At 40.2% G+C, this 72,089-nt stretch overlaps 1 protein-coding gene across 2 annotated transcripts; it reads left to right on the top strand.

Moving 5' to 3' along the window:
• Positions 1 to 14,924: 14,924 nt before the first annotated feature.
• Positions 14,925 to 61,107, top strand: LOC307138739 (NACHT, LRR and PYD domains-containing protein 3). 2 transcript variants are annotated; one of them, XM_079837272.1, is made up of 15 exons: positions 14,925 to 15,159; positions 22,992 to 23,085; positions 23,994 to 24,104; positions 24,202 to 24,312; positions 24,411 to 24,521; positions 24,620 to 24,730; positions 36,679 to 36,847; positions 36,971 to 37,190; positions 37,271 to 39,029; positions 39,275 to 39,448; positions 55,843 to 56,016; positions 56,103 to 56,276; positions 58,680 to 58,853; positions 59,016 to 59,062; positions 59,868 to 61,107. In XM_079837272.1, exons 2-15 carry the CDS (start codon positions 23,009 to 23,011, stop codon positions 60,398 to 60,400), a joined length of 3,945 nt encoding a protein of 1,314 aa, XP_079693398.1. In that variant the 5' UTR covers positions 14,925 to 15,159; positions 22,992 to 23,008; the 3' UTR covers positions 60,401 to 61,107. The 2 variants fall into 2 exon arrangements, with proteins under 2 accessions (XP_079693398.1, XP_079693399.1); XM_079837273.1 differs by lacking the exon at positions 24,620 to 24,730 and having other exon boundaries at positions 15,020 to 15,159.
• The last annotated feature ends 10,982 nt before the right edge of the window (positions 61,108 to 72,089 follow it).

Below are 72,089 nucleotides of genomic sequence, written 5' to 3'. Positions count from 1 at the left end.
TCAGTGCTCATGCACGTGAGTGACAATCACGCAATGTGAATGATCAAAGACGCGATCAGGGAGAATCGCAGATGAGTCGCCGACGCCCGTGAGATATTTGGCATGCTAAATATCTGGACCTGTAGGCGATTCAATCTCCTGCTGTGTGAAATGTGTTCTCACTGAAAAATACATTGCGATGACCGACAGCCAATGAGAGAGCAAGATAAAGGACAGAGGGAGGCTCGGGGAGGTGTTATAGACCATAATATTAGTATTTTAATATATATATGTACAGTTATATCAAACAGAAACAAAGCACTTTCCTTGAACAGCCGCAACAGCAGCACATTGCAAAATTATTTATTTACCCAGAACACAATCTTTGCTCCCTGTGTCTCCCCAACCATTTCGTCCACCATAATCTTTTTTATTTTTCTCCCTTTTGCTGCAAATCAGCGCACAGACAATTTGGATCGCAAGTTTCTGCACTGCAGTCTATATTTTTAATAACACTTCCAGTCTTGCGCGAGAACTCCAGTCTGACGCACGTGTGATCTTGTGTTGTTTCCTTCTCACTTCTCGCGTGTCCTTTGTTGTAAAATGTAATTTGCGGATGGGACAGTCACAGAGCTTTCGGCGATTCTTCCTATTGTACAGTCATGCAGTGTGAAACCCCCTGTCTCCGATCCATCGTGCAGTGTGAACACAGCAGTGACTGAATGCTGGCCCAGATAGTCATGCAGTGTGAAAAGAGCAGTGATCCTACGAGTTTGAAAATCGTGCAGTCTGAACTAGGCATTACCCTGAGATGGGAAACTCTGAGTTTTGGGTTTCAGAACAGCTGAATTTAGTTGGTTCAATCAACTCTGTGTAGACTGAGTCTGAGTTAAGCACATGCACCCCAACCATGAAAAGCCACGATCAAGAAGCCCCGAAATAATGATTCACCATGGCAACAGCACCCAACAAAAAGACATTTGCATACTTCTGGGTCAATACACAAGTTTAATCCTTAATTAGTTTAATTAAGTTTAATTTTCATGGTATCCAAAAGGAAAAAAAAGATTGTGGCAGCAGCTAAAAATGAAAAATACAAACATAATTCAATCAGGTTAAGCTTTAAGCCATTTGACATATTAAATAAATATCATTGTGTCTAATGTGCAGCAGCTTTTCCCATATAGACCCTTTTCACAGACTTTGACTGTTTTAAGGGTCATCAATTGCGTAAATCCTGCAATGTTTTTTGCATTTTCATTTTTTTTTTTTTTAAATGTACACTGTAAAAAACACAACTTGAAAAAGTTGAAATGTCTGACTTTGTTGTGTTGGTTCAGCAAAGATTCACACGCTGTAAATTAACACAAATTGAAAAAAGTTGAAAAGACTGATTTTGTTTTGTTGCTTCAACAAAAATCCACACTGTAAAAATCTCGTACAACAAAAAAAATGTTAATCTTCCCCTAGCTTTTTCTTGTTGACTCAACTTTTGTAAATAACAGTTATATGAACTGAAAATAAGTTGTCTGTGTCACAAAATAATTTTTTAGTTGACTCAACTTGACATTATTTGTTTTCGGGAGAGATGCAACTATTCTGTAACAAATCTTTTGTAGTTGAGCCAATTCAACAATTTGTGTCTATTGGAAACAGAAGTTCTTTTTAAATTGGTACTAAGCTAGATATTTTAGCTAGATATGATTCTTGATGTCTGTGTGTGGCGAAATACCTCTTTGTTTTCGTTCCGTAATGCATTTTAAATTCAGAATGTCTGATCTGCTGCAACAAAGTTTTGCTGGTAAAATAATGTTGTAAAATATTGGTCAGAATTAAGATTATTGATTTATTAGAGTTTGTCTTTAAAAGAAAGACTCTGACTGGAACACTCCCAACATCCCTGACCAGCCAGGCAATGACATTGTGGTTCCAGTGTTCTTTGACGTCTAAACCCAATGTTTGTTTGACGTGTCAGAAAGACGTTGGACTCCAACTAATCCAACGTCAGTCAGACGTCATATTTTGGTTGTAAATGAAAATCGAGTTGAGGTCTAAACTCAACGTTTGTTTGACGTCAAACTCAAACGTCAGACAGACGTTGAATTTTGGTTGGAATAAGCACTGCACTGTAAAAAAAACAAACATTAAAAAGGTAAAATGTATGAGCAGGGGAGGATTAAACAACTCCACAAACAGCATTACCAGCTTTACACATTACTAACCAGACTGACTTTATTTCTGTCAGACGTCTACAGAAGCTCTTATTGAGAATTAACAGAGGTTTAGATGTTGATATTTTATTGAAAATAATAGTTTAGTTTAGATCACCGTTATGGTGATCAGTGTTTACTTTAGTTGGGCAGTTTGACTTGACATTTTTAACGTTTGTTTTTCTCTGGCTGCTGTAACTATGTTTGTTATGGCAAGAAACACAAGAGAAATTGTGATTCGATGACATTGACTCGATGATAAAGATATGATCATCTTATAGTGCTCTATTTCACTGATGTCATCTAGAATTTAATCTTTTGATGCATGATCATTTTCTTTTATTAGACTCACTCAGCATATGCAACGGTGGCGTGTTTAATGCCACAATGTATTCTGGAAGCCATAGACTAGTTTTGTATGAAGCACCCAGAATGCATTGCGGCAAGAAGCATGTCACCATTATTGAGATTCATACGCTGATTCTTTAATGTCCTAGTGCACAATCCCTTAGATTAGAACACTGCTGGACAATCACAGGTCTATTACAATTGATAATAATAAATTAATAACATGATATTTAACTAAATTAATCTTGCATTTTTTGCCATAACAGTCAGTTAAAGCAACCAGAGGAAATCTAATATTTAAAGGTCAAGAGTCAAACTACCCAACTAAAGCAAACACTTATCACCATAATGGTGACGTCAAACTAAACTATTAATTTCAATAAAACATCAACATCTAAACCTCTGTTAATTCTCAAGAAGAAGGTCTGTAGATGTCTGGACCTGTAGATGACAGAAATAAAGTCAATCTTGTTAGTAAAGGGGGGGAGGTTCCAACCAAAATTCAACGTCTGCCCAACGTTGTAGCTTGACAAACAAACGTTGGACTTAGATGTCAAACCAATTTTCATTTTCAACCAAAATCCGTCTGACTGACGTTGGATAAGTTGGAGTCGAACGTCTTCCTGACGTCACATTGACATACTGTGCCTGCTAGGATTCATTTTCCTACTTCCTCAGTTAATCGTTCCCTTTACTAGACAAAATTAAACATCTAGTGGAGCACCATATTGCATGAAGCAATTTGCAGCCATGGATCAGTCAAAGACTGAGCTTACATCCCCCTTGGAGGTGAGAAAATCTCAAGGCAGGAGAAACTGAATTTACAATTCACAAAGAAATGAAATTTGCCACCTTTGTCAATTATAGATAAACGTATTAACTAAAACATAGCTTTATATCTTGCAAATAATTTTAAATCTCTGAAGATCTCAGCAGAGGAGGATTAAACAGCTCCACAAGCAGCATTACCAGCTTCACGCATTACTAACCAGATACATTTTTGTTCATTTGATGGAGATCAGTGTTTTATTTAGTTGGGCTCTTGACTCTTTAACATTAGTTTTATATGGCTGCTTTAACTGTGTATTTATGAATCACATTTATTATGGCAAGAAAAGCCAAAAGAAAATGTGATCAGATGTTGTGATCATTGATGGTGTTATCATAGACATCTTATGGTGGCCTATGACACCGCTTTCATTCAAAGTCTAATGCTCTGGTTATAAAAGTTTAACATTATTAATTTTGTAGCAATTATACTGGAAGCCATGTGATCCTACAGCACGCACGCCTGCAGTTTTATAGCAATCAAAAAAGCTGCATTTCTAAAAATATTGTGCAAATAGTATTATGATGTAGGGCAGTAGCTAGACATGCACAGAAATCAAGAATCAGCATATGAATCTCAACAATGATGACAATAAAAAAAAACTAAATTCAGATAAACAGATCAACTCTGAACATAAAACAAGCTACTAAAAAATGTCACAAAAAAAAACAGCAAAAGTAAGAGCAAATAGTAAGAATCAAAGAAAATTTGATACAATTCACAAGCATAATTTATTCATGCTGCAATGCATGCTGGGACCCATGGGGGAGTTTTGATTGGTGGTACCCAGCATGCACTGCAGCATGAAGCTTTTCATTGATTGTCACCATTGTTGAGATTCATACACCGATTCTTGATGTCTGTGTGTATACAAATTAAACACTAAATAAAATTTGTGATTCAGCTGCTACATGATTATTTTGTCTTTAATACAAAGCTAACATCAACTGATCACAGTTTTTCTTGGCTTTACTTGCTATATCAAATTTGCTTCAAAAGCACAGTTAAACCAGCCAGAAAAAAAGCTAATGTTAAAGAATTGAGCCCAACTAAAGTAAACACTGATCGATTCAAAAGTGTTATTTTCTAAACATTTATTTTCAATAAAACAGAAATAACATCAGTCTGATTAGTAATGCGGGAAGCTGGTAGTACTGCTTGTGGAGTTGTTTAATCCTCCTCCTTCAGAGATGTCTTCTTTTATCTTAAGTTGATTTCATGTAATGCCAAGTTCAGACTGCATGATTTTCAAACTCGTCAGATCACTGTTCTTTTCACACTGCATGACTATCTGCACCAGCATTCAGTTACTGCAGTTGCTGCTGTTTTCAGAATCGAAACGTCACTACTGTCAATGGAGGCCTTTCTGAACCATCAGATTTCACAAAAATATCTTAATTTGTCTTCTGAAGATGAACAAAGGACTTACGGGTGTCGAACGACATGAGGGTAAGTAATTAATGACAATTTTTATTTATGTGTGAACTAACCCTTTAAGTGAAGAGTGACCATTAACTATGAACACCTGGGGCCTGTACCATGATGGTAGTTTAACAAACCCAGGGTTACAGGATTATTTTCGAGTTGACAAAACCAAACCAATCTATTCAGGCTTTGTTGGTCCCATGATGCTGATCATCAACTTTCTCTGTCAACTCAGGCTTTGATCCTGAGTTTAGGAATTTAGCTGTGACATCAGCAGTGAACAGCCAATCACACGCTGTGGATCAGTAAAACTGAGATTCACTTCTCGCGAGAGAAGCAGTGTGATTCACTTCACTCTTCTGCAGAAAATTACATGATTGAAAAATATTAAGAATTTAAACAAATTTCCACAGAAGAAAATAGCTGTCGAGGACAACTTTAAGAAAAATCTTATACGTCAATGCAAGTAAAAGTTATGAAGTTAGTTTAGTTGATATATAGAGAGAATTGAACATTTATGCTCACATGTAATTTTTTATAGATTTAGTTATTGAATTTAAAGCTTATTTGTATGACCTTTATATAGGCTATTTATTTTAATATTAACAAAATGCATATTAATGATTGATTTACTAAAATTATACATGTGTAATTGATTAAGGGTATAATAATTACATAAATTATTTTTAAATAATTCAAAATTATTATTATTATTATTATTATTATAAATAAGCATTGTTAAAGCTACACTATGTAACTTTTCCGTCCACTAGAGGTCGCCTGTTCAAAACAAAGGCGTAGTTTGATGACGCCACGTTTGAGCGCAGAATCTCGGGACATGTGGTCTTCACCTCACAGCCGGTGGGAAACAGTCAGGATAGGACTCGGGCAGAAATCATGTTCATGGATGCGATTATTAACATTACTGTAGTCTGAAGCAGAGCAGGACCGAGTGTTGTGGAGCTGAGCAAGGCCGCAGGAGTGATTGAAGAGCGGGACTGTTATTATGGCATAGTCGCTGTCGGGACTTTTATTATGACACGGTTGCCGGCGGCACTTCCTCTTCTCCAGTGCTGAGTGTGAGGTAACGCAACTCTGTTTATCGTATTAGATATATCTGAGTGTGTTGAAAAGGAAGTTATGACGTTCGCTCGGCGGCTGCTATGACACTTGTTCACAATGCAGTGAGAGTAAAGTGTTTCACTGAATAAAACCGGAAACCGAGGGTGACGCAGATATGACGCAATCGACAGGCGACTCCCTCACACGCATAGCTCACACGTCCCGGCTCCTTGGTTAAAATAGCAATTTTCTCACGATTTACAAATTGTTGAAAACATTTGGGATATTCTAAGTACTCAACTGAACAAAATATATAACACTGGCCTAGTGATTTCGGGATGTTTTACTGCAAAAATCCTACATAGTTCACCTTTAAAAGCCAGAGGCTTAACCCTCTATGGCATGACTTTTTATATTTTTTGGGAAAAAATTATTTCACTCCATTTTTTGGGAGCTTGGGGGTCCCTGATAATATATCCATCATAAAAACGTCGCCCCCCCCCCCCACCCCTGAACCAGATTTTGGTTTGTTGCCTCAGGGCAACACTGTGCCATAAGGGTACTAAAACTCCAAGGTTTTCTACATAGATTTTCAATAGGGAAAACAAGCAATATGTGCATTAGATAAAATTATATTTTGAAAAACATCAAACAATACAAAAACACTACTACTAATTACAACTAACACCTCATGTATTATATTCATACACCAATCAGGCATAACATTATGACCAGTTATGCATTATGACAGGTGAAGTGAATAACACTGATGATCTCTTCATCACGGCTCCTGTTAGTGGGTGGGATATATTGGGCAGCAAGTGAACATTTTGTCCTCAAAGTTGATGTGTTAGAAGCAGGAAAAATGGGCAAGCGTAAGGATTTGAGCGAGTTTGACAAGGGCCAAAATGTGATGGCTAGACGACTGGGTCAGAGCATCTCCAAAATTGCAGCTCTTGTGGGGTGTTCCCGGTCTGCAGTGGTCAGTCTCTATCTAAAGTGCTCAGAGGAAGGAACCGTGGTGAACCATCGACAGGGTCATGGGCGGCTAAGGCTAATTGAGACCCATCAGGGTGCCCATGCTGACCCCTGTCCACCGCCCAAAGGACCAACAGTGGCACTTGAGCATCAGAACTGGACCACTGAGCAATGGAAGAAGGTGGCCTGGTCTGATGAATCACATGTTCTTTTACATCACGTGGATGGCCGGGTGCATGTGTGTGGCTAACCTGGGGAACACATGGCACCAGGATGTACTGTGGGAAGAAGGTGTGGCGGCGGAGGCAGTGATGCTTTGGGCAATGTTTTGCTGGGAAACCTTGGGTCCTCCATCCATGTGGATGTAACTTTGATATGCACCACCTACCTAAGCACTGTTGCAGTACATGTGCACCCTTTCATGGAAACAGTGTTGCCTGGTGGCTGTGGCCTCTTTAACTCTTTCACACTTCCACAAAGCACAAATGCTTCAGGAATGGTTTGAGGAGCACGAGTTTGAAGTGTTGACTTGGCCTCCAAATTCCCCAGATCTCAATCCAATCGAGCATCTGTGGGATGAGCTGAACAAACAAGTCTAATCCATGGAGGCCCCACCTCACAACTTACAGGACTTAAAGGATCTGCTGCTAACATCTTGGTGCCAGATACCACAGCACACCTTCAGGGGTCTAGTGGAGTCCATGCCTCGACGGGTCAGGGCTGTTTTGGCAGCAAAAGGGGGACCAACACAATATTAGGGAGGTGGTCATAATGTTATGCCTGATCGGTGTTAATAATAATAATAAAAAACATAAATGATTCTCATAATGCACATTCTTTGAATTTTCTGAACGTGTAAAAACAAACTTCCCAGGAAGACTTGAATGCACCATATGGTACTAACACTATGATATTGCCTGAATAAAAGTGGTCTAACTGCACAGTGTTGCCCTGAGGCAACAAACAAAAAAACACAGTTTTAGTATATAAATAAAAAAACTAAATAAATATTTAAACAATCAAACATACTTTTTTACATGCTGATGCACATGCATGTATTTTTTTTAATAAATGTATTTCAATTTAAACATGTTAAAAAGTGATATTTATCCAACCAATTGATGGCACTGTGTCCCATGTGGCTTTGCTTCATGAAAGGACTGCTCCACCCCCAAACAAAAAGTCACACCCACTTCAGCCCATCATTTCATTGAACAGACATGTCAGGTGATATTATGTATTTAAAAAAAATATTTAAAAAAGTTAAAGGGGCGGTGTGAGGTCCAAAAAGGTGGTTTGTTGCCTGAGGGCAACACTATGCCATAGAGGGTTAAGTCTTTAATAGCCATTAGCTATGTAGTGACCTTTAATTTGGAGTAGAAAAAGGGGGAGTGACTTTATTGCATCAGATATGTGTCACTTTGCTCACAGCTGATTGGTCCAATTTCAGTTTGAGATCTCTTATCCAGAACATAACCTGCCCTGGAGCAGGTTAGCTGTGGAGCGTAAGTTACTATGGAGATGAACACTGCTAAAAGCTAAACCACTTTAATGGTACCTAAAACCCAGGATTAGCACAAATTAAGCTTAAACATATCTGGCTAGCCAGCTAAACCGGCTTCATGGTATAGGCCCCTGATGATAATGAGCAGAATCACTGAAAGAAAGAGAAACACAAAACTACAACTGACTGCTGTTTTCACACTGCACAATGGATCGGTGATAGGGGATTTCACACTGCATGACTGTACAAGAGGAAGAATTGCCGACAGCTCTGTCCCGTCCGCAAACTACGTTTCACAACAAAACATATGCAAAAAGTGAGAAGGAAACAACGCGAGAGTCAGACTGGAGTTCTGTTGTTATTAAAAATACAGACTGCAGTGCAGAAACTTGCGATCCAAATTGTATGTGCGCTGATTTGCAGCAAAAAGGAGAAAAAGAAAAAAGATTGGATTAGGAAATGGTTGGGGAGACACAGGGAGCAATGATTGTGTTCTGCAAAGATAGTTTGAGGTAAATAAATAATTTTACAATGTGCTACTGTTGCGGCTGGTCAAGCAAATGTGTGTGCTTTGTTTCTGTTTGATAGAATTGTAAATATATCTATTAAAATACTGATATTCTGGTCTATAACTCCTCCCCGAACCTCCTGCTGCCCTGATCTTTCTCTCTCATTGGCTGTAGGTAATGTAATGTAATTTTCAGTCAGAACACATTTCACACGGCAGGAGTTTGAATTGCAGACAGGTCCAGATATTTAGCATGCCAAATATCTTGCGGGCGTCAGCGACTCCTTAGTGATTTTCTCTGATCACGTCTTTGATCATTCACACTGCGTTATTGTCACTCACGTGCACGAGCACCGATTTGTCTATGATTTCAGGAATTTGTCTGCGATTTCGCAAAACCTGTCGGCAAGTCAAAATCGGGGCTAAAATCGGGCAGTCAGAACTTGGCATAAAGCTGTGGCTGAAGTCAGTTTTAGTTTTGTGTTTCTCTTTCCTTCAGTGATTCTGTTCATTATCATCAGGTGTTCATAGTTAATGGTAACTCGTCACTTAAAGGGTTAGTTCACCCATAAATAAAAATGCTGTCATTAATTACTTACCTTCATGTCGTTTCGACACCCGTAAGACCTTTGTTCATCTTCAGAAGACAAATTAAGATATTTTTGTGAAATTTGATGGTTCAGAAAGGCCTCTATTGACAGTAAAGCTTGGAACATACTCTGCAAGAACAAAGAAATTTGTTTGTTTTCTCGAGGTGGCAAGAACAAGAACAAAGTTCGTTCTGGCCAGGACATTCCATACTTCACAAGAAAAGCAGGTGCCGAACATCTCCGTTTCTCCGCATTAACCCCGCTCACTTTAAAATTCTGACCAATCACACAATAGTTCTCGGACACCCACAAGAAAAAAGTTCTGCTCAGACGATGTGTCGAGAACGAGCTGCAAGAACTCCCAAACCAGGGCTCCGAGAACAAAATGACGTTATTTTGTTCTCGCAGCCCTGGGAGCGAGAACTTTTTTCTCTGTTCTTGCGGAGTATGTCTCTTTACTCTTTACACATCTCTTTACTGTGGCATACACATAAAACACTTTTTCAATGAAATGATTGTTAGGCTGCATTAACTAGGTCAGCCGGAACCGGGAACACTTCCCATAACACCTGATGTACTCGTTACATCATCAGAAGAATGGCATCTACGCTAATGATAGTCTCTCTGTTTTATCCTGAGGTTTACTGCAGTCAGCCGGATCCGGGCCGTATCCAGTTCAGATGGTGGACCTGCTCCCAGAGAAGACCAACACAGGACCCCGAAGTGTCTGCAGAGACCGTGATTAGACTCCCCCTGCAACTGCCTCATCGACACGGCATCTCAATAAACCCGTCTCCAGCGTGTTGACTCAGATTGTTTGAATATTACAATTAAATAATACTTAAATCGATATGTCATCCTCAATAAACCCGTCTCCAGCGTGTTGCCTCCGATCATTCGAATATTGCACTTTAATAATTATTTAATCAACATCATCCTCAATAAACCCGTCTCCAGCATGTTGCCCCCGGTCCCTCGAATATTCTGATCTATTATGACCTCTGAGCTGTAAAGCTGCCAGAATAATAATAATAATACGCTGTTTTGGCCAGAGGAGAACTGGCACCCCGACTGAGCCTGGTTTCTCCCAAGGTTTATTTTTCTCCATTAGGTCACCTAATGGGGTTTTGGTTTCCTTGCCACTGTTGCCTCTGGCTTGGCGTGCTCAGTTGGGGACACTAAATTTTTCAACTAAACATCGAAATAAATCGAATTAATAAACTAAATTAACCATTTAAACTAAATTACTGATCGAATTATTGATCTAAAGCCCACACAGTCACTGTATGATAATTGAAATGAACTGATGACATCAGCGTTTTTTCCAGAATGGCTATACAGCTGAATAAAATTATGCTGCATTATTTTCCTGTTTAACACTGTAAAGCTGCTTTGAAACAATCTACATTGTTAAAAGCGTATATAAATAAAGTTGACTTGACTTGACTATGTAGCGGCCTTAATGATGTTTTGATTGTCAAGAAGAGTTCTTCTCACTACAGTGGTCCTACAATAATTTTATGATGCAACAAGAATAGTTTTTGTGCACTAAAAAAATTACAATAATGATTTAATTCAACAGTTCTTGTTTTCCGTCTGGGCCACTGACGTGAACTCATAAAGCACCACGACGAATGCTTGAGAATATGATGAATATATGTTTAATTTACATATGACTGGCATATATGAATCACATTAAGTTTATTAATTTGTTTAAGTCATACAGTACATAGATGTAACAGGTAAGATTTATGTAATTGTATTGATAAACTGAATGCGATTCATATATGTCAGATTTACGTAAATGAAACAGGTAAGATTTATGTAATAGTACAGTGGTTTTCAAACCTGTTCCGGAGGACCCCCAGCCCTGCACATTTTGTTTGTCTCCCATATTTGACACACCCACTTCAGGTCTTGCGGTCTCTTATAATGAGCTCATGAGTTAAATCAGGTGTGTTAGATGAGGGAGATACACAAAATGTGCAGTGTTGGGGGTCCTCCAGGACAGGTTTGAAAACCCCTGTAATAGTACACAGAAAAACGCCCATGTTAAATTAACACTGCCTAGTGTTCATGTGTGTGCTCACTACTGAGTTAAAATACCATTGAAGCAGTGTTGATGTTAATGAGATAATTAAGAGATGATTGAGCATTGATGATGAACACCCGATGATAATGAGCAGAATCACTGAAGGAAAGAGAAACAAAAGAACTACAGCTGACTTCAGCCACAGCCTTAGATAAAATCAACTGAAGATAAAAGAAGACATTAAATCTCTGAAGATCTCAGCAAAGCAGAATTAAACAACTACACAAACAGCATTACCAGCTTCACGCATTACTAACCAGACTGACTTTATTTCTGTTTTAATTAAAATATTAGTAAGCAGTGTTTGTATTAGTTGGCCTCTTGACCCTTTACTTTATAGCTTTATTTATACTTTGGCTGCTTAAACTGTGTGGTTATAAAACCCAGTTGATATAGTAAGAGAAGACAAGATACATTTTTTACAGGTGATGTTGGCTATTTATTTAATGATGATATCGTCATATAGCGGATGAATTACTGATCTCATGAAGTTATTGCAATGCTCTAATGCTCTAGTTATAGTGGTAATTTGTTACTAGTTTTGTTTTATTCATAAAAGTTGCCATGTGATTCGCTCTCGTGAGTTCCAGAACTGTTGAGATAATATTATATGCATGATTTAAATAGTGCACAAATGGTTTTATTCAACAGCATTACTTATACACACAGAGACATCAAGAATCAGTGTATGAATCTCAACAATGGTGACAATCGATGAAAAGCTTCATGCTGCAGTGCATGCATTGCGGCATGAATAAATTATACATCTGATTTGACATTTCTTTGATACTTACTAATTGCTTTTACGTTTGCTGTTTTTGTTGTGACATTTTAGTTGCTTGTTTTATGTTTAGAGTTGATCTGTTTATCTGAATATTTTTTTTTGATTGTCACCATTGTAGAGATTCATACGCTGATTATTGATGTCTGTGTGTGTGTCTAAGTATTGTTGTAGGTTAAAACCTTTTAATTTTTTTAAATTCTGCATAGTATTTGATTATTCCAACAGTCACGGATTGCATGTTGTAGAATCACTTGACTATAATTATGAAGACTACAAAACTAATAGCACATTATCTCTATAACCAAAGCATTTCACACAAATCTATTACTGTCATTAAAAAAGAAATTACAGAAAAAAAAGTCATGTAAGTAATGACGCTGGTGATGCTGTTTGTGGAGTTGTTTAATTTTCTTCTGCTGAGATCTTCAAAGATTTAATGTCATCTTTTATCTTCAGTTGATTTCATCTAAGGGTGTAGCGGAAGTCTGTTGTAGTTCTTGTGTTTCTCTTTCCTTCAATTATTCTGCTCATTATCATCCGGTGTTCATCATCAATGTTCAATAATCTCTTAATTATCTCATTAACATCAACACTGCTTCAATGGTTCTTTAACTCAGTAGTGGTCACACGCATGAAAACTAGGCAGTGTTAATTTAACTTAACTGTTTCATTTACGTAAATCTGACATATATGAATCACATTCAGTTTATCAATACAATTACATAAATCTTACCTGTTACATTTATGTATGGCTTACAAATATGAATCACATTAAGTTTTTTAAATTTAAAATTATGCAATCCAAATGCATGGAAAAATTATATGCAATTCAAATACATATATCTTATGTTTAGGCATGATTTTTCTTTTGAGTGTACCTGTTTCATTTATGTATGACTTAGAAATATGAATCACATTAAGTTTATTAATTTGTTTATGTTAAAACTATGTAATCCAAGTGCATGGAAAATGTATGCAATTCAAATACATAAATCTTATGTTTAGACATAAAACATTTTTTTTTAGTATTATTGGGCGATACGAGGGTCCGTGGCTCTACTACCATAGCTTGTTTGTAATCACGTGTTTCTGATGACGCGCAAATTTCAGATGGAAGGCAGGAAGTGAAAAACAGAATGGATGAGAAGTTCGTACTGTGCTGGTTTAGAAAGCTATCAACAGAAAATCACAACATATGATGGACGTGATCCTTATGTTATGAAGAAGGACAATTTTTCTACTAAATTGGAAGACTTGCTTGCTCTCTATACGGTTGATATAGAGAATGTGAAGCGGCCGTTACGCCGTGTTGATTTCTGGTCTGGTTTGTTTATATTGCGCTGCCTTTCTGCTAGTGAGATTAGGTTATTTTGATTTTCTGTTGACTCGTAGTTGTGAAAAATGTCACCCTTGTAGGTAATTCATGCTGCATTGAGAATTGCCATATGAACTCACACCATCATTCAGGTAGAAAACTGGACAATGTAATACACTTTTCAGCTTTTCTTTGTGTAAAAATCTATTTTTTACGGTCTATGGTAAAAACACAGGTTGAGGAGGTGACGGTAAGATGCTGGATAGCAAATCTAGTAATAATGTCACTGATTAAACCTACTGCTTATCACTCAATACAATAGTCACATTACTTTTGAAAGTTCTGTATTTTGTTTGGTTTAATAATTAACATTACATTTGCGAGTATGATTCTCTCTCGGCTAGTGAATTAACAAAACTTGCCCGCAGCCACTTCAAAACTATTCACAAGCTCCATTGATGATTTTGGTTTTAATTTGTTGCACAATTACCATCGCACACCTGTAGGTAATAGATAGGTGCATAGGACAAAGGATAACCAAATCCAAAAATCTCAACGAATAAAGGGAAATCCCGCACACTATCAGTCCTTGCAAAAAAATATGAAAACTTTTTATTACCAACGTTTCGGTCTACTGACCTTCATCAGGCATTCACGTTTTAATTTGTTGAAATAAATATTTAAAAAAGAATACAGTGTCGGTGTCTGTCCGCTGAATGTAACCCTCTCAGATTCTCCTGCGTGACCATGTGGGAAAGTGAAAGTAATAAAATACAATTATTAACTTTTTCAAATAAAATAATGGCCTTTTATTTATGATAATAAAAACAAAAATTTAGTTTGACAACAAACACACATCAAAAGATGAGTTAGTCTTTTTCAAATGGTTTCTCAATGGAATTCATAAAAGTATAGAATAGAATAGCCTATAGTTCTTATTAGAGCACATTGTAACGCAGTGTAACAACATGCCCCACATGCACAACTGGGATTTAAACCCGATTAGTGTCTTCTGCTGGTTAGAGCAGCATTAAAGAACTATCTCAACTGTTAAATAAGATTTAAGATATAAGATTCAAATAATCAGATTTGTCTAATTTTAAATAAACACAAAAAACAGAGATTAAAAATTAACTTAAGTAGGAAATGTACTTTTGCTATGGTTAGCTAAATAAATGTTCAGTGATATCTTCCAAATATTTTTTTTTAAATTTTGGTGCAGTTTTTTTTCTCTATAGGCCTATAGTGTTATGGCAACTAGGTTTCGTCATGCATGTGTGTTACAACTTACCCCCGAGTTAGGTTGTGCCTTGCTCACCCCTAGACAGCATCACAGCAGTGTAGATCTGTAGATAAAATCAGCTTGTAGCTACTGCGCCAGAGTGACGAATAAATGTTCAACTATAAAGGGCACTTTATTACAGCGTCTGTAAAACATGCGCTTGCTTCTCAGAAAAGAACTCCACCCAGTTTGAATTTAATGCTGCGCCACAGACTAAAGGGAAAGTAAAAGTGCCGCGAGCATACGGATCATGGTGAGTTTAAAGAACGCTGTTCATGTATTGAAATATTGGTTTAATCTATGATAGATTACTAAACTACTAACCCCGCTGATGTTTTTTATGCTAACCTGCACCACTTTGGAGCACAGTCCAGGAAAACGACATCCGAAATTACAGGCAGTAATGGGTTTTTAAATAGGCCTACATTGCAAAAGTGCGTTTTATCTTTCAAATAACGTGCATTTTTACCAATATTTAATAAGTAGGCAACACATTGGTTAACTTTATGCTGTAAGTGATACAGAAAGAGGTCACTGCTGCCCTCTTGCATAAAAAATGTTCAATAAATTACCCGAATAATTTAGATACAGTGACGGATTGTGTTGGTCTGGTGAAGACTGTAAACAGTATATTCTTTTAATTAAGTTGTAGCCCTATAAAAGGATTACAAAATGTAAAATAGATTTTTCTTCATGCATGTCGCATTGAGAAACCAGAAATGACTGCACAGTGTCAATTCTAATCGACAGTTTAACTTGGCTTACTTGGGTAAATTAGAAATAAGTTTTGATATTCGTTTTCCTCTCCTCTGTTCTAGAGAGCAGAAATGACAGTCTTTCAAATAAATACATAGGCATAGCCAGTTAGTTTAAATAATTTCCAACTCCTGTATGGGTTCAACAAATTCAGTGGTGGTAAGTAATGAAGTAAAAATACTTTGTTACTTTACTTATGTATTTTTTTTCGGGGATCTGTACTTTACTTGAGTATATTTTATTTGCATCTACTGTCACTATACTCCACTACAATATTAAAGACAAAGTTTACTTTTTACTCCAATACATTTCCCCATGCCCGCTCCAAGTATTTATTACACTTGCTTTCCAAACCAACAAAAAACGTGGGTGCAGGAGAGAATCAAGCTAGTAAGCTGGTTCTCCCCGCATGCTGTCAATCGGTCATGGATGATCCAGTCGGGGCTAGACTTGGAAAAGCTGACTAGGTTTGCCACACTAACGTTAGCTCAGTGTTTCCCAAACTTTTTTCTTTCGCGGCACACTATTTACTATGAAAACATCGGTAACACTTTACAATACGGGTGCAAAAATATGCATTAATTCATGCTTAACTAATGCACAGATAAACAGTTAATGTATGACTCATGAAGAACTAAATCATTTATTAATGATTACTGCATCAGCAACTAATGAACATTATATATGATTAATAGATTAAGTAATACATGAATTTATATTAATTAAATGTAACAATGTATTAATTCCCTAATAACATATTATATTAAAGGTAGGGTAGGGAGGATTTGGTTAAAAAATTTTTTTTTCCAAATTTGTTTAAACTTTCTTTATATATCAATACATAATTAAAATGTAAGTACTCAGAAAAAGAAAGTATAAAAATTGAGTGTCTGTAGACCTCTCACGACTGTTTTAAAGACAACTCATTATTTCCATTCACTCCACCTTCTCCCTTCTGGTCTCTTTCCAAAGCCACGCCCCCAAAACACATGAACGCGCTACGCCGACCATGATCAGCTGAAAGACGCATTATTTACCTGAGAGGAGCGGAGAAGAAGTGCATGTAGTGACATCATGTCAGAATCACATGTAATAAAAAATCTAACTTTATCATTATGAATATAAACAAATAAGATGTCTTTTAGTACTCACTATCAAGCTAGAATAACGATACTGGTAAAGTTTAAAATACACACACAACACAGTGTCCACGACACACACAGATACAAGATAAAAACATCAACATAAACATTGGTAGAGTATATAAAAACAAACCAAGGGCCGAAATAAACGTGCAGGTAAAGTTCCCGGTGAACATGGTAAAAGAGTTTAGACAGAGGGTAGTAGCTAAAGCCAACTTAGTTCTAAAAAAAGTTCCTTTTACACATGCATTTTGGTATCTAAAGTTACATTTTGCGAAATTCAACACGACAGCGATCAACTTGAGCTAAGCATATTGAGTATTTATCATCTCTACTAATGGTTCGCTAAGTGTATAACATTGTAACTTTATGCTAAGTAATGTTATGTTAGCTATATTAGGCAGCTACGTGTGCTATAGTGAGACATGCTTCATGAATACATAAACCAAAAAAATGTATAATCAAAATGAAAGATTACCTGTCCAGCAGAAATACAGCCTCTTGAACTCAAATCAAACGGGTGCGCCAGGGTTGCCAGGTTTTCACAACAAAATCCGCCCAATTGCTACTCAAAACTAGCCCAAAACAAGCCCAATCGTGTTTCTCCGGTAAAAACCGCGTTTGGGGGGTAAAATATCTTTTTGGTATAGGCTGCCTGCTAAAATTCGCAAATTCCGGGGCAAAATATCACATAATTGGGGTCGCTTCAACCCGCGGACATGAAAAACAGCCCGCGGCAACGGTGTTTGAAGTAGCCCGACTTGGCAACACTGCGGTGCGCGCATGTGGGCCGATCCTGGAGCAAAAGCGGCGGTAGCCATGGTAGCGAGAGAGAGTGACAGTCGCCCAAGCCAATCACTTGTTTCGGCCCGAACGAAAATAATGAGCGGTGTTTATTGCAGATTAAAAAGTCTAGAGTCACTCGATTTTTATACTCTCTTTTTCAGAGTACTTACATTTTAATTAAGTATTGACATATAAAGAAAGTTTAAACAAATTTGGACAAAAGTGTTTTAGATCATTCTTACCTACCCCACCTTTAACTAATAAATGTAAATTAATCTGTTAATTATCACAATGGGTCAAAGCCATGTATTTCAACTTCCAGTTGTCAGCTTTAATTAATCATTAGATAACGATTTGTAAAGGTTTCATTATGTCATGACTTTACTTGTTGAGGCACATGACTATTAACTAATTGTTAAGTAATATGTCATTGTGGTTAAGGCTTTTGAATTAATTTTAAATTAGTTAATAGTATCTTGCACATCTTCTGTTTGATGCAGCTAATGTTATGGAGCATGTCTATTTTAAGTTCAACCGCTATACTGTGTTAAGGTGCTTCATTGTCTCTTATGATTGCAAATCTAACAAATTCTTAATTGCAGTATCTAATCTTATCATTTGTTAAATTAAAGCATTGCATATCACTCCCAAAACAATTGATCTGCTTAAGTATTGATATTTACAGTTAATTTGAATATTTACTTTTTACTTTCGGTACTTGAGTACGTTTTAAATCGGATACTTTTGTACTTTTACTCAAGTGATGTTTGAATGGAGGACTTTCTACTTTTACTGGAGTCATTTTTTATTCAGGTATATATACTTTTACTCGAGTATAACTTTTGAGTACTTTTACCACCCCTAAACAAATTACTCAGAACCGCCAATGCTTTTTATAGCTAAATATAGCTTGTTCAGATGCACTAAAGATTAAAAAAAAATAAGACCGTCATGAGAAAATTCTAAACCAAAACCAATGGTACAGAGTTACCTATGGGAAGAATTAATTTCTACTTATTTCCTTGTCATTCAGAAAAAAAGACTACAATACATTGCACTGTGGGAATTAAAAGTGCAGGCCTTAAGGTAGCCAACACTGAAAAAACAGGAAAACACATGTTGTCCAATTTACTTAATCGTATTATTTGTGATCTACGTGTTTCTCTTCTAAACATGATTTCATTGCTTTCGATTAATGTAATTCTCTAAAATGTGCAATCTACTAAATTAAATTATTTGGGTTGAATGTGAACCAATTAAGTACTCAAAAATGATTTTTTCTGAAACGGTAGTTCCCAGCATGCTTTGCTTGGGACTTGACGACTAGAGTAAAATTGTTGAAATTAAGTGTTATTTTATGTGTTTTGGGGCAAAATTTGAAAAGGGGGAGACTTTATATTGTTTATTAGTGTTTAATGTTTAATTATGGTGGAATTATTAGAACCATTTAAATTACACTGGGTTACCATAGTAGAGAAGAGCGGAGCGATTGCTTAGTCTGTGGACTGACTCAGCACGTGTCAATGAAGAGCATTTCACACTTAACATGTATATGTGCTATTGCTGGGAAAAAATAATGAAAGCTAGTGAGTGCAGTGTTAAATATCAGTCAAGTGACAACAAAAAATACACAAATAAACCTTTGTGTTTTGATTAAAGAGGCAGGGTCTCGAGCCCGCCGTGTGCACCACTGTTGTTAGGGAGCCATATTAAAATCATTGTGAGACTACTTAATTCTATAGTTTTAACATATAGCAAAAACAGTATTATTGTGAAATAGCTTTACCATTTAATTTACAATTTAACTGTTTTCTATTTGATTATATATAAGAATGTAATTTATTTATGTGATGTAAATCTCATCATTACTCCAGTCTTCAGGGTCACATGATCCTTCAGACATCATTCTAATATGATGATTTGCTGCTAAACAAACAGAGTGTTGAAAACAGTTGTGTACAATTTTTTTCAAAACAACAGCATTTATCTGAAATAAAGTATTTGCAATATTAAATGTCTATACTGTCACTTGATCAATTTAATGCATCCTTGCTGAATAAATGTATTACTTTAAGTTCTTTCCCAAAATAAATAAATAAATAAATTATTACCAAACCAAAACTTTTGAACGGTAGTTCAATGTTGCAAAAGCTTTCTATTTCAGATAGATACTGTTCTTTTGAACTTTCTATTCATCAAAGAATCCTATTTTTTTTTTTTTTTTACAATATTACAGCTTTAGAAAAAAAAAAAGTATAACATACATGCAGCCTTGGTGAGAAGAGACTTCTTTAAAAACAAAAAAAAATAGTACCGTCCAAAAGCATATTAGGAATAAAATAAATAGGCGTACACAAAATATGTTTCAAGTAAATTAACACAAAATAGAAGAAAAGTAAAACAAGTGTAGGCTGCACAAGTTACATTAATTTAATTTTTATTGTGAGTGTATACAAATGAAAGTAAACCAGCAGTTTCTTGACTGATATTTACCTTAACCATAGAGCAAACGTTTTAAAGGTCCCATGGCATGAAATTTTCATTTTATGAGGTTTTTCAACATTAATATGAGTTCCCCTAGCCTGAATATTGTCCCCAAGTGGATAGAAATGTTGATCGGTGTAAACCCGAGTTCTGGCTGTCTCTCTCTGCCTTTGAGAAAATGACAGGCCAGACGAGCCAATCCTGAAGTCTCCTGGTTTGACGTCCAAGCAGGAACGGTTACCTCCCTTTCCTCCACCCAGAGAATCTAGCACGCCCATGCAAACGCTCGAGAGATCATTGCATCATTGCTTGTGAACGAGTGAACGCTGGCAGTTTCTCAGTGTTTGGATGTACAAATTAAAACAGAAGTCTTTTTTCAGTTCCTTCTGATCTGTGATCAGTGATTTCTTATGTGTAGCTAATTATTTATTATTCGTGCACACGCTGCAGCTTCTCTCTCTCCCGACAGAACGGTGTTTGCGTGTTTTCTATCTTGTGAGTCAGTGTTTTTGTACGTCCTCGTCGCGTCTATCGGTTCTACAATGTGCATACAGTCGTTACATCTTTAGAGATAAACCTTACACACGCCGAGGCTCGGGCTGCACTGACCAGTCGGGCTCCAACATCCCCGACCCCCAGTACTGCATCTGGCCCACAGCGGAGGCACCAAACGCGGCGCGAGATTAAGCAGAAGGGGGTAAGCATGAGGGTATCTGGGCTAGGCTAGCCAGCTTTCCCCACAATAAACTGGATTACATTCGATTACTGCTGTTGTGTCTTTGTTTGCGCTGTGTACTCAATGCCATTTTTTACCACTGACGCTTTCCATATGATAGGAACATCTAAAAATAATGGTATTATCAACACTTACTCATAACTCGTTCATCTCGACAGCTGTAATGGTACTTTGCATGTGTTACAAAGTTGGTAATAATGATGAAGACGGACTCGGTGTGACTGGGACTCGTGTTTATTCAGAACTCTCAAATACAAACACAATAAACTCGCGCTGACTGACAGCGCTCTCATAACTCAGTAGTTACTATAAATAACTTTGTTAGCAATCGCTGAGCTCAGTCTCTGGTACATTAGTGATGTCCGGTTCGCGAACGATCTTTCTTTTGAACCGGTTCTTTTTAGTGAACCGAATCAGTTCACCAAATCGGACTGAATCGTTCTAAACGGTTCGCGTCTCCAGTCAGCGCTGATCCATAATTTACTAAAGTTACTAACTTTCTGACATGAGTGACAGCCCCTCCGACTAGAAATAGACTAATAACCTGAAGTATATGCTGTAACTAAAACAGTTCACTGAACTGAGACTGACAGAACTGATGTGAAGTGAACTCCGGTCCATCCGTCTCTCTGGCAGCAGCTCGTGCCTCGTAGACCTCGTTAAACCACGCCCCCTCCGCTCGTATCAAATGCAAAGATGTCAGCCAATCACAACAGTGGGCGTTTTACTGAAGTCTCACAGCAGACACGCCTCTTGTAACAGGGCCTTCAGCCACAGGGCAAACAGCAGTATAGAAAAAATGCCTTTTATTTCTAAATTATGATATTTTATGATGTAAAAATCATACTAACAATATAAGTACACCTCAGGAAACATTAAAAAATAATAGAAAAATGCCATGCCATGGGACCTTTAAAAATAGCCTGAAAAAAATAACACAATTCAACAAATACCCTAGGTTACTATGTTCAAAATAAAACATATAGTCTGCATGTTTTTTCAAACCCCTGTTCATTACAAGGCATTAAAGTTAAATTATTTAGCATTAAATATAGATCTCAGTCACAGAATAGCGGAAAATGGCATTAAGTGCTTCAAACCAACCTTTATTGGACATTAATTACATTAAGAGTTCCTTAAAATGTCTACAAATACATTAAGCCTATAACCAAAGCTAAACATAACAACTTAAAAAATTAAATAACATAATGCTATCAATATGAAATACATACAAATACTCATAAGGTTCAGTTAGGATTAGGGGTAGGTTTTAGAATATGCAGTTAGTACAGTATTAAAAAAAAGTGTGTTTGTGTGTGTGTGTGTGTGTGTGTGTGTGTGTGTGTGTGTGTTTAATGTATTTGTAAATCTTTTAAGGAACTCTTAATACTAATGTAATTACTTTCCAATAAAGGCTGTATTAAAGCACGTAATGAGTGACATTATCCCATTTTCTGTGACCTAATCTAAAATGAGAACTATTTAGTTGTTAACAAAGCATTATCTAATTATTTACATATCAGCTAATTAAACAATAATAATTTGTTAATTACAGTAACAATGAATGAAGAACTCAGTTGTTGTATAGTCTATTAATGTATTAACAACAGTTTATAAACTAATAATTAGCTATAAACTAATAGTTTTAATAGTTAACTAATAATTAGCTATAAATAAGTGCTTTGTTACTGTATACTTATTATTATAAAGTGTTACCGTTAATGGTAAATTTAAAATTAATTTCATTTCATAGTCTTAACAATATCTTGTTCTTTTGTGTTCATCAGAAGAAAGCAATTCATACAGGTTTTGAACAACTTCAGGGTGAATAAATATTTGTTAACTACTGTATGCCTTTTAACCGTCTAGGTTGTCATTGGAGGCTGTGATGATTTATACAACTGACTTTTGATATTTAATTTGATTTAATGTCAGTTACTTTAATATTTCAGACTTTCAACTTTTATTTCCCCGGTCTTGCTGACATATGGGGAAGATATATGTACATAACCCTTTACAATGTCTGTGTATCAGTAACTATAAAGGTTCAAAGTCAAAAAGTTAAAGTTTTTGTCAGTGTTGTTTTTGTATGTTGGTTTCAAACAGGAGACTATCAAATTAAGAACTTATAGTTTTCTTATTATAATTTTTTTTTTTAAATAAGCATTTGTGTCTTGACAGGAATCCAATAATTAATCATGAGTGCTGGAAAAAATGATGATGGCTCTGTCACTTCTGAACTGAACAGTTCAGAAGAAGACCTTCACTCTGAACGGTGAGGAAAATGAGAAAGTCACATACATTTAAGATCAATTACGCTTTGTATTGATTTAAAGGCATTTATTTTAAAGATAGCACACATTCACTTTCCAGTTTCCCCACAATCCAAAGACATGCAGGAGAGATGAATTAGAGACACTAAGTTGTAGGTGTGAGTGTGAATGCGTGTATGTCTGTGTATTGGTCCAGTGATGGACTAGTCATTTATCCAGGGTGGATTGGCTCCAGCATACCAGAGGACAAGCAGTTTGGTGAATGGATGGATGGATGTACAACATTTTCAAGCAAAAAATCTGACTAAAAGTGGATGATGTTGCTAGTTAGATTTTTACATCTGTGGTTCCTCTGTTGAACACCTGTTTGATTTTGAGAACTGACTTCATACATACTCTAAAAATCATCAAATTGCAAGCCGACTGAAACACACTTAGACTTTAACAGTTATGAAGGTGAAGAGATAAGACCATACAGCATTTGAGACACACAGAGACACTTGCTTTGGCATTGTTTTTTTTTTTACAGTACAGCTACAAATACAGCACTACTGCATTTATATTACACTTACAGGCAGACAGACCAGTACATGTGACGTTTAGCATATACTGGGCAAATTATTTGTGCAACACTTTACTTAAAGCATTTATGTATATTGCATTATAAAGGTATTCATTATGTACCATATAATGCATTATATCTTTTAATAAATAATTGTAACTATTGTTAAAATGCATCTTAATATTTGCGTATTCCTTGTGAAATTGGTTGTTTGTCATGTTTAAATGCAACATACTTTCTAAAGGTGCAACAATGAAGTTATAATTGTGGTTAAAATAAGCATTACAAATAATTTTATAATGCATTATATATAAAGGCTTTAGGTAAAATGTTTTTTCCCCCACTTAGAACCAAACAGGAGAAATCAGACTCACCGACATCACATCTGTCTCTGGAGAGTGAGAGATCAATTCCTCTACCACTGAACTTCAGTGATGAAGCACAGAGAAATACAGAGAGGTTTGATCTAATGAAACATTTACATTAAACGTGAAAAAGAAAAAAATATAAACTGCATTTCATGTGTAAATATCAACATACTCTGTTTTGCTCATAGAACCAAACAGGAGAAATCAGACTCACCGACATCACATCTGTCTCTGAAGAGTGAGAGATCAATTCCTCTACCACTGAACTTCAGTGATGAAGCACAGAGAAATACAGAGAGGTTTTATCTAATGAAAAATTTACAGTAAACTTGAAAAAGAAAAAATATAGAAACTGCATTTCATGTGTAAATATCAACATACTCTGTTTTGCTCATAGAACCAAACGGAAGAAATCAGACTCACCGACATCTCATCTGTCTCTGAAGAGTGAGAGATCAATTCCTCTACCACTGAACTTCAGTGATGAAGCACAGAGAAATACAGAGAGGTTTTATCTAATGAAAAATTTACAGTAAACTTGAAAAAGAAAAAATATAGAAACTGCATTTCATGTGTAAATATCAACATACTCTGTTTTGCTCATAGAACCAAACGGAAGAAATCAGACTCACCGACATCTCATCTGTCTCTGAAGAGTGAGAGATCAATTATTCTACCACTGAACTTCAGTGATGAAGCACAGAGAAATACAAAGAGGTATTGTCTAATTAAACATTTACAAAATATTAGCATGAAAATGAGAAAACATGCTGAAATAGTTATATGACTACACTTTAAAATCAAATTAGTTAGACTTACTTAAAAGCATGCAAACCGATTGCCTTAAAAAAAAACAAGTAAAGTGAAATAGGAATAGTATATTGTGCTAACAAATGCTTAGTTAGTATAGTTCACTTACACAAGAGCTAAAAAACGAGAGTACTTGATAATTTACTTTAGATTTACACTTGACTTAGTATAGCTACCATTGTTGTGTTTTGCATGCTGAATGTTTAAAGCTACACTGTGATATTTTCCCCCATCTAGTGGTTAAAAGGTATATGACCGTCCAGAGAATTTTAGTTTCTGTTCCTCTCAATTCCAATTTCGTTTTAACTCCCACGGTGGCCGATTTAGTCCAAGATTAACATGGCTTCCAGTTTGACCTCGTCCACATTCGACACGGTGCCATTGAGTGTTAAAACGCAAAAGGCGAAGCTTGAATTTACGGGTATGTCTCTCTTTGGCTAATGTACTGTCAAGATGGAGGGGCAACATGGCGACCCGCATTCGTACCCCTTACCCGTATGTATTTTCAATGGCATATTATATACATTAATGAGCAGATATATTTTTGAAAGAACTAAGTGTTTTTAGCTAAGAATAAACTAGAAAAGTTACACAGTGTAGCTTTAAGTAGGGATGGAACGATTGCAGGTTTCACGATAAAATGTACTGACGATTAGTTATATAGTTTAAAATTTAATTATCATTAAAGCTACACTGTAACTTTTTTAGTTTATTCTTAGCTAAAAACACTTAGTTCTTTCAAAAATATATGTGCTCATTAATGTATATTTACTTCTTTCAAGTAATAAAGTATTCTCGTAAGTTTATAATATGCCATTTAAAATACATACGGGTAGGGGTTCGAATGCAGGTCGCCATGTTGCCCCTCCATCTTGAAAGTACATTAGCCAAAGAGGGACATACCCGTAAATTCAAGCTTCGCCTTTCGCGTTTTAACACTCGATGGCACTGTACAAAATTCCCTGCCTCGCGCATGTGCGCGTCAACTTGTTCAGACTTTGTCTGGTGTATGCGCAGAGAGTTTTCATCTCAGCAGCGTCCAGTAACAGAGTTATACGGAGTTTTCCTGGCTTGTTTATTCCTCAAAAGTCTGTTTTTCCTTGTGTGGTATTTCTGTGCGTTAATAACTCCGTAAGTAATAATAGTTATTGTCATTGTAGATGTGTTTCAGAGTGTGTCATCGCGTAATTCAGTTGATGTCACCTCAGAAGTATTTTTGTGTCAACATACAATAGCGTAATGCTCACCTATTTGAATAATCATTCTGTTATTTTGTTATCAACAATGTTTATTCGTTTATAGAAAATATTTGCTTGTAATGTATGTTGATGGAAATATGTATCAGGTCTGATGGGCATATTAACAATTGTTATACAGAGCGTACTGCAGTGCTAACCTCCTGGGACCCAAGAATAGACTTTTGTCCACTGTAGTGGACATTATATTTTAGTGAATTTCTCTGACATCATACATGTCACATGTCACAGTCTGGATGTCCAGTAAAGAGCACATTCGGGGCTTTGCAGGGATACCAAATGTTTGGAGGTTTCACCAGGACAACAACTTCTTCTTGGTCTTTAAAAATGGCTGACATTAATGTTGAGCACTCTTATGGAAATATGATCATATTTTTTAATTATAATTTAAATCTGATTAATTTTCAAATTGTTTGTTATAAATCAACATCTCAGGAAAATGTTATGGGGTTTCTAATCAAAATATGACTTTCTGTTACAGAACAGGGCATTGATTTCATAAATGACCACTATAGTGGACACCAGGATTTAAATCATGATTATCAGGCATTTTGGAGACATAACAAGTGAACAGGGAAAGAAATTACATATCAATATTCCTATGAAATATTAGATATTATTTTGAAAATGTTGCCAATTTTTCCTCCCATTATTACACTTCTTTTTTCATTACATGTTGCACCAAGAACACATTAATATGCAAATTAGATGCTGTGAATAGATACATTGTATTGAATGGGAAAATCCAAGTATTGTCATTTTACCCACATATTTCATAAAGTAAAATGGTATATGAATGCATCTCATTATATCTTTCATAACATAGTTCAGAATCATCTTTAAATAAAGTTTGATTTCATAAAGTAAAATGGTATATGAATGCATCTCATTATATCTTTCATAACATAGTTCAGAATCATCTTTAAATAAAGTTTGTTTAAAAAAAACCCTGAAACCTAAAAATTGATTGATGAGTTAAAAATAAATCCCATTGTTTTTGCCTATACATGCAATTTCATGTCATTTAATTTTTTTAACAACTCAGTCCTGGTGTCAACTACAGAGGACATATCATAACATATGAATAAAATATCATTTTTCAAAAATGCTTTTTTTTTCCATTTGTTTCTTATGCTCTAAACAATGTAATGACATAAAAAAAATAATAAATTCAAAAAACTTTTTTTTTCTGGGTCCCAGGAGGATTGTAGATGTGTTTCAGAGTGTGTCATCGCGTAATTCAGTTGGTCACCTCAGAAGTATTTTTGTGTCAACATACAATAGCGTAATGCTCACCTATTTGAATAATCATTCTGTTATTTTGTTATCAACAATGTTTATTGGTTTATAGAAAATATTTGCTTGTAATGTATGTTGATGGAAATATGTATCAGGTCTGATCGGCATATTAACAATTGTTATACAGAGCGTACTGCAGTGCTAAAGCTGCGCACACACTTTTGTAATCCGACACTGCTTGTTAGCAGCAGCAGCGGCAGCTCCGCTCCTTTTAATGCAGCTGCATTTTAGCGCCTATATATGGTACAATAAGCTCTGGTTTACGGTTACATTATACAAATGTAACTTGTAAGTATAGTTATACAGTTCTTAACTGTGTATCTTCTGTCATGTCATTATCATGTATATTTTCCATCCTTATTTGTTCTCTCACAGAAACCACATTTATGTACAAATCCATGCAAACCTGTTTATGCCTTGCAAATGGATGACTGAATAAACATTACTATCATCAAAGTTCACTCTGGATTAGCTGCAGTTCTTTCTAGCCAAATAATTAGGCCAGTTGAGTTCCAACCATCCCACTGCGCACATAATATCCCACAGGCACCGTGTCGAATGTGGACGAGGTCGAACTGGAAGCCATGTTAATCTTGGACTAAATTGGCCACCGTAGGAGTTAAAACGAAATCGGAATTGAGAGGAACAGAAACTAAAATTCACTGGATGGTCAAATACCTTTTCACCGCTAGATGGGGGAAAAAATCACACAGTGTAGCTTTAAAACCTTGTTTGATTAGCACGATTTCGAAAACTCGCATTAAATCCTGTTCAGCCAGCATCAGTCTGGCGCAGGCGCGGCGTGCAACGTTGTTTTTCGAATGAGAAGAAATGGTGGAAGCCAGTGACAGCGCCGGGAGATTTTCCAGCCTTCTAAAAGGACCAAATCAAAAGTGTGTTCATATTTTCGCTTTTACAAAAGTCCTGAAGGAAACTTAATCGAGTATGGTCACCCTGTCTGCAGAACATGCACAAATAAAGTCACTGCTATACACTGTAAAAAATTTCTAGTGACTGATCACATCTACATTTTTCAGTTGGCCAAATTGAATTTCTGTAAATTGATGCAATGTAATTTTGGCCAACTGAAAAAATTTGAAGTGATCAGTCACTAGAAAATTTTAAATTGGAGACCTGATTTTATTTTTTACAGTGTAGGGGGAAACACTTCAAATCTGCCAAGTGAATGAAACACGAGAGCATGTCCGTTGTGATATGTGGATGTGCGCTGTTATAATGTGTTGCTATTGACGACGGCCATTATAAGGAAGGAAATCCCACAGAATAGAATCTTACTTAAAAAAGCATAGAGCTGCTTGTTTTATTTGTTGTTAGTTGATTTTCAAATACAAAACTTTTGAAATGTTTGAAATCTGTTATTTTTGAACACTTTCATCTCATTTGAACAAAACCGTGATAATATTGATAATCGTGATAATTTGGGTCTCTATAATCGTGATATGAAATTTTTATACTGTTCCATCCCTAGACTGGGAATTCTGATGCATGTTCTACTGCAAGATATTGTTACAAATATGGAGGGATTATATCAACCCAATTAAAAGGTTCACAAGGTGTTTATGGTGTAAGTGTTAGCAATAAAATTGTAAACGATTATTATATGGCATGAAGGGAAGTATTATATAGGTTGCTTTTAAAAGGTGACCTAATTTCTGACTAAATCATTAACTATAGTTAATTATTCAGTCAGAACTTAGGTCAACATTTAAAAGCAACCTGTTTATTACTTATCTTCCTTTGAAACCAAAGAACGGTAACACTTTATTTTAAGGGTCCAGAATAATGCATTAGTTAAACTAGTAATTCTTGATTTACTTGTTCACAATTATGCATTAGTTAAGCATGGACACAACTTAACATTATAGTAAGGGCATATTAGCCATTATTTACAACTTAATAAGCCATATATTATTTTTGTGTAGTGATGTAATTATATTTTTGTGTATTTTATGTTAAGTTAACTGAACAATAAGCTAGTAATTACGTTACGAATGCTAAAATAGTGTAATAAAGACAATTTGACCCCCTATTCTAAAGTGACAGTTTTATCCTCAATTTTGTCAGTTATTTGTTATAAGTTAATAAGCAGCTTTTACAGACACAAAACATACTTTTTTGTATATTTGGATAAACGGTGAAAGGTAACGTTACATGAACATATTGGCAACATTTAAACAAACGTATTATGCTTTTACAGCAAAAACAACAACAACAAAAAACCGTTAAATATATTTTATATCATAAAAAAGATATACAATTTCCCTTTTACCATTTTACAGATAGATGTTATATCCCTAAACATAAACATTTTAAAGAGAATAAAAAAATGACGATGCAACTTAATGGGCAGACATGTTTGGGAAAAATAAATTTTAGTAACAATATAGCATTATATTTTGCTATATTTTGCTCATTATATCTCACTCAAACTTCTAAACCTACACATAATAATTTCTTAAAAGTATATAGGGTTAACTTATAAAGAAAAACATAACTAACAAAAGTGTAATCACAATAGTTCCCTTTCAAAAGCTGCACTCAATGCTGCATAAGCTTATGCAAATTGGAAATGTCTTTGACATAACCAGCTATGAAAATAGTGTAAAAACACGTCAATGAAATTGACCCGGAGGTATTTATAGCCTCGGCCGGTGACGTCATAGGCGCACCTGCTACACGAGGCTATTGAGAATGAGGAGATGTCGTCACGACACAGCGCCCCGCCCCCAAATATCACGGCATACTCCCCCTTCCGCCATTTTGGGGGTATGCCCGCCAGGTAATGGATTCGGACAGAAACTGGAGAAGAGATATTCTGATGATTATTATGTACATAGTTTTCCAAACTCAACTGAACATGAAGTATTAATCCATCCAAGCCAATCTGAGAAAGCAGCGGCTGGTAAACGTACGCCATTATTTCACCACAGGGTGTCAGTCATGGTCTAAACTAATGATCGCGATGCTGAAGTGTGAGACACTTGATGAATACGAACCTTTATTTATTTGTATTAAACATGTTGATCACTATTCTGTCATTTTTCATTGTCAGTCATTTTACTGTATGTTATAAACATGTTTACGCCCAAAACGCTTAATTAATATTCAAATTAGGCCTAGTTGACTGTCATTTTCCTCTACTGTGTGCATCACTGTTTAAGATTAATTCAATATTTAACATTGTTAACATTACATTCATTTAAGGCACATACCGAGCATTCATTCTACTTAAGAAGGCTGGAATAAAAGCACCAGCTCACACAAACGATCATTTTAATTATTAGTCAAATTCATTTAAAAATGTAAACTCAACAGGTATAAAATATGATCAGTAAGAGAAAAACACTGCTAATGAAGACGAGCTCTGGACTGCTGCAGGATAGTGGGGAGATATATTTATTTATTATTCAAAATGCACAGGAAATATATTTATAGAAACATTTCAGTGCAAGGTGGTAAAGAGTTCGGAGTTCTGCCGTGGCAGCTCGTAGGTCAACGTTTTTGATATCAGCCAGCTTTTCTAAATACCTCAGCTTGGCGCTAGTAGTAAGTTTCTCCCTGTAAGAGACCTCTTCTTCTCCATTTCTTCTAAGTTTTCTCGTAATTTATCCGCTTAAACGCCGCAATGATAATTCCTCGAGCCGTCTTTCCTGCTCTGATCTCTGTATCGCTCTTACAATGTTGCCCCTGGCAACCGATAGCGTGGGATCCCAAAAGGGTGGACGGGCTCAGACTCCGCCCAACTTGTCACGTGACAGCAAGCGACCATGACGTATCTCCTCATTCTCAATAAATAGATGAGCTTCAGCTGGAGCCAACAGGTCTTTTTGTTTTCAGACCAACTCTGTGTTATGGTGTGCTACAAAGACTCTGAAAAAAAGAAAAAAAAATCTCTTTCTCTTTCAAGACTCAACTCGAGATCTTTGTTAGGAGTTAGTTTTCAACATGGCAGTGTGCAGATTTCTCTCTCTCTTTATCATTTCTGTTACAAAGAAACATTAGTGGAAAGAGTTCTAGTTAAATCTAATCAGTTGGAAACGAGTCAGCAGAGTAAAACGCTGTATATCCATGTTCTTTTTCCGATAACAGAACTGGATGTGCACGTTCATTGCTGTGTGTGTTTGGGGAAGAGCATGCGGTCGCTGCATTGAGTCAGACGAGTGCGAGCCTTTACAGTTAGAATGCTTTATGCTCGTCTTGGCTACTTTCAGTCAGCACCCGTATTCGGAGCTCTCGAATGGGTTTGTTGACGAGCAAGAGACGGGTCCGTCCCTTTCGCTTACTCGCTCACCAAATACATGTTTCCCCGCGTGATCCCGAAGCTGGAATGAATCTCTCGGTCCGCGGACCTCAAGCAGCCGGCCTGCGATCGTTCCTCACATAATCGTGAATCCATACGAGGAATTTATCAAGGTCAGGCAGTCTGTCTGGTACCGTGAATGAGAGATCCCCGAACGCAGAGAGCTTGAGGTTTCTGGCTATAAAAAACCTTTACTTCACGTGTTTTTGTACCCTTGACGTCAACATTTTCGACTATCATGGGTGTGAAATTGCGTGGATATGTGAGAATACCCCAGGTGGGAGACGCTCACGAGCTATCTCTCGCCTGGGTCTGCATTTTCATTAAAGAGACATACCTCCCCACGAAGCCATGTAGAAAATAAATGTTGGCTGTCGTGGGCAAAGCTTATATATATATATATATATATATATATATATATATATATATATTGTATATTATTTTATATGGAATATATATATAATATATTGTATATGCTTTATATAGGAATAATACAAATAAGGGGACAGCTGCGCTGCACACTATGGCTGTCTTGCAGGCATATCAGGCTGACCTTCTGAAGGATTTGAGTGGTTAATTTGGTGACTCAGTTAACTCTGTATTAGACAGATTTAAAGGAGTGGAAGAAACACGAGGAAGTGTCCACTCAGTTTCTTCCTCAATGCACTCAAGGGGAGGGGTTGTCAGCCACACAACCTCTCTTCGGTCCTTCAAGATTTAGGGGGGTAATAAGCAGAGTGTGGTGAGTCGCGCTCTCCCTCGTAAAGACTGGAGACCGGCTTGTCATCCTCAACAACCTCCCAGGGCAGACCTCGGGACTATCATCAATATAAGAAGTCTTGTGGTGGTCTGGTGCCCAGTCTGCCCCCACGGGACAGGGCGTGTCAAACATTTCAACAGGCACCTGCCCCTCCACTCTCAGGGTTCATGTGGCCGCTCTTTCGGCTTGCCACGCCTTGGTGTATGGGGTGCCGCTCGGGAGACATCCTCTGCTCGCTCGCTTCATCCGTGGGGTTAGGCAGTTGTGGCCTCCAGTAAGAACTAAGATCCCTTCATGGGACTTAGTTTTAGCCCTCGAGGGTCAGGTTGAGACCCCCATTTGAACCTCTAGAATCAGCGTCTGACAAACTTTTGACTCTAAAGATGTTTTTTCTTATGGCTATAACTTTTCTGAAAAGAATTGGGGACATGCAGCCTGCCAATATCAATATCGCCATCCTGCTTAGACTTTGCCCCAGGTTTGGTGAAAGTGATTTTGCATCCCCACCCTGACTACCTGCCTAAGGTTCCTTTCTCGACTGTAGATCCTGTCACTCTTGAAACCTTCTCCCCTCTGCCGTTCACAATGCCGGATCAGGAGAAACTTCATAGACTGTGTCCAGTCCATGCTCTTCAGGCCTACATCCACCACACTAGCCAGTGGCGTAAGTCAGAGCAACTGTTTGTTTGCCATGGGGGCCGTAACAGAGGTTCTGCCGCCACCAAACAATGTCACATTGGGTCAGGGATGCTATTGCTCTTGCCTATGAGGCGCGCGGTCAAGCTTTGCCTATAGGATTAAGGGCTCTCTCCACCAGGGGAGTCGCCTCTTCTACTGCGTTAGCAAGGGGTGCTCCCTTACAAAGTGTTTGTGATGCGGCAGGTTGGTCCTCTCCGCACACATTCATAAGACTTTATAGCTTGGATGCTCATGCCACTCCGGGCTCTCATGTCCTTGAGTCAACATCACAGGCTAATGCCTGAGGCTTCTCGCGTTTTTGTGCACACCTACAAAACTGTAAGGGGTCCAGGCACCATCAAGAATGGCGGCGTGGGTATTCTCGTTCCCATTTGCATAAGCTTATGCAGCATTGAGTGTAGCTTTTGAAAGGGAACACTTGGGGTTACTTGAATGTAACCCTGTTCCCTGATAAAGCGGAACGAGATGCTGCATTGCTAGGCCGTGCTGATGATGCTTCAGGACGGGTCTTCAAACAAAGAGATCTGTTGGCTCCAGCTGAAGCTCATCTATTTATAGCCTCGTGTAGCAGGTATAAATACCTCCGGGTCAATTTCATTGATGTTTTTTCACACTATTTTCACAGATGGTTTTGTCAAAGACATTTACCATTTGCATAAGCTTATGCAGCATCTCGTTCCGCTTTATCAGGGAACAGGGTTACAGTCAAGTAACCCCAAGGGCCCTATCTTGCACCCAGCGCAATTGACTTGACCGACACATGTGTCATTCCTATTTTGCACCCGCGCAAAGCGCGCTTTTCCCTCCACAGAAGCACGTCGCTAAACTAGTGAATGAACTTGCGCTACCTGGGCGGTTCAGCGCAAAAAAGGAGGCGTGTTCCGGCGCAAACAATCCCTGGTGCTATTTTGCTGTTCCATTAAACAATTGCGCCACTGACCAGAAAAAACCTAGTCTAAAGTCAGTGGCGCGTTGCGCGTTGTTCATTATGCTATTTTAAGGGTGCATGCTTGACCATAATGTATAGCGTGCACAACGCGCATACACTTTGCTCATGTAATCTACACAGATGCAACAGTTATTTTTGCAAATCATAAATTGTTACACTAAAAAATAGGCATAAATCTAGCTTACAAATTATTCAGGCTAATTGTAGTCTAATAATTAAGGAGACCTGTTTGCCCAATAGTGGCAACTTCTGGCAAGACATATATGTATATAAGGACATCTAACAAATTGGTTTGTCCGTCAAGAACCAGGAAAAAAAATCGGTGAGGGTGGACGCAGCGATGTCCTCTGCTGGCGTCAGGTCCTGAGTAGAGGCAGATCCACCTCCCGTTACACGGCGTGCCCGATTGATGCTGGCAAGCTTGGACTTTCCCCGTCTTCTGATGTCATTGTAGCGCTTGCGGCACTGGTGCGACGTCCTGGGGATGCCAGCTGATGAAACAATTGTGGCTATTTCCTCCCACGCCTGTTTAACCGACGCTATTTTGGGTGGGTTTCTCCCATCCCCATACAACACAACTTCTCTGTCTTTCACTGCTCTTACAAGAACATCAGTCTCCTCGGCTGTGAACCGCTCCTGGCGTGCGCCTGGTAAATACGCCATAATAATAGCAATCCATAATGGAACTTGCGCACCTGCTTTTACAGGGAATGTTGGATGACGCTCTGATTGGTTTATTCACGTTACGCCCAAACCACACCTATGAATAATGAAGCTACTTCAGACCAACCCATTTTAGATTTGCGCCGGGCGCAAGAGCCATTTATCCCGCCGGGAAAATAGCAACAGCGCCGAGACCCGCCCACAAAGTTACTTGCGCTTCGCGCTTTGACACTTGCGTTTCAGATCGTTAAAATAGGGCCCCAAGTGTTTCTTTATTGTGAAAATGTCAAAAGCGGTACCAATAGTAGCCGAACGACGATGTGTTGCAGTCGCAGTCCTCTCTGGCGATATAGTTTTGTATGAGGTACAGAGCAGAATTTAAGTTATTTAATTTAAGCTTCACTCCACTATTTGAAGGCGCACACGTGTTTCTCATTCAAACACTAAAACACGGCATGTCGTAATCTGTGACGAAGAAGGCGAGAGCCAATGAGCATTTGATATCACTGCCGTAAAACGACATTTTTGAATTCATAACGAGCGCGGGATTTGTTTACGGTCGCTGTTGAATATAACGATGAAGATCGCTGGATAAAGAAGATCCTTGTATGGATTGTAAAGATGTGGATTACAGCAAACAAATTAAATTGGTGTATTTTGTGAACTTATGTTTCGTTTAGGTGTACTTTCTAGTCATTGTGTCCCACAGCAAACAAAATAAGTATTACATGATAAATAATGGTTAAATGATTACAGAAATGTTCTTCATTTTAGGGTTTTAAAGTGTAGTTTTGTTTAACGTAATCCTTTGAACCGAGTTTTCAGCAGAAGTCACAAACAGAGCGAAATGTTTAGTGATTTCAGTATTGTACGTGTTAGGTGAATGTAGAATCACACTTTAATGTTACATAAAAATACACATTTTCGTGAGATCACGTTGCAGAATAATTGCTAAACAAACCCAATAGTTTAAATAAGAAATTATCTTTAGAACAGGGGGTCAAATTCTCTTAATTAGTAATGTATTAATGGTAGTTAGGCTTAATTATTGGCTTATTCTGGTCAATAAACTTAAATATCACTCAATAAGTGCCATAATTAATGAGAATAAAACTTTCACTTCAGAATAGGGGGTAAAATTGTCTTTATTACACTTTTTAGCAATTTTTTACTGCAAAAATCAGCAGTAATTAAACATAGGTTACTAGCTTATTGTTCAGTTAACTTAACAGAATGGCACAGAAATATAATTGCATCGCTACACAAAAATAATATATGGCTTATTAAGTTGTAAATAATGGCTAATATGCCCTTACTATAATGTTCAGTTGTGTACATGCTTAACTAATGCATAATTGTGAACAAGTAACTCATTAATTACTAACTAATGCATAATTCCGGACCCTTAAAATGTAAAGTTAATCATTAATAACTAGTTTGTTCGTGCTTAACTAATGCTTAGTTGTGAACAAGTTCATCCTTAATTAATGCTTAACTTTTTGCATTATTCTGGACCCTTAAAATAAAGTGTTACCCAAATGGCTGTGATTTCGTGTTGAATCGCTCCATCAATAGGAAGAGAATTACAATAATATGAATGTTCTTGCCAAACCAAAGGGAACACTGATCACCTTAATGGTGTTTTTTCTTTCCTTTGTTTTTGGCTTGACAAAATGGCAATCAAACCAATCAATTAATCTTAACTTGGGTTTCTGGGTAAACAAAGCATAGTATGTGAATAATACAGATTACTACATTTTTACAATTAAGTTTCGACATTAAGTAAAGTTAAATAGTTAATAAGTGTTAAAATCACTGTTGGATTTTACTGTGTAGATAATCCAAAATAGACCAAATATTAATTTAAGTTAAAGTTGATTAACTGATTAATATTGAATATGCCTGCAGGAATTTGTCTCTGGAATTCACAGAAGAGCAGCTGGAGTACAGACCTGACAAAAAAAATTGTCAAAAGCATTACGGAGCTCCAGAGGTGTTCTGTAAGACAGATAACATGTACATCTGTAGCATCTGTGTCGGGCAAGAGCACCAAGGCCACAGTAAATTCTACATTGTGGTTAGTTTTCCATTGACACATCCTTTCAGTTATTTAGCAGACAATTTAATTTTAAAACAAAAATTTATATAATTCATGGTTGATAAACATTTTTGTATTGTATACTCTTTTATTTTACCACAGAAATCTAATGTGCCAGATAGTCAAACCTTACTTCTTTATAAAATGGGGAACATGGGGACAGATGTCTTCAAAACCTTCAAAAGAGAACTATCTGAGGATTACCCAGAATGCTTAGGGAATCAGCCAGAGGAGCTCAGTCTTTCTGATGCTGCTGAGAAAATAATGGAGAGCTTTGGAGGAGAGGCAGCACTGAGGATCACATTGCACTTCCTGTCAAATGGTATGACTATTATTAAATTGCAGTTTAAATTGTTGTTTTTTTTCTTCAATTGCATCTAAACATCTCTTACTTTCACCTAGTTAATCCACTTCAAAAAATCACAGACGCCAATAAAGCGAAGCTTAAGAACAAATGTCAGCATTTAAATGAAGGAAATTCACCTCAAGGTAAACAGAGTTTATTGAAGGATATCTACACAGATCTTTACATGACAGATGGTGGAAGTGGACAGATAAATAATGAACATGAGGTGTTGAGGATTGAGGTGATTTCACAAATCAAAGACGAAGCTCTGTACGCATGTAATGACATCTTTAAGACGCTGCCAGGACAAAGAAAACAAATCAAAACAGTTCTGACAATGGGCATAGTTGGCATTGGAAAGCATGTGTCAGTGCAGAAGTTCATTCTAGACTGGGCGGATGGAAAAACAAACCAAGATATCGAAGTCATCATCCATCTACCATTTCGTGACCTCAACCAGAAAAAGGAGGACTGCAGTCTTCTACAGCTGATTCAACAATATGCTCCTGAGGTGAAAGAAGAACATCTTTCAAAACTGAAAATACTTTTTATTTTAGATGGTTTAGAAGTCTGTCAGCATCCTCTTGATTTCCATAAGAATGACTACTGCTCCGATATAAATAAAAAAGTTCCTGTGGATGTGCTGCTTACAAACCTCATCAAGGGGAGTTTGCTTCCCTCTGCTCTACTCTGGATAACCACACAACCATCAACAGCCAATCGGATTCCTCCTGAGTGTGTCCACCGGGTCACAGAGATTCGTGGGTTCAATGACCATCAAAAAGAAGCATACTTCAGGAAGAAAATCAGTGATCAGAAGCTGGCAAGTGCAATCATCGCACACATAAAATCATGTCAGAGCCTCTACATCATGTGCCACATGCCCATCTTCTGCTGGATTTCTGCCACTGTGCTAGAAAATATGATGAGTGATGGAAACTCTGATGGAATACCCAAAACTCTGACTGAGATGTTCACTCACTTTCTGCTAATTCAGATCAGTCTCAAGCATAAGAAGTTCAATGGAACTGATGCAAATAACCCAAAGAAACTGTCTGAATTTGACAAAACATTGATTCTGAATCTGGGAAAACTGGCTTTCCAGCAAATGGAGAAGCACAATTTTATTTTCCAAGAAGAGGATCTGATAAATGGTGGCATTGATGTGAGTAAAGTCTCAGAGTACTCAGTGTGCACAGAGATTTTCAGAGAAGAGCTGGGATTGTACAGGGAGAAGGTCTACAGCTTTGTACACGTGAGCTACCAGGAGTATCTGGCAGCAATATATGCTCATTTCGCATATGTTAATGATGGGGAAAATGTTCTTGCAAAAGATGAATCCACAAATCTTTCTGCTATACATCGGAGTGCAGTGGACAAAGCTTTAAAGAGCGAAAAAGGACATCTTGACCTTTTCCTTCGCTTCCTTTTGGGCCTTTCTGTTGACCCTAACTGCACTCTCCTGCAAGACCTTCTCACCAAAGGCAGTTCATGTAAACCCTGTGTAGATAAAAACACTACAGTACATTACATCAAAGAGAAGATCAAACAAGAACAGTCACCAGAGAGAATCATCAATCTGTTCCACTGTTTAAATCAGCTGAATGACAACACTCTTGTTAAAGAAATTCAGACTGCCATGAAATCAGGAACACTCTCGGGTAGTGAGCTGGAGCCAGAACAATGGTCAGCATTGGCTTATGTCTTTCTAAATTCTGGGGAGGTAATAGATGAGTTTGACATGAAGAAGTTCAAAACATCAACAGAAAACCAGTTAAGACTGCTACCAGTGCTCAGAATCTGCAAAATGGCCAGGTCTGTTCTTATTTATTATGTATATTGTATACAAATTGTTTATAATATGTACACTGCTACACCTCCAGATATTAAAAGGTTTTTCAGCCAAGTGAACTGAGACTTTAATTACTTAAAACCTATTTTTGTTAGAATGGCTGTCACATTGAAATGCTTACAGTACCAATATGAAAAATGGTTTAACTGAACAACTTCAGTCACTGAGCAAATAAATAATAAAATGTAAAATGTACTCTTGTATACAGATTGGATTGTTGTAATCTCTCATTTGACTCATGTGAAAGAGTGGCCTCAGCTCTCCAGTCATTCAACTCACCTTTGAGAAAGCTGGATCTGAGCAACAATAAAATAGATAAGTCCGGAGTGACTCTCCTCTTTGATGGACTAACAAGTGCACATTGTCAATTACATACACTGGGGTAAGTATAAGTATTCAGTATGTATCTTTTACGTCTTAGTATCTTTTAGAAACCCTTTTCGGTAACTGCGTAACAACCTGTAATAAACCTTGCACATTATACTTCTTTATATATACATATTATATATTTTATGTTAACCACTTATTTTTAAGTCTACAGTTTATCTCACTTATCATATCCACATATTTTTTATATTTTTATTTTTATCTTATTTCCTATTTTTATCTTTTACTTGATTTATTTATAATTCTACTTATGTTAATACTTTTTATTCTAATTTTATTCTATTTCTATTTTAATTTCTTGTAACTGTTATTTGCACTGTCCATGGAGCGGACCTGTTTACATTTCACTGCCAGTTGTATATTGTGTATATAACTGTGTATGTGACAAATAAAACTCTTGAAACTTGAAACTAATGCTTTAGATTACAGCCCAGAAAGGGCTGCGTAAAGGGATTTTACAGCTTAACTTTCAGTAATTAAAAAACTATAAAGTACATATGTGTAGGTATAAGGGAACAATATGTAATAATTGGGGAATAAAGGGGTAACTATCAGGAAAATTAACTAATTATTTATACTGTAAGTATTTTTTAATTAGGGGTAATTATATGTGTAGTTACAGGGTAAATGGTGATTATTATTCCATGTAGTTACAGGGTAAGTGTGATATATGTTAACCTTTAAATTAAAGTGGTATTTGTTACCCTCTTATATCATGTAGTTACAGGGTAAGAACAATGAAAACACTCTGAAACATTTATTTAAAAAAACAACAACTTCAAAACAGATTGATTTCACTTATTCATTTTTTTAAATAAACTTATCATTTTAAATACTAACGTCTCTTGTAACGTTTTGTCCCTTTTTTGTTTCTTTTGCTTGGCTTCTCCTCCTCCCTCTTATTCTTTTTTCATTATTTCCACTGATGGATCTTAAAAAGGAATCCCACGTCTTTTGCTATTCTGTATTATTATTTATTAAAAGAAAAAATACACCTAGAAATGCTCTCATCATTTTTGTATCCGACCAACTGTTTCCAGTACGTGCATAAGTAAAGAAGCTTTAAGCTTTCATGATGTCACTCGCGCGAGAACTGGCGTCTCGGTCTTCCTGTCTTGTTTGTGAACCCAAATGAGATTTCATTAGCAGAGATTATTTATTTTTCTGTGTTCATCTGAAGAAAGAAAGTTGTATATATCTCAGATGGCATGAGGGTAAAAGATGAGGAAATGGTGAGCGCATTTCTGGGTGTACTGTATTTTCTTTTAATACATAATACAGAATAGCTAGAGACATGGGATTCCTTCTTAAGATTCATCTGTGGCAAGAATGAAAAAGAATAGGAACAAGAGGAGGAGAAAGCCAAGCAAGAGAAATAAGTGTTGTAAATCTGTTTTGAAAGTTGTTTTTCAAATAAACGTTTCCGGGTGATATCAGATTGTGTACGTGTTTTATTGTACTAACCCATAAATGTTTAATGGCCTCAGTGTTAGTGAGGACAACAGGGGGTGCTCACCCTGTGGTCTGTGTGGGTCCTAACGCCCCAGTATAGTGATGGGGACACTATACTGTAACAAGCACCGTCCTTCGAATAAGACGTTAAACCGAGGTCCTGACTCTCTGTGGTCATTAAAAATCCCAGGATGTTCTTCGATAAAGGGGTGTAGGGGTGTAACCCCGGCATCCTGGCCAAAAAAATGTGCCCATTGGCCCCTGTCCATCATGGCCTCCTAATCATCCCCATATATATATATACGATTGGTATCATCCCTCAGTCTCCTCTCCACCAATCAGCTGGTGTGTGGTGGGCGTACTGGCGCAATATGGCTGCCGTCGCATCATCCAGGTGGATGCTGCACATTGGTGGTGGTTGAGGAGATTCCCCCCTTCTATGTAAAAGCGCTTTGAGTAGTGCCTAGAAAAGCGCTATATAAATGTAATTAATTATTATTATTATTATTATTAAATAAGAGGGTAACAAACACCACTTTAATTTACAGCCCACAGATTCATACTTACCTTGTAACTGCATAGATAATTAACCGTTAATTAAAAAATACTTACAGTATAAATAATTTGTGAATTTTCCTGATTATATTTGTTTTATATTTGTTTATTTATATATTTGTTAATTTATATGGACCCCATTAGCTGAAAGTCTTTGCAATCAGCTAGTCTTCCTGGGGTCCATTCTAAAATGTTACATTACAACAACAACAACTTTACAATCATCACAGTAGATCAAATATACACAAATACACATTACATATATATACATATATACACATACACTCACACATACATACATAAAATCGAGACATCAATACAATATGATTTAAATTACATTAATCAACTCCTCTTAAATGACAGCTTATTACAAAGCTTAAGAACTTCCAGATGACACTAGCTCTATACAAGACAGTTCCCCTTCGAGGGAACTCGAACTGCGTCATCGTGATGACACTTCGGGGAACGCCCCTCGCGTAAAGCGTCTGAAGAAACCGTAGAATCAGCCCAATCCGATTGGTGTTGCGTGATGACGTCGTATGTGACGGCATACTCGGAAGATACAAAGAGACGTCTGAACGCAACAGAGATAGCTTTTTTGCTCTTCAGCGTGAGCGCTCTGTTTGTTCAGTCTGAAGGTGAAGTGTTCTTACAGTGTGAGAGAAGTGTGTAAATATGGCGAGCGAGCGATTCAGGCTGTGTGTGCACCCGTGTCCGCGCTACATTACAGGCACGGACACACATCAGCTTTGTGTGCAGTGTCTCGGCGTGCAGCACGCCCAGGCCGCTCTCGAGGGGGCGGCCTGCGGTGATTGTGTGAGGAGTCACCCCACCCCACTCCTTCGCCACCCCACACGCCCGCTATGGAGGAGCTTGTGGAGGTTTTAACCCACGCTGTGGCCAAGCTGAGTTTGGATTGGCCACAGGAAATAGTGGACATCCAGCCGCCATCTAAGCTGGATGAACGCTTTTTCAGGCGTCGGGTTCAGCCTCCACGGCGGGGCCTTCCTTTTTTCCCCGATCTGCATAACGAGTTGTGTAGATCGTGGGAAAAACCCTTCTCAGCCCGTTTATCAAATCCCCCAGTGCTCGATTTTTCTAATGTGCTGGGGATGGCTGAATTGGGGTATGCAGCGTTGCCTCAGGTTGAAGAGGCGCTTGCGGGCCACCTCTCGCCCGGGGCCGCTGCATCATTGAAGGCTCCGTCGCTGCCCACTAAACCTTGCCGCGATACGTCTAAGTTAGTCGGCAGGGCTTTTAGTGTGGCAGGTCGTGCTGCTGGTTGTCTGCACACCATGGCGGTCCTGCAGGCATACCAAGCCGACCTCCTCAAAGAGCTGGATGAGGGCGAGGGACCATCTCCGGATGACGTCACTGAACTCAGGAAGGCAACAGATTTGTCTCTCCGCATTACCAAGGAGACGGCCGCTCTATGGCTGGTATGGTGTTCGTTGAGAGGCATCTCTGGCTGACGCTGTCGGGAATCAAGGAGAGAGAGAAACACTTTCTCCTTGATGCCCCGATCTCGCCTTCTGGCCTCTTCGGCGGTGCAGTTGATACTGTCGTCGAGAGGTTTCAGGAGGCGAGGAAGCAGTCAGCCGCCTTCCAGAGGTTCATCCCTCGCTGCTCGGGCTCTGCAGTTAGAGCAGGCCCGGGTGGGCAGCCCGGACCTTCATCCAGCTCATCGCACTGCGATGTGCAAAGGCAGAGTGTCGCCTCCCGCGCCCCTCCTGAGGGAGCTTGGCAAAGGAGACGGCGCTCTCGCAGGAAGCCTTCTCAGCCTAAAGGCGACCTGAGGGACGTCATCCAGGCTAAGAAGGCTCCCAAGCAGTCCTAGCTTCGGCAGGGCCGCTGAGAGTCGTCCCCCACAGGGTGGAGCGATCGAGGTAGTTCCCACTCTGGGACTCTCGGGGAATCGATGCTGCGTTCCCGCCGTCCAAGACGCTTCGGGCCGCATCGATTCCCTGCGCGCGCGCACTGAACCTTCGACAGTTCAGCAGTTGTGTGCGCCCTCCGGACCTCTTCCCCGACTGCACCCTGTCGGTCAGCCGCTTCAGGGAGTTGGGGAAGAGGCTCGATTAACACCCGAGGCTGGCCTCGAGAGGCTAGTTCCCTTAGTAGATTATCTCGGCGCATGGTCATGCCTTCCGGGTAAATCTACGTGGGCCCTGCGTACTGTGGAACGGGGTTAGAGACTGCAGTTCGGTTTCCCTCCCCCGAAATTCAACGGGGTGGTCCGGACTGTGGTCGGTCCCGAGCAGGTGCGGGTAATGGAGCAGGAAGTACGCTCCCTGCTGGTCAAGGAGGCTATAGAACGTATTCCTTCCACAGACAGGGAGTCCGGGTTCTACAGCCGGTACTTCATAGTTCCCAAGAAGGATGGGGGGTTGCATCCAATATTCTCTGAGGAGATACAGGTTCAGGATGCTCACAATTCCAGCCATTGTGAGTCAGATCCAGTTCGAGGACTGGTTCGTCACGATAGATCTGAAGGACGCATACTTCCATATCTCCATCCTTCCAGCTCACAGGAGGTTCCTGTGGTTCGCTTTCGGGGGCGAAGCGTACCAGTATCGGGTTCTTCCATTCGGCCTAGCTCTCTCCCCTCGCACCTTCACGAAGTGTATAGATGCAGCACTGGCTCCGTTGAGACTCCAGGGCATCCGTATACTCAATTATATCGACGACTGGCTTATTTTGGCTCAGTCGCACGATATGGCGGTTCGACATCGAGATGTCGTTCTAGCCCACATAGGGTGCTTGGGTCTGAGACTCAACACGAAGAAGAGCGTGTTGACGCCCTCCCAGAGAACTACGTTCCTGGGGGTTGTATGGGATTCAACGCTGATGCGGGCACAGCTGTCCCCCCCACGCGTGGAGTCCATACTGGCGATGGTCTCGAGAGTGAAACTGGGCCGCAGCCTCACTGTGAAGCAGTTTCAGAGACTGCTGGGTCTCATGGGAGCAGCATCCAACGTGATTCCGTTTGGTCTGCTCTACATGAGACCCCTCCAGTGGTGGCTGAGAACCAAGGGGTTTTCCCCCAGGGGGAATCCTTTCCGTATGATCAGGGTAACGCGCAGATGCCTTCGTTCCCTCGTCATGTGGAAGAAACCTTGGTTCCTGTCCCAAGGGCCAGTGTTGGGAGCATCGTGTTGCCGGAAGTCCGTTTCAACAGACGCTTCCCTCACTGGTTGGGGCGCGGTCATGGAAGGCCGCTTTTCCAGGGGTCTGTGGGGGACCCGGCATTCTTCCTGGCATATCAATTGCCTGGAAATGCTGGCGGTCTACAAGGCTCTGAGGAGCTTTCTCCCGGACCTCCGCGGCCACCATGTCCTGATACGATCCGACAGCATGTCGGCAGTATCGTATCTGAACCACCAGGGGGGCCTGAGGTCGCGCCCTCTTTGCAGACTGGCGCATCAGGTCCTTCTGTGGTCTCAGGGGAAGTTATCATCCCTCAGGGCGATGTACATCCCCGGGGACCAAAATCAGGGAGCAGACATCCTGTCGAGGCAGGGGCTGAGGCCCGGGGAATGGCGACTCCACCCCGAGGTGGTGGAGGCTATGTGCGAGCGGTTGGGCCCGGTGGAAGTGGATCTATTTGCGTCTCAAGAGACGTCCCACTGCCCGCTGTGGTTCTCCCTCACTCATCTGGCCCCACTGGGGCTGGATGCCATGGCACAGACGGGGCCGCGGCTGCGTCTGTACGCTTTTCCCCCGATCGCTCTGCTCCCGGGAGTTCTGGAACGTGTCCGCCGGGAGGGCGTCAGCCTTCTCTTAGTAGCACCCCGGTGGCCCACTCGAGTATGGTTCTCCGACATCATCGACCTGCTGGACGGTCCCCCGTGGCAGAGGAGGGACCTGCTGTCTCAGGCCAGGGGTTCGATTTTCTACCCCCGGCCAGAGGTATGGGATCTCTGGGTCTGGCCCCTGAGGGGGCTCAGTTCCTAGGAGAGGGCCTGTCGGTGGGTGTTGTGGAGACCCTACTCAGTTCCAGAGCTCCATCCACCAGGAGGTTGTACAGCCTAAAGTGGAATGTATTTTCCACTTGGTGTAGAGAGCGGGAGGTAAACCCAGTTAACTGCCCGGTGGCTTCAGTGCTGGAGTTCCTTCAAGACCGCTTCTCCGCCGGTCTTTCCCCGTCCACACTTAAGGTGTATGTGGCTGCCATTAGGGCTTTCCACGCACCTTTAGGTGATGGGACACTGGGAAGGCACCATCTGGTTGTACGATTCCTCCGTGGTGCTCGGAGGATGAGGCCTGCAGCTCATTCCAGAGTCCCAACCTGGGACCTGGCAGTGGTGCTCGAGGGGTTGGCTGAGGCCCCCTTTGAGCCGCTGGAGTCGGCCGAGGCGAGAATACTGACCTTCAAGGTGGCTTTTCTCCTTGCCATCACTTCTCTGAGGAGAGTGGGGGACCTCCAGGCCTTGGCAATCACGCCGACCTGCCTGGAGTTTGCCCCTGGCATGGTAAAAGCCATCTTGCATCCCAGTCAGGGCTACGTGCCCAAGGAGCCATCCAACAGGGCACGGTCAGTGGTTCTCCAGGCATTCCATCCTCCACCTCATGTGATGGCGGAAGAGAGCCGACTTCACCTCCTCTGCCCCGTGCGGGCAGTGAGGATTTACTTGGAGAAGTCTGCTCAGTGGAGAAGGTCAGACCAGCTGTTGGTGTGTTTTGGTTCACCCAAGAAAGGGCTGCCTGCGTCAAAGGGCTGCCTGCGTGGGCCACCCCTCACACCTTCATTCGTTTTTACAGTCTGCATCTCCCTGAGACGCCTGGCGCGAGAGTGCTCGCCCCCTAGTTGTGCCGGTGGTCCAGCTCACACTGGGGTGGGTATGATTGGTGCGGGATAGTTGGTACTCGTTCCCTGAAGTGTCATCACGATGACGCAGTTCGAGTTCCCTCGAAGGGGAACGTCTCGGGTTATGACTATAACCCTTGTTCCCCGAGAAGGGAACGAGACACTGCGTCTCGTGTCCACCCAATCATCAGAGCGCTTGCTTCATCGCAAAGAACGCTATCTCTGTTGCGTTCAGACGTCTCTTTGTATCTTCCGGGTATGCCGTCACATACGACGTCATCACGCAACACCAATCGGATTGGGCTGATTCTACGGTTTCTTCAGACGCTTTACGCGAGGGGCGTTCCCCGAAGTGTCATCACGATGACGCAGTGTCTCGTTCCCTTCTCGGGGAACAAGGGTTATAGTCATAACCCGAGACGTTTTCTTCATAAAATTAGTTTTTGGATAGGGGGTCATTATATGACCATTGTTTGCCTTTCTGGTGTTATGATTGTGCACAGAGTTATAGTACACTATTTGATTAAACAAATCATGGTGCTTAAGGCGAGACACTACAGGTGAATAGGGATTTTATTTTAATTACAAGATATCACTGTGAAACTTCTCCAGTTTATTACTGGCATAAACATAAGAAAAAAATATATTACAAGTTTTGTGTAAATTAATGTTTTAATATGCAAATGAGGCCTTATATACTTAAATATACGCTCATTTGCATACTTTTCCAAAAACAAAATCTGGAAATTGGAAAGGACCATGTTTAAAATTCTTGGTTCTATTTGTTGACATGTTAGATGAGAGGGCTTTTACAGAGGGGATTCTGGATATCTTATTTTGTGCTTTAGTAAATTAGAGAATACTGACAATAGCCTTAAAAAATCAATTTTCGCCATGTTTTTTGGAGTTAAAGGACCTATAACTCAGGATTGGAATGATATATCAACAAATCCCTCTGTAAAAGCCTTCAGAATATAGTTCAGCATAAGACTGCTAAAGTTGGTGCTTGTAGGTGCTCTTGAAGTGGATATATCTGACTCTGAGTGTGAGAAAAAACTAATTCTGAGAAAACGGCCTTTAAAGTTTTATACTGTATAACTGCATACATTTCTATAAAACCCCCAACCTACAAACAAAATATATATTCAGTTAATTAATATCAGTAGTGTATAATATTTAAAACACGTGGAAATTGATAAATGAATAAATTATTAATAGCAATAGCTATTAGAGAACTACCTTAAGAGAACTACCTTAACAAACACCAGTCACAAAAACTGCAGACGAACTGTCCCTGTTTGTTGCATATGTCCATCTATAACTATTTGAATCTAATTCTGACGGGGTTTCGTCGTCTAATCTGTTGTTGTTTACTTTCTTTTTACTTGCTCTTGCTACTTGGTCTTTTCTGTGAGCGTTTATGAGCCGATTTCAGCGTTGTCTGCACTTTCTCTCAAGCAGAGAATACACAAGCAAGCGGCAGCGCGTGAGAAATTCACATCGACCAATCAGATGTGGTGTTCGGCTGCAAACTTTCGCGGTTGGTTAGTTCTACAAAGGAAATGTCCATATTTGGATTAGACAGTGCTGTGTGTGAGACTGCGAGCTTTATAATGAGACCAAGCATGACATGTTTCTGTGAATGGAGACGGCACGAGAGATCGCGCTAGAATAACTTTTGATGATTTCGGGTAGAAATCTAAAGGCGCACGGTGACAAAATATAATGAAATAACCAACTTAATGTGTAATGTTGACATTTTTTTTATTTTGACATGAAAGCTTACATGTTAAGGGAGCAAACTGGCCCAAAATCTCAAAATTGACCACTGCATGAAAAACGTCTCGGTTACGTATGGTAACCCTCGTTCCCTGAAGGAGGGAACGGAGACGTACGTCGGTAATAACCGACGAATTGGGATCACTTCAGAGAGCCCCTATCAGCTTCGAGAACTTAAGAACAGGCCAATGAACAATTGGCGTGCGAGATTTGCATCTCGCGCTCCGCCCCGCGCCGCGGGTATAAACAGGAAGCGAGAGCATCGCACTGACGTTTTTCACTGAGGAGCCTAACCAGAGACCGGCCAGGCAGTGATGGAAGGAACTGTGGCGACGGGACGTACGTCTCCGTTCCCTCCTTCAGGGAACGAGGGTTACCATACGTAACCGAGACGTTCCCTTTCAGTCGGTCACTACGACGTACGTCGGTAATAACCGACGAATTGGGATCCCTATGGAAAACGCCACAGTTACTACCACTTCCAGCACCCAGCGAGAGCCCCTCAGACCCCGTTCTGAAGCGGGCGGGAAGATTCACGCCAGAAGAGTCATACTGCTGTTCCGCAAGACCCATTCAGCAGACTTGATTGGATAACGCTGGGAAAGCGTGCCCGAAGGACGCTACGGGAGCCACATCATGCCCGGAGGGAGTTACCATGTGGAAAGAATACGTATGGGCTGGCCGTGGGCAGCACAACATACGGAAGTCCCAGGGGAGGCCCCGGCCTAATGCAGGCGGGGGACGACACCGTACTGAGACGGCAGAGAACTCTGCCAAGGGAAAGACACGAGCTCGCCGTAGGGAGCTGAACCGTGGAGATACACGTATGGGACCGCCGTAGGGGTCACGACATACGGAACCCAGCCTGACACAAGTTCCACCAATGCATACGAGTGCCAGACCTGGCGTCGGACGCTCCGCAACATCCGACTGCCGAGGGGTGCGGAGGACTCAACAGGGTTCGCCAAACCTGGGGAACTCGACTGGAGAAAATAAGCGCACGTATCCGTTCCGGGGGAAGGGAATGGCGCAGCAAGCCGACACTAGAACGGGCACTTCAGTGAAGCTGACTATGGGAAGCGAGCACACGAGAAGCCACCGGCTCTACACGCAGGCTATAAAACCTAGCGAACGTGTTAGGTGTCGCCCAGCCCGCAGCTCTACAAATGTCTGTCAGCGAGGCGCCACGAGCCAGCGCCCAGGAAGAGGCTACACCCCTGGTGGAGTGAGCTCTAACCCCGAGCGGGCAGGGCACGTCTTGGGATTCATACGCCAAGACGATGGCATCCACTATCCAGTGGGCCATCCTCTGCTTGGAGACAGCCTTTCCCTTCTGCTGTCCTCCATAACAGACGAAGAGCTGCTCTGAGGTCCTGAAGCTTTGCGTTCTGTCCACGTAAGTCCGGAGAGCACGGACGGGACAGAGCAAAGCTAGGGCTGGGTCTGCCTCCTCCGAAGGCAGCGCTTGCAGGCTCACCACTTGGTCCCGGAAGGGAGTAGTGGGAACCTTGGGCACATATCCAGGCCGGGGTCTCAGGGTTACCTGAGAATCACCCGGCCCGAATTCCAGGCACGATTCGTCGACCGAAAATGCCTGCAGGTCCCCTACCCTCTTAACTGAGGCCAATGCAATCAGGAGTACTGTCTTTAGAGACAAGATCTTAAGCTCTACTGACTGTAAAGGCTCGAAGGGCGCCCTCTGAAGTGCGGTCAGCACCAGAGTCAAGTCCCAAGAGGGTATAGAAGAAGGGCGAGGAGGATTTAGTCTCCTCGCTCCCCTTAGGAACCTGACGATCAGATCATGCTTGCCTAAGGACTCACCATTAACGAGGTCATGGCTTGCGGCGATGGCGGCAACATATACCTTGAGGGTGGAGGGAGACAGCCTTCTCTCCAACCCGTCTTGAAGAAAAGATAGCACAGATCCGATCGAACATTTCCGGGGGTCTTCTCGGCGAGAAGAGCACCAGTCGACGAACAGGTTCCACTTCAACGCATAAAGCCGTCTCGTAGAGGGGGCTCTGGCGGAAGCGATGGTGTCGACTACCGCTTGCGGTAGGTCACCTAGAACCTCCGCGTCCCGTCCAGGGACCAGACATGGAGTTTCCAGAGGTCTGGACGCGGGTGCCATAGGGTGCCCCGTCTCTGAGACAGAAGGTCCTGCCTCAGAGGAATGGGCCAAGGAGGTGCTGTCGCGAGGAGCACTAGTTCCGGGAACCACGTCCTGTTGGGCCAGTACGGAGCTACCAAGAGGAGTTGCTCCTCGTCCTCCCTGACCTTGCACAGTGTCTGTGCAAGAAGGCTCACTGGGGGAAACGCATATTTGCGCAGAGCCCGGGGCCAGCTGTGTGCCAGTGCATCCGTGCCGAGGGTCCCCTCGGACAGGGAATAGAACAACTGGCAGTGGGTCGTGTCGTGGGCGGCAAACAGATCGATCTGTGCGGCCCCAAAGCGACTCCAAATCAGCTGGACCGCCTGGGGGTGGAGTCGCCACTCTCCGGGAAGCACTGGCAACCGTGACAGCTCGTCGGCCGCACGGTTGAGCAGGCCCGGAATGTGGATAGCACGAAGGGACCTCAGATGCTTCTGACTCCACAGGAGGAGATGGCGGGCGAGTTGGGACAAACGGCGGGAGCGTAGACCACCTTGTTTGTTGATGTACGCAACGGCCGTCGTGCTGTCCGTCCGGACCAGAACGTGCTTGTCTTTGAGCGACCCTTTGAGGCGGCTGAGAGCAAGACGAACTGCCAGCAACTCTAGGCAATTGATATGCCATTGCAGTTGGGGCCCCGTCCACAGACCCGATACTGCAAGCCCGTTGTACGTGGCACCCCACCCCGTGGGTGAGGTATCCGTGGAGACAACATGATGCCTGGACACTTGTTCTAGAGGCACTCCTGCCCGTAGAAACGAAGGGTCCGACCACGGGGTGAGGGTTTGGCGGCATCTCGGCGTCACTTGGACACGGAGGGACCCGCTGTGCCACGCCCATCTCGGGACTCGGTCGTGTAGCCAGTGCTGAAGCGGTCTCATATGGAGCAGCCCTAGCGGCGTTACTGCGGCTGCTGCTGCCATATGCCCCAGGAGCCTCTGAAAATGTTTCAGTGGAACCGCTGTACTGCGTTTGAGCGTACTCAAGCAGCTCAGCACCGACTGGACGCGCTCCTCTGTGAGGCGCGCAATCATGGCGACCGAGTCGATCTCCATCCCGAGAAAAGAGATCCTCTGTACGGGACAGAGTTTGCTCTTCTCCCAGTTGACCCGAAGACCCAACTGGCTGAGGTGCCGGAGCACCATGTCCCTGTGTTCGCACAACTGCTCCCGCGACTGGGCAAGAATCAGCCAGTCGTCGAGATAGTTGAGGATGCGAACACCACGCTCTCTCATGGGAGCAATGGCCGCCTCCGCGACTTTCGTGAAGACACGGGGCGACAGGGACAACCCGAAGGGTAGGACTTTGTACTGGTATGCCCGTCCGTCGAAAGCAAAGCGTAGAAACGGTCTGTGTCGAGGGAGAATCGAGACATGAAAGTACGCGTCCTTCAGGTCGATCGCTGCAAACCAATCCTGGGGACGGATGCATCTGAAGATGCGTTTCTGGGTTAACATTCGGAACGGCATCCTGTGGAGGGAGCGGTTCAGGTAACGCAGGTCCAGGATCGGTCGTAACCCGCCACCTTTCTTGGGTACAATGAAGTACGGGCTGTAGAACCCGGACTTCATATCGGCTGGAGGGACCGGCTCTATCGCGTCCTTCGCCAATAGGACAGCGATCTCCGCCTGAAGCACGGGGGCGCCCTCCTTCGGTATAGAAGTGAAGTGGACACCCCTGAACTTCGGGGGACGCCGGGCGAACTGAATCGCATAGCCGAGTCTGATGGTGCGGATGATCCAGCGAGACGGGTCGGGGAGCGCTAGCCAGGCCCCCAGAGACCGAGCAAGCGGGACCATCGGCACCACGGACGTACCCGGAGCGGGGCAGCGCAGCGGAACGCAGGGGCCCCAGGACGACATGGGAGTGGTCCGTGCAGGGGTCTGGGTCTGACACACGACCTGCATCCGCTGAGGGGACGGGCGAGCGTGGGGAGGCACTTTGTGTGCGTCCGCACAACCGACGCCCCCTGTTGGCGAGGAGAGAGGTGTCTGAGGGGTACGAGGCATGGTAGCGTCGCATACCGTCAGACGCGCTCTCTTGGCACCCAGAGATGTTAGAAACTGCTCTTTTATTGAAAATTTGGGTGCCACTGGCACTGGGGCCAGTGGCGGAACAGAAAATAAAATGGGGTTCCCCCGGCCCTCCACCGGGGGAAGGAGTGGTGCTGCAGCCATCTCCCGAAGAGCAGTTTCCTCCATCTCTGGGCGGCCCGTCTCAGGGTCTCTTCCGACGGCGCTTGCCACCTGGCTTGGCAGCGGCCTGAGCGGGCTGGACGTTCTTCCCGCGACCGGCTCCACGCCCACGACCGGTGGAAGGCTGCTGCTGGGCTGGGGCGGGAGCGGGGGCGGCCGCAGGAGGACGTCCTCGGCGACGGGCAGGCGGAGGCGCTGCAGCCGGCGGCTGGGTGGAGGCAGCAGCGGGCCGCCGGTGCAGGATATGCTTGATGGCCTCCGTCTGCTTCTGGGCGGCCGAGAATTGCTGGGCGAAATTCTCGACCGCGTCGCCGAACAACCCGGCCGACGATATGGGGGAGTCCAGGAACCGGTTCTTGTCAGTCTCCCTCATGTCGGCCAGGTTGAGCCAGAGATGCCGTTCCTGGACCACTAAGGTGGACATCGCCTGACCCACGGAACGGGCGGTAACTTTCGTCGCCCGGAGGGCGAGGTCCGTCGCCGCCCGGAGCTCCCGGAGGAGCTCTGGGTCAGACCTACCCTCGTGCATGTCCATGAGTGCCTGGGCTTGGTGCACCTGAAGCAACGGCATGGCATGCAAGGCAGACGCGGCCTGTCCGCAGGACCTGTAGGCCTTCGCAGTTAGACTGGACGAAAACCTACAGGCTTTGGACGGGAGACGAGGATCACCACGCCACTCGGAGGCGGTCGCCGGACGCAGCTGCATCGCGACGGCGCGTTCGACTGGCGGGATCCTCTCGTAACCCTTGGCCTGTCCACCGTCAAGGGTAGTGAGGAGGGAGGAGCCTCCAGGTCTGTTTCTGGCACTGAAGGGTGTCGTCCACGACCTGGAAAGCTCCTCATGCACCTCCGGGAAGAATGGCACTGGGGCGGGACGCTGAGAACCAGCGCGACCCCCCCCCAGGAACCAATCATCCAACCTAGAAGGTTCGGGACGTGGTGGAGGGTTCCACACAAGCCCGACCTTTTCGGCGGCCCGGGAAAGCATAGCCGTCAACTCAGGGTCCGACTCAGCCGTTGCCACTCTCCCAGAGGGAGGCAGTACAGCTGAATCCTCATCCTCTGAGGACTGGAACTCCCCCTCCGATGCTGCGATTGACATCTGCTCGTCCGCGGGCGCTCCGAAAGAGATGACTGGGCGCCCGTGGGCGGGACCAGCGATCTCTTCCGGTGGCGCCACCGGCAGCGGTGCTTGAGAGGGTTCAGGGACCTGCGTAGCTTGGACACTAGGCGGGTTTGGCCTGAACGTAATCCTCAGATCACCCCGGCCATCCGTCGAAGTAGGTCTATCCTGGTTAGGGATAGCTCTAGATCGAGGTATGGGGAGGGGGACTCCGCCTTCCCGGAGGTAGGTGAGTCTCGACCTAAGCACCGCAATAGTCATGTTCCCGCAGTGAGAACACGAGCTATTCACAAACGCTGCCTCAGCGTGCTGTAAGCCCAGGCACGTGATGCAGTGAGTGTGGCCGTCAGCGGGCGAGAGGGAACGACCGCATCCAGAAACGCACGGGTGGAATGACATCTTGAAAAAGACGCAGTGTCACACCCGTGTTGCTCTTTTTGTGAGGAAATCGCTCTTTTAAGAGAGTGCTGAAGCACCCAGGGAAACCCCGGCAACACACAGGGGATAGTGCAGCCTGTGTTTGCACTCAAAAGGAACGCCCACCGATACCAACAAGCTGTCTTTGCTGTGATAACAGCAGTTGTTCCTCGCAGCTTTGAGTTCGCGGTCCCGCTGGAAAGCGCCGTCACACCAACACACACGATCCTCTTCTCTCTGTTCTGTCGTAATCTTCGCTGAATAGTCAGGAAGCAGTCTGTAAACTTCAAACGCCGGTTAGGCTCCGAAGTGAATGACGTCAGTGCGATGCTCTCGCTTCCTGTTTATACCCGCGGCGCGGGGCGGAGCGCGAGATGCAAATCTCGCACGCCAATTGTTCATTGGCCTGTTCTTAAGTTCTCGAAGCTGATAGGGGCTCTCTGAAGTGATCCCAATTCGTCGGTTATTACCGACGTACGTCGTAGTGACCGACTGAAAGGGAAACGATGTTTTCACCTGCCGTGTCTCGCCTTAAAGTAACTATTATTCTTTGGTTACCCTTTATTCCCCAAATATTACATATTGTTTCCTTATACCTACATGTACATACTTTATAGTTACACTATAATTACTGAAAGTTACACTGTAAATTTGTTTTACTTACCCAGTATTTTCCCGGCTGTAATCTAAAGCGTTACCCCCTTTTTCCTTGTAAAAATTGCAGCCTGGCGAGTAGTGTAACGATCAATTACTTAACTACAAAACAAGTTGATAGTTATTCTGTGCAAGACAGGCAAACACTGTTAATCACATCTCAGACACCAAATATACAGTACACATAAACAGTAACATAAATTAATAATTAGAAACATAGCCTGGATAAATTCATTGCATTAAATGCCTCTATGTTCATTGTGATTGTAAATCCCTTCAACATAAATCAAGGCATTCAAAGGCATATTTATCGCTTAGTTGCTCGATCCAGTGTTAGCATCACATACTGTATGTTTTTTACCTATTACTTGTCGTGCATTAATCAGTGGGCGGGGCAACAGTGGTAACGATGTTGAAGTAAGTGTTGATCTTCTTCCACAAAGGCTTTCTTTCACCTATCGATGATGTCATAATTAGGCACATTCCAAAACTATTCATTCTCTGGGCTTGGTTTCATTAAAAGCTGTTTTATGGACTAACTAGGAAGTTTTAAGTTCTGAAACTTACAGGATATTGTTATATAGTATGACCTCTTATATGTCAAAAGCCCAAGGAAAATTTGATTTCTAAATTCATGGCCCCTTTAATGACCACAGAGATTTAGGATGTCGGTTTAAAGTCTCATCCGAAGGACGGTGTGATAGAGATTTTGTCAGGTTTATGTTTATATTCATGGACTTTCAGTTTGTATCACCTCATTTTTTCTGTGTTCAGTTCCTGTTTCCTTTGTTCCCCATGTTCACGCTCATCATTTGTTGTTATGGTTACCAACCTTGTGTATTTAAGCCCTGAGTTTAGTTCTTTGCACTGTATTTTATTTGAGTTAAAGCCAAAGCAGTTACATTTTTGTATACCTGTGATTACTGTTCTTTGGGTTATCATCTTTGTTTTGCCTATTAATAATGTTGAAACTGCTGTTAAGATCTACCTCTCCTTGATCCTTCATCTTCATTTTCCTAGCCCAATGTCACTGAGTTATTTTGTTTTGCCTTACACTAGTATCAGAAAGATGACCTGTAATTGTAACATTTGAAAAACATCATAATTATTATTAGAAAAAATATTGAAAAAAAATATTACTCATAGTTTCAATGCAATTCTTTCACCAACTAGAATAGAGAGTGGAGACATGTGAGTAGATCGTTATTACTCATTAATTAGTTGTGGTGTCTACTCTTTTGTTTCTGTTTCTCAGGCTTTCTGGCTGTAATTTATCATCAGAATCCTGTAAAAATTTGGCCTCAGCTCTCGAATCAAAAAATTCATCCCTGACAGAACTGGATCTGAGCTACAATAAAATAAGTGAGGATGGAGTAGAAAAACTCTGCACTGGACTTATTAGTCAAAACTGTAAACTTCAGAAACTCAAGTAAGTATTGTCTTTTGTATTTGTTAGAGGGTTCCGATTTGTCATTGGCTAATTTGGTATGTGATGTAATGAACCTCTTTTTACAGGTTAAAGCGATGTGGTCTCTCAGAGGCAAGCTGTGGACATCTAGCATCAGTTCTGAAATTATCTTACTCACACCTGAAGGAGCTGGAGCTGAAAAGCAATGATCTGCAGGATTCAGGAGTAAAGAACATTTCATCAGGACTACAGAATCCACAGTGTAGATTAGAAAGACTGGGGTAAGTGTAACTATGATGACACAACATTTTGTGCCTCTCTCTGATGGTACCACGAGGTGTCACTCAATTACAGACTGCATGGGGGGATGTCGACTCATAAGAGAGAATGGAGGTAGGAGGCTGTGGAGTCCGGGGCTGTCCTGTAGGCAATCGCTAATTTCTTGAACTTGAAACGAGCAGCAAACAGTAGCCAGTGCAGAGAGATAAACAACGGTGTGGCTCTCTTGGGCTGTTGAAGGCCAGTCATGCTGCTGCATTTTGAATAATTTTTTAATTGCTTAATTGCATGTCCAGACAGAAAAACATTGCCTATAGTCCTAGCAATTGCAAGTGTCTGGATGAGAAGGTTGAAAGGACCATTTCCTGTGTATTCATGGAATAGCGTGTGTGTGTGTGTGTGTGTGTGTGTGTGTGTGTGTGTGTGTGTGTGTGTGTGTGTGTGTGTGTGTGTGTGTGTGTGTGTGTGTGTGTGTGTGTGTGTGTGTGTACATAGCATTAATGGGCTCGGATTGTTATATATAGGGGGGGTCCCCAAAGAAAAAGGTTGAGAACCACTGCCCTATACAACCCATAAAATATATATTTTTTTAATTAAAATTGTAACATTTATTTCAATATATCTTTGTAGGCAGTGTTTCAACAATGCAGCAATGTAGTTTTGCATCAGGAACCCTGAGTTTAAGTCCCGGCTTGGGGATAAACACATTGTAATTGATCCATGATCGGTACTGACCAGGTTCATGGGCATGCATGTGATTTGTGGATTAATTGAAAGTTTAAACACTGTAGAGGGAAAGTGGCAAAAGTTGTTACGTGCTGTTATCTGTGCGCACAACCGAAGCACACACACACAGAGAGAGAGAGGCGCGTTTCATATATTGCACAAACCCCAAATTAATTTCTCTTTCGGTTCTCCTTGCTTTTGAACGTCAAGTATTCTCATAAACACAGTTTTGTTATGTCTTAAAGGTGCCGTATGTATTTTTTTTGACTGTACTAAAGCATAAAAATATCATAAAATGTTTGCAGATATTTAGGAAGCTAAATAAGTTCACATGCTAAATTCACATATAGTACTTGTTTCTCTTGAAAACAATGCTACAGCCAGTTATTTTACTTTGAAATGTCGGTTTTTGTTTTGGTCTGTGTGATCCCGCCCACTGCCAATTTCCCAATAGTACGGTATTTCGACACTCTGGGTTGCCAATTGGCGGAAACACAGCATATTGCAGCCATAGAAGCTAGCAAACAAACTTGAGTTAGAGATCGCATGTTCAATCCAACCTAAAAAGCCTCAGCATCCATCTAAAAATCTCTATGAACGGGAAAATATTAAAAACACGGATTAATCAACTCATCAACAGTGTGTAAGTCTCATCACCTTCCACTTTCAATGGTGCTCGCTCCTGTTGTGTGTCCTCAATCTGGCAACCGGCAAGAGAGTCGAGTCTGAGGGGGAGGGGGTGGGGGAAACAACTCTCTCCAATATTTTACATTTGGACTACAGTACCTATGTCAACAGCTATTCAACAACTATTGTCAATATTACATACTGCACATTTAAGTAAATGTAAACAGCAGAGAAAGAACAGCCCTTTAAATACAAACCTGCTGCTGTCTACATCATTAAAGTTATTTTAATATGCTTATAATTAGTGTTTTCTTATTTAATTCTTTTTTTTTTTACTGACTGTTCACTTTTCTTTAATAATGTTTGAACTTTATTAGTTAGGCCAGCAGTTTTTGCTGTGGTTTAAGTAATATTTTTTTCTTGCTGATCCAAAAAATTTAAATTATTGACCGTAACTAAAAACCGACTTCAAAAACGTAATATGATTCGAACTGTGAGTTTTGTGATTTGTTGCTGTGTCCGCTAAGCATAACTTATATCTGTGAACAAATGATACATCTTGTTGATTAAAGGTATGCGGTTTCTAAACGGCCTGACTTACAATGAAACAGGCAGAGACGTAAACCACATAGACAAGTCCCATAGTCTTACATTGAAGGAGGTGGCCAAGCCATTTCTAGAGACCCGAACATAACTTTAAGTACATAAACTTGAATTAAGGGTATACTCTTTTCAAGTAAGACTGTAAACACAAAGAAATTACCCAGAACACCCTATCAACCATACTATATAGCAATCACCCAGAACACTCAAGAAACTATGCAGGAAGGGAATAAAACACACTGAAAACACCCTAGCGTTATGGCGGTGAACGGACAGCCAAATGCCACTCATCAAAGTATCTTCATGAAAATGTATAGAGCACTCTTTTTGCTCTTTTTTTTTTCTGCGACTGTTTGTGATCTCAAATTTCCTTGGTTAATTTAAGTATATTTTTATAATGTTTGAGTCAGTTGCTCTAGAAACACTATTCTTTGTAATATTACCTGCAGACTGTCGGGGTGTATGATCACAGAGGAGGGCTTCAGTTCACTGGCCTCAGCCCTTAACTCAAATGCTAGTCATCTGAGAGAACTGGATCTGAGCTACAACCACCCTGGGGAAATGGGGGTGAAACTGCTCTCTGCTAAAAAAGAGGATCCACACTGTAAACTGGAGAAACTAAAGTATGTGCTTATTTTGCTATTATTTGTTACATTACATGAAGGAATTTCTGCTCATTGCCTTCACAGATACGATTCTACAATACTAAAAGCCTTTGTTTTTCAAATGCTGCTCTTTGATCACTTGCTCATATTTTAAATATCAGTGTTTTTATATTCCCCCAGTGTTGATAAAGGAGGAGAGTGTCGAAATAAACCAGGTCTGAGAAAATGTAGGTATCTTATGCAAAAACACAAAATTGGGTAACACTTTATTTTGATGTTCCCCTTTAGACATTGTTGACTATGTTGCAACTACATGTCAACTAACTCTCATTAGAGTATTAATAAAATATTAGCAGACTGCCTAATATCTGCTAACAGTTTATTGTGATGGTCCCGTAACAGATATTCTACTGAATATAAGTCACTTTGCAAGTGCATGCCAACTTATTCTACTAACACTAACAGTCTACTAATGCACAACTAATATTCTAATGAAAGTTGATTAACATGTCTAAACAAAACTAAATATAGGTTGAAACAAGGTTGACAATGATTATTGACATCACAGTGTTTTGTGTATTGGCTGCCAAGAGCATAAAACAACAGAAAATCAAGATATACTTAGAAATCCGCCATTCAAACTAGAGATAAGGTTCAAAATAAAGAAATTTAAATGCCTTGTTTTGAAGTCGGCATGAAAAAAAAAAAAAATTCTCAATGCATGTTGTTAATGGTTTTATAGTGAAAGAATCATTTTGTAATTTATTGTTATAGACTTTACTCAAAATATGCTATATTTCTTGATATGACTCACTAATGTTAATGACATATGTAAGGCCACAATGCTAGAAGCGTTCAGATCTGCCTCCATTCTAGTAAACCACTGACTGGTCACTTTTCACAATGCAATAAACAAATGCTTAATAAAAATTAAAGTCCCAAACTATGTTTTTTTTTTTCTCATTTGATATGGTATTAAAGTTAGTCACTACTAGCCACTAACCAATGACAACAAATGCCCTGTTTTTGCAGATGCCTGTCAGCTCACAGTGGATCTAAACACAGTACATCCACGTCTGAAACTCTCCAAAGGAAACCAGAAAATATCAGAAACTACAGAGGAGCAAAAATATCCTGATCATCCAGAAAGATTCAAACTGTATCCCCAGGCCATGTGCACAGAGGCACTGACTGGTCGCTGTTACTTTGAGGTGGAGTGTGAGGGTGGAGTTGGTGTGGGTGTGGCCTATAAGACCTCAGATATAAATAAGACTATAATGGGAGTTAATAATACTTTCCCTACTCTCCTCTGTCAGGATGGCAAATCACAACTCTGGCAGAATAATGAGATTACTTGTAAATTCCCAGTGATTGCTCAGTCCAAAAGAGTTGGAGTTTATGTGGACTTAAAGTCTGACATGGAACATGGAAGTCTGTCATATTACAGTATTTGTAATGACACACTCAGTCACCTGCACACGTACCACACTCAATTCAAAAGCCCCTTATATACAGGGTTTATTCTTCTGCCTGACGCCTCAGTGACTCTGTGTAAGCTGACTTAGACCTTGAGAGTGAGCTGATATTTCAAAAGGAAGTTAGACGTTTTGTATAAAAAGTGTTTTATCAATTAAATCACAATAACTCAGAACACAATAGAAGTTAAATAATGAGCCACTCTGTCATGTCATGTGATTTCATTTAACCAAAAAACATGACTTAAGCCCTATTCGGACGGGATTAGTTTTACATGGGGAGGTGGGGGTGAAGTAATTATTACAAGAGGTTCTCTGTGATTTTAGTCCTGTCCGAATGTGCCATCTCGGTAATCATTACGGACAATGTCAGTAAAGATTACGGAGACTTTTACCTTCTGTAAAAAGGTCCGGAAAAATTACCTTGGGTAAAACTAATCCCGTTCGAATAGACCCGCTGTAAAAATGTACGGTAAAATTCCATCATTTCCTGTTTAAAAGTAGTTTTTGGCGCGTTTTGCAAGCATGGAAGCGCTTGAAGAAGCTCTCGGTTTCGTTGTAGGTGGTGGGACCAGGTCCCCTGCTGGCCGTTTTGATGCCCTAAGGGCGATCACTTTATGATGCCCGCGGTGGCGGCGTTCGCAAATATTGCAGAGCTGACCTACGGGAGGGTAGAGAGAGCATTTTCTTGTGGTGCTCCTTGGAGCACTTGGTGCCCTGCGCGTGATGCGCGTGGTGGTAGCGGTGGCACTGGGTGGGACAACTCTGTGGCAAACCTCCAGTATTTTCCACATACCATTTAAAGCAAAAAGAAGATCGAAAGCACTTATTAGATGCACAACACTTCTTTTAGCTCTAGGTAAGTGTCTATTACCAACACAATCCAAACAGAATCGTTAGACTGGACCTGACTGTTTATATATATATATATATATATATATATATATATATATATATATACACACACACACACACACACACACACACACACACACGTGTTTGCTCACGTGATAACAGGAAGCAACGTCATATGCACATGACGACAAGGAGGTTACGGTGGTGCGTAAAGCGAGTTACCCCTCCCACTTCTGATAGTTTTACTGAGATGTCTTATCCCGTGCGAATTGGCCATTCATATTACAGACGTCCTGAGGTAAAATTACTTTACCCCCACCTCCCCATGTAAAACTAATCCCGTCCGAACAGGGCTTTACTTATAGTTACTTGTAGTTGAAAAATGTAAAACTTAACCATTACGTAATGTGATATAAGGAGGATGACATTATTTCAACATTGGCTCACTGTGGCCCCGGTTTCACAGACAGGGCTTAGCCTAAAGCAGGATTAGGCCTTAGTTCAGTTAGGGCATTTAAGTAGCTTTTATAAATGTACCCTAGAAAAACACATTACTAGTGTGCATCTTGAGACAAAATAATGGCACTGACATATTTTAAGATATGTCGGTACAAGCAGGACCCAACATTGTTTCTTTAACGTTTTTTTTATATTTAAACTATTTTATATTTTTATGTTTCTTATAACTATTCTAATCATATCCTTACATGTTGTATAAAACTTTTCTTTAGATCTGCACTACGGATAACTCTTTATAATAACTGCACACAATGAATCATTAGTTAAGCATTAGTAAATAGTCAATTCATCATTTATCAAGCATTAATAGACATTAGAAAGCACTTTATAAATACAGCTGTAAATGTTTTGTTCTTGATTTATAAGCATATCTATGTGTTTTATAATTGTATTTTCATACTTTATTAATTATCAATTTATCATTTCTAAATGAAGTATTTCATTATTTACAAGGCAGTTGTCAGTGGTTCATAAGATCATTTAGAAAGTGTAAGTAAATGATTAATACATTATTTAAATGTACATTTATACATCTAATTATTTGGACATATAGTAATAGTTACTCAGTGTGTTAATACATGTTTTATTGACATTTATTCCTACAGTAATTCATGATTAATTCAGGTAGTTATAAAACATAGCCTGAGCTGTTTTCTGGGCCCTGAAGGTGTTTTACATGCCCTGACATTTGAGCTTATTTCTATTACTTGTATAATTTTCATGGCTAAAGTCTGAGTGCATTGTATTAAAGGTGAACTATGTAGGATTTTTGCAGTAAAATATGCAGAAACCACTAGGCCAGTGTTATATATTTTGTTCAGTTGAGTACTTAGAATATCCCAAATGTTTTCAACTATTTGTAAATCGTGAGAAAATTGCTATTTTAACCAAGGAACCGGGACGTGTGAGCTATGCGTGTGAGGGAGTCGCCTGTCGATTGCGTCATATCTGCGTCACCCTCGGTTTCCGGTTTTATTCAGTGAAACACTTTACTCTCACTGCAGAGTGAACAAGTGTCATAGCAGCCGCCGAGCGAACGTCATAACTTCCTTTTCAACACACTCAGATATATCTAATACGATAAACAGAGTTGCGTTACCTCACACTCAGCACTGGAGAAGAGGAAGTGCCGCCGGCAACCGTGTCATAATAAAAGTCCCGCCAGCGACTATGCCATAATAACAGTCCCGCTCTTCAATCACTCCTGCGGCCTTGCTCAGCTCCACAACACTCGCTCCTGCTCTGCTTCAGACTACAGTAATGTTAATAATCGCATCCATGAACATGATTTCTGCCCGAGTCCTATCCTGACTGTTTTCCACCGGCTGTGAGGTGAAGACCACATGTCCCAAGATTCTGCGCTCAAACGTGCCGTCATCAAACTACGCCTTTGTTTTGAACAGGCGACCTCTAGTGGACGGAAAAGTTACATAGTGTAGCTTTAAGCATAAATTCTGCTACAATAATATGTGAGCAGCATGTATGTAAAAGTTTGTAGTTTTGAGAAAATTACATTTGTGCAAAAAAAAAGCAAGTCACTGAAATAAAGCCATGAAACCCATACTGAATATTTGTTCACAAAACCTTTGATAACTGGATCACATAGGCTATAATCTTTGCTTCAAGACGATGTAAAAATCATTCTGGCCACACATTCACATAAAACAATATACAGATTTAAAATTTGTAAGACATGTTTTGTGTCAGGAAGGCTTATGCGATGAGGGCGTGAATCATCATGAATATTGATGTGTTTCACACCTGAGAAAGACAAAGACCCCTCCCCTAATCCTAATGGCCCTATATTAGCTGAATGACTGTGAGGGTATAGAACAAAGAATCTGAAGAGATTAAAAGAATGGCTTTTTGAATTGTTTGCATTTATTTACAACACAACATAACACAGGACAAAAAGTGGGACAAAAATAAGGGATAATCGGACACTCAACATTTTTGTACTGTAGCTTTTGTACTGAGGTCACTGTGTATGTCATTCCAGTGTCTCCAGTTAATTGTGTATAAAAGGCTCTCAGATATTAACACATTTGTTTTGCTCAATCTATTTAGCACAATTTAATCCTAAAAAGAATTTTAACATCATATAAATTAATGTCAATTGTTACACTCAAACCAACTAAAGCTTTTGTAACATTACACTACCGTTCAAAAGTTTATGGTCAGTAAGAATTGGTTTTAAATGAATAGTTTTATGAATAATTAATATTTTTTAAGGAATAGTTTTATTCAGCAAGAATGCATTACATGTTTTTTTTCAGATAATGCTGTTTTTTATTTTCTATTCATCAAAGAATCCTGAAGAAAAAATGTACATAACTGTTTTCAACATGGATTTCTCATTACAGTATCACCGTGAATATCATAATGATTTGTTTGCAATGTAATCTACAAATGCATACACAAACAGATGTTCCTGCCATTGCTAAGCTTTTTCATCTCGCTGTGCAAAGACGTGGCTGGCAAAAACAAGCATGCCGCACTGCATGAGCATGACGACGGCGTTGCTCTCTATTTGAGCGCGCTTGTCGCGCGTCTACATTTAAAATAACAAATTGGAGCACGCAAAAGATGCAACATATGTAAATGGCTTAGTCAGTGGTTACATCAGCGTAGCAGTCAATAAATGGGACAGTCATGAATGGGATATTTAGGCCCAATAAACGGGATGTCCCGGCTAATACGGGACAGTTGGCAACCCTACTTTTTATATCATGCTTTGTTTAATATTATAGAGCATAAAAATATCCCTATGTCGTACATGTATCTTTATTTAGCTTTGAAAGGTTGCCTACCTATTTCATATTACGTTGATTTCACACATTTTAGTCTGGCAATAGTTCAACTAGCCTACAATGTGAAGTTTATGCATCAATAACGCTAATATAAGTGCGAAGTAATGTTTACCTTAACCTCTTAATCTGCGCCCCTATTTTTGAGAATTTTCTGACAACGACATACCCAAATAAAAATGTCTGCAGCTCTTAAACCCAATGGTCTATATTCATAAATCTGGTCTTTTAAACTAGACACTTGAAATGTTGTTAGCCAAGAGTCATAATAACTCAAAGTAGTATAGGAACAGGGTAAAACAAGGTAAAATATACATGTAAGGGACTTTTTTAAATTTAAATTCAGACTTTAATGTTAAGAGCCTGAAAACAACCTAAATATAAAACTGAATGTCTGATCATGTTTTGAATCAAATTTGAGGATGATTCTCTCAAAAATCTTGCATCTGTAAGCTATTATGTCAAGAAAAGTCTAGGAGTCCTTTCAAAAAGGCCATTTATTTCAGAAAGCCTGTGATTGAAGGAGAGAGACCTGGGATGATTCATATTATGCAGAAGAGACTAAGCTTGCAAGGGATATTGCCAGAATACTGATTAGAATTGATATTTCATTGAAAATGGACATGATTAATTACTCTAACTCAAAACGCTGATGCAAACAAAGGAGGATGTTTTGTTTTTTCCCTATTTTTTTCGTTGTTTTGGATTAAAAAGTGGTATAAATTTTGAAGAGTGGACCCTTACACTAACATGTATGCTGCTGTTTTTTGGTTTCATCCGATCTGATCTGAATGACAGGAGATGAAAGATGAGTAATGCGTTTATTATGGTAATGTTTATATTGCCGGTCCTTTAGTATTTAATTAAACCCTTTCCTCTCTGGTGTATTTATTGCAAAAACAAGTTCAGAATATGAATTTTGAGTGATTAAGCTTTCAAATGATGCATAGTTTGTGATAGTTGATTAAATATTTTGTATAAAACAAAAGTAAATAAAAGTACAGACACACCCACTTCCATTAACACCCCCCCACCCCCCATTAACAGATAACATTTGTTTTTTTATATAAATGACTATCTGCATTAAATTAATGATATCTACTTCATTTTAAAGTAGACATTCCACGCTTTATAAAAATATATCTGTCTTGTTTGTGAGGCAAGTATTCTTTGAGTTCAGAGGTCATTTTCAGACGCATTTCAGAATGGACATCACAGGGAGACCGACGGGAGAACACGCATCCTGATTGTTTTCTTTATTTAGCAAAAAGCACAACATTTAGTTTTTATTTTGAGTGCACACAAATAAAAGTACACATTTTAAGTTTTGTAAAGACATATTGTTCATGTCTGTGAGTATTTTAAGTTGTTTTACACGGTCATGATGAAAAATCAAGCAAAACGCGCGGGCGCTTTTCTCAGGTCCAGAGGGTTAAAGGCTCATTTATCTTCTAAACAGAAAAAGGAAACAAACACAACACAGTGGAATAAAGCACATAGGAATGTTTATTTCAAGATGCAAGAAATGAAACTACAACTGTACACTAAAACTAAACCTCTGCAATATTATATTTAAAAAAGGACAAGCTACTAAATGAACAAAGAACAAAATAAGAAAACAAGTGAATATAAATAAAAATAAGCAAAAAAAAATGAAGGTAAAGAGGTTTATGTTTCATGTTAGTTTTTCAGTTATCCAGTTTCATTTTTGGCATCTCTGTGCATCACTCTGTGTTGTGTTTGTTTGCTTTTTCTGTTTAGAATAGAACTGAGCCTTTAATCTCCTTAATTTGTAAAAGTTTTACGAGGCGTAAATAGTCGTCACTTTAGATGAGCTCACAAAAATAGTTAACTGACAACTACTAAATGTTTTATAACTACTGAATTAATCATGGATTACAGTAGGAATACATGTTAATAAAGCATTTATTAACACTTAGTAGCTATTACTATATGTCTAAATAATAAGATGTATAAATATTAGGGGTGTAACGATTCGTTTTAACAACGATTCGATTCGTATCACGATTTGAGGTTGTCGATACGATTCAAGGACGATTTTGGTTCATTTAGAACGATACGATCCGAAACGATTCAGTGACTTGAAATCGATTCAGTAACTTTTTAGCCAAAAATTGTGCGACTGAAATAAATATCTGGATACTGGTCAGTGCAGGTGAAGTTTCCTAGATTCCTGTTGTTTCTTGTAAGGGAATCCGGTATATCAATTAATTATGGATATAAACAAACAAGTAAACAACAATTAATGGCAAATGCATTCAAATTTTATTTGAATAAAGTGCAACCAACAGTTTAGGTTGAATTAACAGGAAGTTAACCTTTTCTGCTCTCATTTTGAATATTCAATACATTTTCAATAAAAGCACAGTAAGTGCAACCAACATTTCAACAGTAGGTTAACCTGCTACTTCTGCTTTTGTTATCCAACATATTAATATTACAATATTAATATCAAAAATAAAGTGCAACTAACTTCTCTTCAGGTTGAATTAATAGTAGGTGTACCTGTTACTTTTGCTGTTGTTTTTCAAAATTAAAATAATACAAATACAATATTAATATCAAAAATAAAGTGCAACCAATATTTCTTCAGGTTGAATAAACTGGCTGAACCTGCTACTACTCTCAGTTTAATAAACAAACTATATTTAACAAAAGATAAAATGTAACCAACTACTCTTCAATGACTCTACAGATTTCTTTTTCAAAAATATCAACATGATCTGACCGCAGAACACTTCTCTCTGCGTTCACAATGTCGCCAGCAGTACTACAAACTCGCTCTGCAGGCACACTGGTGTCAGGAATTCACAGGTAACATTTAGCAAGGGTTGAAAGTACAGGTAGCTCTTTCTCCTGGTGGCTTGATAATTTCTCGCTCGTTGGCTTCTCCTCTGCCATCCGCCATGCTATGTTTTGTTTTCTTAGCGCTGCTGCTGGTGCGTGCGTGGCGATGATGTCACAGATAGGCAGACTGAATCGAGTAACGTTTAACGCCGTTATCATTAAAAGTGCTAAGAAAAAACATCCATTTAAAGTCTGTTGTGCTTAAATCCAATGCGTTATTTCCTATGATCGATACAATCGATTGATTACCTTTTAAAACGATGTTAGATCGATATATGTCGTCCGGAAGGCCAACTTGCCGAGCACAGATCGATGTAGTTAGATCGTAGGAAAATAAATCGATACATCGATGTAGTAGATGAATCGTTACACCCCTAATAAATATATATTTAAATAGTTTATTAATCATTTACTTACACTTTCTAAATCTAAACAATCTTATTAACCACTGACAACTCCTAAATAACTGGTTTGTAAATAATGAAATACTTAATTTATACATTATAAATTGTATAAAAATACAATTATTAAACACATATATATGCTTATAAATCCAGAACAAAGCATTTACAGCTGTATTTATAAACTGCTTATGTCTATTAATGCTTTATAAATGATGAATTGACTATTTATGAATGCTTAACTAATGATTCATAGCTTGCAGTTATTATAAAGTGTTACCAACTATTTTAATCATATCATTACATGTTGTATAAAACATATTATTTAGATCTGCACTATATAAGTGTTTTTTTGTGTGTTTTTTTTACTGAATTAAAACTCTGGCATTTGGCTGTATTAACCCAACTTGATTCAATATGGTAAGACTACAATATTGACTTTACGTCATGTCTGTGTAGACAGAAGGGGGTCTATATGCTATATGTGTTGCTAGATTCAATTATGTTGCATAAATCTTTATGTGGCATTCCCCAGTAGTGGGAAACTTGAAAAAGATCACAATTTAATTAATCCGACTACGCCACCCTGGTGGAGGACCAGGGAAATACTCCTAATAAGGACGCAGGTAAGTTTTATCACTGAAGGCAAAGAAATGTCTAGTGAGAAGTGAGTATAAATACAAAAAGATGACTTTATTTTAAAACTTTAAAATGTTCTGTCCGGGGATACTCATGATGGTTATGCAAACCCACCTCAACTTCACACCGTATTGGCACCACACGCTGCCATTGCTGCCATTGCACTGCACTTTACTTTCCTATTGTTACTGCGTAACAACCTGTATTAAACCTTGCACATTATACTTCTTTATATATACATATATATATATTTATGTTAACCACTTATTTCTAAGTCTACAGTTTATCTCACTTATCATATCCACTTATTTTTTTATATTTTCATATTTTAATTTTTATATTTTTATTTTTATCTTATTTCCTATTTTTATCTTTTACTTGATTTATTTATAATTATACTTATGTTAATACTTTTTATTCTAATTTTATTCTATTTCTATTTTAATTTCTTGTAACTGCTATTTGCACTGTCCATGGAGCGGACCTGTTTACATTTCACTGCCAGTTGTATATTGTGTATATAACTGTGTATGTGACAAATAAAACTCTTGAATGAACACGCACACACTAAAGCAGTTGTGTCAGTACACACACATCACACTGTGAAACACGCCACCAATTGGACGCAGCTAGCCTTCCCCGTTCCACACTGGCTCCTGGAGAAAGAGGAAACACATTAGCAAAGATTACAACAAAATTTACACAAATAACACTAAACAATAAGGGAAAACCAAAAAGATGAAGTTTACTGACACGGTGCACAGGCTCCCTACTGCGAAAGCGGGTGGGCAGAGCCTGAATGGCACCAGCAGGACAGGACAATAAATAAATTTAAAGAAAATTATACACTTTGATAACAAAACAGTATAATACACTGTAAAGATGATAAATAAATAATCTGAAACTGAAAATCAAAACTAAAATCAAAAAACAGAAAAAGACAAAAGAAATGTAAAAAAAAGAAATAAAAAGCACTTGTAAATCAACTCAAACTAAGAGTATTATAACTAAGAGCACGGCCCCACGAACGCAAGCTCGTACATGGACAGCCACGGCCAGCCTTAATCAGCAATGCTGTCCACAACAGCACTGATGCACGGGAACAGAGCATAAAGACAACTCCAAGCAAAACAGCAGCGGCAAGAAAGGGGAATTGAACGTCGATTTCTGATCCTCATTCTAAAACAAATCAGAATGTTAGACTAGATTCACCAAACCCCAAATGTTAGAAAGGGAGAGACATACTTACAATTAGGTTAGATAAACACCAAACGCAAGGTTGTATGGTTACTCATTACAGGCATAGTGCATCAGTCCATCGACCAGCATTTACACACCTGCCATTGTCGCTATACTGAGAGCAATACGCAATAAATACCACACAAGTGACCAGGAGATTTACGAGGAACAAAACGTATCTGAGCGAACACCGCCACAAACTCGCCACAGTGCAGCCATCAACACCGCTCTAAACTGTAAACAGTGCATATTAATCACGTAGCACAGCCTTAAGGAGTTCACATTACACCAGCCCAACATACCTGTATACAAATGGGGACAGAAAAGGAAATGCCAGGGGGAGAGGGAACCTAGAAGCAGCAGGACCGTACAAACCCGCCAAAATAAGGGTCCTTAAATATTAACTGCCACCTGCACCTCATTGGCTTATTATCCAGACCCAGGTAGGCCAATAAGATAAGGTCACTTATCCTGCCACATTTAACATGGGGAGTTCTAAATGCCAACCCTCACTGACCTCCGAGCAATACAAGTTGAAAGGGAAAACAACAGAGTCTGTGCCAAAGCAAGAAAAGATAAGAGTATTCCTCAAACCATCAGATTCAGCCATGCAGAAGTGAAGTGACGAAACACAACTGATAACAGCTACTTCACCAGTAACTTGCAATTTCATATTTCAAGCACTGATGGTAATAGAGAGGCCAAAGTTCTGCAGTGTAGTTTTAAATCTTTTATTTAATGTCAGTATATTGACATTAAATGTTTCTCAAACAAATGGGTTACCAGCCATATCAGTTGTGTGTCATCTGCATAATGACATACATTTCTCTAGGACATGTGGCAGTATCAGATATATTGGAAGTGAGAATAGGTTGGGGTGGGATGGCATATCCTTTTTCAAATGCAACCAAGTCACTTCAGGATGAAAACAGCAATTCACAATACCTAGCTGGATGCTTCCAGGAAGTCCGTACTACCTGATCTACTTATTTCTGAAACCCACCTCCCGCAAAATGATGGCCCGCAGCGAGCAATACCTGAAGCGAGACACAGCTAGAGCATGACACCTGCTGAGCTGCATAATGTGTAATCCATACAAATACATCATATAGAAATAACATCATATGGAGAAATAACCAGATTTCTCCAAATGAATGGCTTTTGCACCTCAAACAAAGAGCTGGAAGAGCTTCCTCAGTGTGGGGAAGAGCAGACGTATTAAACCAACCCTACGTTCAGCCTTCGGAAAAACAGTATTTCCCCTGTGAGTTAAGTATGTTTGGTTTGTGTGGACACACCTATCTTCACGCTGTCAGAACAGGGTGAGCTTCAGACCCCCAGTATGGAGCCGAGCAGGCTGCAATCTTGTAAGGGTTCAGCTTGGGCAACAGCGTGGTGTGTGTGAAATGCCAATAGCAATACAATTACTTACACCAGAACACTGCATGTTCTCACCGATGCTGGAGGTTGTGCTTTATCTGTAGGCATGATGCTTTCGCATGCCAAAAATCTAAACTGGGGAACGAATAAAGACTAGAGCCTGCTTTACTGCAGCTGCTGTTCTAATTACAAAAACATTGTTGGTCACTTCTATACACAAAAATAAAGGTTATTTATTGGCATTCATGGTCCCATGAAAAAACATTAAAGGTCCTGTTCTTCGTGATCCCATTTTTCAAACTTTAGTTAGTGTGTAATGTTGCTGTTAGAGCATTTATAATACCTGTAAAATTATAAAGCTCAAAGTTCAATACCAAGCGAGATATTTTATTTAACAGAAGTTCCCTTTCAAAGCCTACAGCGAACGGCTGGTTAGGACTACATCCTGGTATTTCCTGCTTTAATTACGTCAGTAGAGCAGTATGTTGACTAACCTCCGCCCACAAGAACACGCGAAAAAGGGGGCGTGGTCTTGTTGCTCCCGCGTGGAGAATAGGAAGTGTTGCGTCCGGTTGCGTTCGTATAGTTTGTTTGTTGCCATGTCGTCAAGACGCTGTTATTTTCATCCCGGAGTCAAGTCACCTTTGTTTGGCTTTCCCAGGGACGCTGTACTTAGAGATCATTGAGCGCATGCATCCCCGTTATGGTGAGAGGCGTGACCTTTCCGGTAACGTGCGCTCTGCGTGCCCTAAGCTGCTGTCGAATCACAACACAGGAACCGCTGGCACAATCAGAACTCGTTACGTATTTCTGAAGGAGGGACTTCATAGAACAGGGAAATCTTTCAAGCCGTTTTGAGGACAGTGAAAACAGCAGTATACAGATAAGTAAATTGTGTGAAAAATACTGTGTTTTTTTACACGCGAAACATGAACACATGTTATATTGCACACTGTAAACACAATCAAAGCTTCAAAAAAACACGAAAAACGGGACCTTTAACATCAACCTTTCCATTGCTCCAAGACTTTTTTTTTAAAGAACTGTACACAGAAAGGTTCTTTGAGGAAC

This window comes from Gobio gobio, assembly GCF_949357685.1.
Source record: "Gobio gobio genome assembly, chromosome: 15".
NCBI lineage: Eukaryota > Metazoa > Chordata > Actinopteri > Cypriniformes > Gobionidae > Gobio > Gobio gobio.
This window is presented reverse-complemented; position numbering and strand designations above follow the sequence as displayed.

Coding starts and splice junctions, on each gene's coding strand:
- LOC307138739 (XM_079837272.1), top strand. CDS start 23,009: ATGAGTGCTGGAAAAAATGATGATGGCTCTGTCACTTCTGAACTGAAC. Junction 56,277..58,679: donor TGTAGATTAGAAAGACTGGG/GTAAGTGTAACT, acceptor TATTACCTGCAG/ACTGTCGGGGTGTATGATCA. Junction 58,854..59,015: donor TGTAAACTGGAGAAACTAAA/GTATGTGCTTAT, acceptor ATATTCCCCCAG/TGTTGATAAAGGAGGAGAGT.